Here is a 72089-nt window from a genome sequence, read left to right as displayed (position 1 = left end):
GGGGAGAGTCCGGGGAGCCAGCGTTCTCTGCAGCTCTGTGGAGAAAATGGCGCTGGTTAGTGCTGAGGGATCAAGCTCCGCCCCCTCCAGCGGCGGGCTTCGGTCCCTCTTCAATTTTAATAAAATGGCGGGGGATCATCTATTTGCTGCCTCCGCAGCCTAATGTGACCTTTTTTGCCCCAATACAAGGTTTATTGCTGCCCAGGGAACCCCCTCTGCGCCCTGCACCCATCAGTGCTTTCTGTGTGTCTGTGTGTGGGAGCAATGGCGCGCAGCTTACCGCTGCGCGCTTTACCTCATGAAGATCTGAAGTCTTCTGCCGCCTTTGACGTTTTCTTGCTTCTCATACTCACCCGGCTTCTATCTTCCGGCTCTGTGAGGAGGACGGCGGTGCGGCTCCGGGACGAACCCCAGGGTGAGGCCTGTGTTCCGACTCCCTCTGGAGCTAATGGTGTTCAGTAGCCTATTACCCCTTTCACATCGCACTAAAAACCCGGTATCGACACGGCATATTGCCGTGTCGAAACGGGTCCGTGTGCGATGTGAAAGGTCCTTTGGTGAATTAGCGGGTCGCCTGACCCGGTAATTCAACCCGGTAGCAGATGGGTGTGAGTCCGGATCTGTAAATCCCTTGTGTGCAAAATTAGGGCTGATGGATGCATGAAAGTCCAAATATCGCCAGGAGGTGGATGGGGGTGCTGGTACTTGTGGTCCTTCAGATAAAAAGCTCAATGCGTTTCACTGGTCTTATGGATGCCAGCTTCCTCAGGAGCATATGCTCCTGAGGAAGCTGGCATCCATAAGACCAGTGAAACGCACAAGGGATTTACAGATCCGGACTCACACCCATCTGCTATCTGGTTTCCATTGCAATACGGATACCTAGGGAACTTCCATTTGGAAAAAGAGTCTGGTAATCAACCTTATTCAATTGAACTTGTGAAACAGCTGTGGGCCAATGTCCTAGCCAGGGACTGTGGACGATACATTTTTAAAGGGTGAAACTGTGGTTCCTATATACATAGCCATTTGCACTTGATTGTATTTTACTATTGAGGAATAAGTAATATTTTTCCTTTACTTCTATATTGGTATAGTTAATTTTCTTTGAACTACAGCCGGCACCAGTACCTATATTCCTTTTTTTGCTCATTCTTATAAGGGAATTGACCTTCCCTGTACAGGCTGCCGTTGACAACGCACTCCATTTGTATCTTTGCTTTGGTTTCCACGATGCAATGAGCCTGTTGCCAGCAGTGCTCCCTGAAAATAAAAAACCTAACAAAATTATTTTTTCCACAGAAAACTCAGGAGAGCTCTCTGCAGTGCACCCTTCTCCTCTGGGCACAGGATCTAACTGAGGTCTGGAGGAGGGGCATAGAGGGAGGAGCCAGTGCACACCCATACTAAAAGTTCTTTATAGGTGCCCATGTCTCCTGCGGAGCCCGTCTATACCCCATGGTCCTTACGGAGTCCCCAGCATCCTCTAGGACGTAAGAGAATGGATTTTATTTTTACATGCTGAATAAGAATAGTGGTCCTGAACACATGGCAGTAGTGTACTATGTTTATTACCTGGACTCTGAGTGTATTTGTAAGCGGATCAGTATATGGTACGAAGTCTGCGCCCGTGCAAGTAAATCCCTGTTTACCTCTGTATACGTCTTATGCACTGCCCTCAACCTGGGCTTCTGGGGTCGCTTCTTCGGAGCCCTCCCCGCCGTGGCCCAGCCGGAACTCGACGGCTAGAAAAGGACAAGAAACAGTCTTACTGCGGGGCCACTGGTTCCCTCCAGGGAATAGGTGGCACACCGGGGCAGCTGCGACGTTCACCGATTAGGTGAATGTCATCATCGGCCCGTGGGCCTCAGCTACCCAATCATCACCTATTGGCACTTGCGCACCGAGGTGTGAGCGGGTCCGCTAGGCCTAGCGGGATCCTGCAACCGGTGCTCGACACGGACAAATACACAACTCACAATTAGTACTTACGCAGGCAATCTTGTCAGCTTGCTTGAAGCGCCCCTCCGCTCCTGGGGAAAAAGGACGACAGCAACCTCCCTACAACTAAACAACGGCTAACAACAAACTGAGCCTAATTGTTAGAAACTACAACTTATTGGGCCGGCTACGTCTCCTAATCACTAACAGGTCAAGCAAGTGCAAGTTCAAATGCGAATACATTTATTATGAGGAGTACCTTGTCATCCGGTCCGTCACAGGTTCTGCTGCCCCTCCTGGTGAGGCCCCACTCCCCACGGTCCTTACCCACCTGGGAGCGTACACCCGACGCGAGGGTCAGCCGACCCTCCGCGCCTCACCTACAGCGCACCCCGCCGAGCGGCCGCACAGCACACTCGTCGAGGTACGCAAGGCACGGGGTTCCACCTATTAGGTCAACAGCCCGATGGTGTTCTCCTCCCCTGGTGGGTCTGTTACCGGGTCACCTTGTAATACCCTAATGCCCCACAGGCCTAGTGCCTGGCTTGCGCCCCGGGCCTAGTGCCCGCCTAACTGGCGCCCGTTGGGTGACCTGGGCCTAATACCCAGGGTCACCTTATTCGTCCCACTTGGCCACAAGGACTCAACAGTATGCCCCACGGGCCAGGAGGACCCGACTCGGTGCCCACGGGCCGGAGGGGCCCGACTAACTACCCACAGGCCGAGAGGGCCTGACCATGCCCACGGGCCTAGTGCCCGAACACCCGGTGGTCTAGTGGTAGGAGGCTCGGCGCGAGGCCGCTTACCGGGCCGTTGGGAGAGGCCGCGGTGGGGAGCTTCGTTAGCTCTTTCGCTTCCCACACACCGCGGCACTCTCCGCCGGGACTTCCGGTGGGCTCCTCTGTCCTGGCCGTTCCGACGTCTTCGTCCTCTTCCCGGGCGTAGACAGGTTCTTCCAGCTGTGACCTCTTCTGTCTTCTTTTGCCGCTTCCGGGCCGCTCTCGTCGTCGCCGCCGCCGCTTCTGCCGCTTCCCGGGCACCGCCGCCGTCTTCTTTCTTCTTTTTCTTCTGGAGCTCTTCTCTGCTCCGTCCCCGGCGCCGACTGACTGCTCCCGCTCCGCCGCGTCTGTTATAAGACGCTGGGAGGGGGCGGAGCTATGACGCGACGAGCCTCGATTGGCTCGTCGCGGCATGTCCTGATTGGCTGACCGGGCGCGAGCCCTGATTGGCTCCCGCCCGGCGCCGCTCCGTGCCGCGATTGGAGGGGCCTGAATCCCAACGGATGCAAGCCCCTCCGCACTCGGGACCCGCCGCAATGCCGCCGCCGACCGAGGGAGTGGGGGCAAGCAACTGCCCCCGTCCCCCGCAACCCGCTGCCCTCTCACATTTCCCCCCCCTGTTTCCTTTGTAGTCCCTACAAAAATGCGAGCTGCGGCCCACTCAAAATCTGGGTCCGCAAAACGGGGGGACGGCACCCCAAGGGTAGTTCGCGTCGACCGCCTGGGCAGGGTTGCGGAGGCGGGGACGGGAACTTCTGACACCGAAGTCACCAGTTCTTCACTCCCGGCCGACTCTCCCGATGGTGGAGGCCCCGGGACCCCTTCCGGCGGCGGCATCCACCAATCATCCTCCTCCGGGTCCGGAGTGTTCCCTGAGACCGTCTCCAGGGGAAGCAGATCCTCAAATAGGCAGGGACGCAGCATGTTCCTATGTAAGGTGCGGGCACGCCCACTCCCGTCTTCGGCCTTTACTTCGTAGACGGGGTTGTCAGGAGACACTCGCGCTGCACAACGTAGGGCATCACCTCCCACCGTTCGCTCAACTTGTTCCCAGGACGTTTCTCGCGGACTAGCACTCTTTGCCCCTCCGCGAACGGTCCTCCTAGTGACCTCCCGGGGCTGGGGTGCAGGTTGGACCCGATGTTCCCCGCTGCCACCTCCTGGGCGAACGTCAGGCGGCGTTTCTGTTCCTCAATCCACCCACTGTGTGTCCACTCTTCCTCCTCCGCCGGTAGAGACAGATCGAGGTCCTGCAGGTCCTTCTCAGGTCGGCCGAACAACAGGAAATACGGCGAGAACCCAGTGGTCCGATGCACTCTGTTATTGTAGACCCACACCAATTCTGGAACGAAGTCGGGCCAACGTCGCTTCTTGTCAGCCTCCAGGACCCTCAGCATTTGTAGCAACGTCCGGTTGAATCGTTCGCAGGCCCCATTCCCCTGGGGGTGGTACGGGGTGGTCCTTGATTTATTCATGCCATAGGTGCGACACAACCGCTCCATCACCCGCCCCTGGAAGCACGCACCTTGATCCGAATGGAGGCGCTCCGGGCAGCCGTACCGCCGGATGAAATGCTCCACAATGGCCCTAGCCGCCGTGTCGGCCGTCTGGTCCCTGGTAGGGACAACCACTGTGAATTTGGTGAAGTGGTCGGTCATGACAATGGCATACTGGCACCCACGCACCGACTCTCCGATCAAAACATAGTCCACCATGAGGAGCTCCAGGGGTCTGGTGGTCCGGATGGTCTGCACCGGTGCCCGTTGTTCGCCACCTTTGGTGACTGCACACCTCCTACAGGTCTGACACACGCTTTCTACCAGGGTCTGCAACCCCGGGAAGAAATACTGTCGGCGGACCCATTGCAGGGTCTTCTCTGTACCAAAATGGGCGCCTTCTTCGTGGGCCTCTGTCACCAGGCCACGGGCCGACTCGCGGGGTAGAACCACCTGCCATACTTTCCGGAGCTCATGCTCGAGGTAAGCTTGGCGGCACAACACCCCTCCTCGTACGGCCAGTCGTTCCCACTGACGTACCAGCCTCCTGCCCCACGGGCTAAGCCGCAGCCTCTCCGCGGAGGTCGGCCAGTGGTCCCGCTCCTTCCACCCCCGTACATACCGCACCTCCGGGTCTTGCCCTTGGGCCGTAGCCCAGTCCGGCAAGGTCTGCTGTAGAAGAATCCCGCGTGCTGCCTTGGGCCCGTCCGGGCTGGGGGTCATCCGGGTAAGGTCAGGCATCTCCTGACCCTCTCTCTCTTCATCCGTGGGCCCCATAGGTAGCCCTACCGGATAGCGGGACAGGGCGTCTGCGTTGGCATTCGCCTTACCCGGCCGGTATCGAATCTTAAAGGAGAACTTGGCCAAGCGGGCTACCCAACGCTGCTCCAGGGCGCCCAACTTGGCCGTATGCAGATGTGACAGGGGGCTGTTATCCGTGACCACTTCGAAGTCGGTGGCGGTCAAGTACTCTGCAAACTTCTCGGTGACCGCCCAAACAACTGCCAGCAACTCCAGCTTAAACGAGCTGTAGTTGTCAGGGTTCCGCTCCGACTCCCGGAGACTCCGACTCCCATACGCGATGACTCGCTCCTGGCCCTCCTGTAACTGGGAGAGGACGGCCCCCAGGCCTTGGTGACTTCCGTCGGTGTATAATATGAATGGCTTATCGAAGTCCGCATAAGCCAGCACGGGTGCCTGGGTGAGGGCTTGTTTAAGCCCCGTGAAGGCAACCTCCTGTGCTTGGTCCCACGCCACTGCCCGATTCCGCACATCCGTGGCAACACCTCGCAACAGTCCATGCAGAGGGCCGGCAATTTTGGCAAAATCCCGAATGAACCGCCGATAATAGCCCACCAACCCCAGAAACGCCCTCACCTCCGTCACGTTGCCCGGGGTCTTCCATTCCTGGACTGCGGCAATTTTATCGGGGGTGGGCCGCACCCCTTCCTCTGAGACTACATGGCCCAGGTACTCCAGGCTGGACTTCAGGAGGTGGCACTTCCTTGGCTTCAATTTGAGGCCGTATTGCTCCAATCGCTGGAGCACTTATTCCAGCCTCTGCAAGTGTTCCTCCAGGGTGGGGGCGAACACTATGATATCATCCAGGTAAATGAGGATTGCCTCGAAGTTCAAGTCCCCGAGACAGCGCTCCATAAGGCGCTGGAACGTGGCCGGTGCATTGGAGAGCCCGAAGGGCATTCGACAAAAATCAAAAAGCCCCATGGGCGTCACGAACGCCGTCTTCGCCTGATCCTTCTCCGCAACGGGCACCTGCCAGTACCCACTGGCCAGATCCAAGGTGGAGAAGAAGCGCGACTTCCCCAGGGCCGCCAACGACTCCTCAATGCGGGGCAAGGGATAAGCGTCCCGGACGGTGCAGCTGTTTAACCTCCGGTAGTCCACGCAGAATCGGATCGTCCCGTCCTTCTTCTTGACCAGCACGATGGGGGCAGCCCATGGGCTCTTACTCTCCCTGATGACGCCGTTGGCCAACATCTGCTGGATCATGGTCTTAACCTCTTGGTACAGCTTCGGGGGAATCTGCCGATAGCGCTCCCGAGCGGGCAGGCTGTCACCGGTGTTTATCTCATGCTCTATCTCGGTCGTGTGCCCAAAATCTTCCTCGCTGCGGGAGAACGACTTCTGTCGTGCCCACAACATGCGCTTTACCCGGTCCACCTCGGCGGTACTAAGGCCCTCCAGTGATACGTCCATCTGGTTCAGTATCACGTCCCCGTTCCACTCCGCGGTGGGTTCCTGTTTTTCCTCGAGGGCGACGGCCAACGTCCAAGGCTCGCATGCGTCTGGCTTTAAAGTAACCCTAGGGCCGGGTTCAATACCACCCTCGGGGATAGCCTCTAGATGGGCCAGCACTGACCTGCCCGGGATCTTAATTGGAGAGTTTCCCAGGTTGCACACCCGTAGGGGTACGGTACCATTCCGTACGACCGCTACGGTTCGGGCCAGCAGCAACCCGGCCTCCACTTGTCGGAACCAACAAGGCTCTATCACAACCTCCTTCCCTTCTAACCGCTGCTGTGCACGGACGGGTACTTCCAGGACCACCTCCTGTCTCGCCGGAACCCTCACCCTTTGATTATATCGCGTCTTGATCAAGCCGAGAGGATGCAGGGTTTCTATAGAGGCGGTCTCCTCCTTCTGCTGGACGACCCTCTGGAAAGCCTGCTGCACCGGCCTCTGTACACCCAGGTACTTCCAGTACTGGGGGCCCTTATCGTGTACAAGTACTCGATCTAGACTCCGTAGGATGTTCATCCCCAGAATCACCGGCCCATGGTGAAACTCCTCGCCACTCACCACTACGAACCCTTTTCTCCCAAGGGACTGCCCATACACCTCCACCTCAACCCACACGACACCTGTCACGGGAATGGGGAGGTTGTTTGCGGCCACTAGGGTTACCCAATTTCCGACGCTGGTGGTCGTGAGATGGGCATAATCTTCCCTAAACCGTTTCTCGGACATGGTGGACACTTGGGATCCGGTATCCAAAAGGCAACGTTGATCCCTCCCTCCTAGCTTTGCCACTACCGTGGGACACTCACCGAACAAGTCCGATGAGTTGACGACGTCTACTTGCGCGCCGCCTTCCCCCGCGGATTGTCCCGTTACCGCGAGGGACCTTAGTTTAAAGGTCTCCTACGCCCCTCCCGTCCGGAGCGGCGTCCTGGGCAATCCCGAGCGAAGTGTCCAGGCTCCTCACATTCCCAACACACCAGCTCGCGGGGTCCTCTCGAGCGCCCCTCGCCTCCTCGACGTCCGGCGGTCTCCGTTTCCTTTTTTTTCCGAGGGTTCCTTTCCTTGGGCCGGTCCTCGTCATCCCAGCTCCTCCTTTCAGGGTCGGCGTCACGGTTTTCGGCCCGTTCCACCCGCTGCCTCAACTGGGACACTTCGTCCTGGACGAGAAGGAGCGTGGTGGTTAACTCCTTGATACATCCTTCCAGGGGACTAACCTCCGGTGTTCGGACCCTATCTACCGGTTGGGTGGGTGGTGCGGCCACGGCGCTGGAACTAAGCTCCGCATTTTCCTCCTTCTTCAGCGCCATCCCTAATACTTCGAAGAAGGTGAGTTCGCCATCCCCGTCGATCTTATCCTGGAGGTAGTTCCGCAGGGACCTGCTCCTCAGTCCACCAATTAAAATACCTCGCAAGGTGGAATCCGGGTCCCCTGTCATGAAGTCCTCATCTTCTCTCGTCTGGATCTCGCTCATGTACTCCTGGATCGTCTCATCTTCCCGTTGAACCCGTGCGAACACACGCTTCTTCAGGGTGGTGGTGGTGGCCTTCTCCCCATACACGCCTTTCAGGATGGTGAAGACATCGGCCAGGTTCTTCCGTAGCCGCTCGGGGCGTACTCGCACGGTCTTGCGGGCATCGCCAGTCAGAACCTTCAAAGCCAAATTCACCTGGATCCGCCTCGGAATTTGGTAGAGGTCGATCGTAGTTTCCAACTGCTCGATCCACTCTGTCAAGGGCATATTCCGTCCATCGAACTTATCGAGGTGGTTAAGGGCCGCCCCAATGGGTACCCTGTCTCGAGGCGCGTCCTTCGTCTCCTCGGGGGACTCGTTATCCTCATCCTCCGGACGTTCCACTTCCTGATCCATCTTTTCTCAGACGCCGGGGGCGGGGCCTATGACGCGGCGAGCGCCGATTGGCTCGCCGCGTCTCTCTCCTATTGGCTGCCGCTCCGGGAGCCGCGATTGGCTCCCGGAGGGCGCCAACTTTCAAACCCCTCCGCAGCCTCTGGTCCGGTGCAGGGAAAAGGGTAATCCCTGCACCGGACACCCGCCACGCAGCCCGCGCTGATGTGCCCACAGGGCACATCCTTACATTTCCCCCCCCTTTTTCCTTTGTAGTCCCTACAAAGATCTCCACGACGTCCATCGTCCGCGGGTCAGGGAATTCCAAGGTCCTTCCGGCGAAGGTGGTTTCGGGGGCCCAACCTGGACCAGCTGTGACCCCACATCCCTCCTCCTCCTCCAGCTCCGGGTTCCTCTTACGTCCTGATCTCCATCGGCGGGTCCTCTGGGGGAGTGGCATCTCCTCACGGTCGCTTGACGTTGGCCACCAAGGGGAATCTTCCTCCACGGGGACAACAGTCACCCACTCTTGGCCTCCGATATAGTCTGTGGCTTCGTCCCTGTCTTCCAGGTGTGGTATCGACCACCACCCAACAGCGGAATCCTCCGGGGCATCCGTTTCCTCCCCGGCAACAGCCACCACATGTCGAATTTCCTCGTGGGGCATCTCCAAAGGTCCTGTGTCTTCCTCTGGAACGGGTCCTCCCACGGCATCACAGTCCTGTCCCCGTACATCGGTCCATCTCGGCACTCCCGGCAGGTACTCTTGCTCCAGGACTATCTCCTCCTCTTCACGGAGGGCATTCAACTGGGAGCATGACTCCACCCGATCTTGCCAGTCACTCTCGTCGGCGCTTCCGATGCCAGAGTCATCCTCCATCTGTTCTGGGAGGGATTCGTCGGCGGACAGCTCACCGTAGTCAGAGTCCTCCTCAGATATCTGGACTGGGGTATTACTTTCCTCTTCAGCGTACTTCTTCGCTTCCGCTGGCACCTCTGCTTCCTCAGCGTACTCTTGCGCTTCCGCTGGCATCGTTACTTCCTCAGCGTACTCCTTTGCTTCCGCTGGCATCTCTTGGTACCCAGGACACTCCTGTTCTGCACGTCCTGGTCGTGGACGGTTCCATCGCGGGGAGATTCCGGACGTCTCAGTCACTGGGCCTTCACGCTTTTCTTCGCAGCGTGGTCTCTTCACCTCCCAGTCGTCCACCTCCGCCTCATGCGGGAAAGGATTCTGTCTTACTGGGGTCACTTTCTTGGGACAGAGTAGGTCCGCGGCATCTTCCCAAGGGCACTCACTGGCCGCATGTCCTGGTCGCCGACACTTCCAACAAGGGAGGGCCACTGCCACCTTCTCCAAGACGGGTTCCTGGTCCACCTCCTTCACCGGGGAATCTTCACCCGTTGGTTCCGGCTCAGAGGAAATGGGCACCTGCGAATTAACTTCAAGCAAGGCCTTCCGCTCCATTTCCCTGGTTTCCTCCTCCCATCTCTGGGCGCGACCATCCGCAATCATCCGGTCTTCATTCCACGGGCAATCGGGAAGCGCATGCCCTCTCGCCTCGCAGAGCGCACACACAGGCTCTGCAGCCACCCGGTCCCAAAGCTGCTGACGAGACTCCGTCATCTGCTTCACCGTGGCCTCGTAGTCCGTCCTGTCTTCCGTCCATGGACATTCCAGGAGCCGATGTCGGGGATCTCCACAGCTTTCACACCGGGAATCAACCTCGTCTTCGCTCAACTCTTCGTCCCAAGGACAACTGTTGTGCTCATGCCCGTAGTTTCCGCAGAGCAAACACCAGGACTCCTTCTTCGCTTGGCCCTTCTGACGTCTTCGGTCCGCTTCCTGGACCACCTTCTTTGGGGACGTCTCTCGCCAAGTACACTCGTCGGTAAAGTGACCTGTTTGCCGACATTTCTTGCAGGGCGTCACAGCGGCCTTCTTGCGCCCCTTCTCCCGGCGCTCTTCTTTTTCACGCTGGACCGACCGCTGCACCATCTTCAGGATGTCTGCCCCAGACACCGTCACCCAGTCGCTCTGGTCCGCACACATCCGGGGGTGAGTCTTCTCCGGAGCCGTCCGCAGGGAGGTCTTCTTGGTGGCGTTCCACATCGTGTCCGTGATCCGGTCTCTTTTATCCTGCCGACTACGCCAAGTGTGAGAGGATCAGTATATGGTACGAAGTCTGCGCCCGTGCAAGTAAATCCCTGCTTACCTCTGTATACGTCTTATGCACTGCCCTCAACCTGGGCTTCTGGGGTCGCTTCTTCGGAGCCCTCCCCGCCGTGGCCCAGCCGGAACTCGACGGCTAGAAAAGGACAAGAAACAGTCTTACTGCGGGGCCACTGGTTCCCTCCAGGGAATAGGTGGCACACCGGGGCAGCTGCGACGTTCACCGATTAGGTGAATGTCATCATCGGCCCGTGGGCCTCAGCTACCCAATCATCACCTATTGGCACTTGCGCACCGAGGTGTGAGCGGGTCCGCTAGGCCTAGCGGGATCCTGCAACCGGTGCTCGACACGGACAAATACACAACTCACAATTAGTACTTACGCAGGCAATCTTGTCAGCTTGCTTGAAGCGCCCCTCCGCTCCTGGGGAAAAAGGACGACAGCAACCTCCCTACAACTAAACAACGGCTAACAACAAACTGAGCCTAATTGTTAGAAACTACAACTTATTGGGCCGGCTACGTCTCCTAATCACTAACAGGTCAAGCAAGTGCAAGTTCAAATGCGAATACATTTATTATGAGGAGTACCTTGTCATCCGGTCCGTCACAGGTTCTGCTGCCCCTCCTGGTGAGGCCCCACTCCCCACGGTCCTTACCCACCTGGGAGCGTACACCCGACGCGAGGGTCAGCCGACCCTCCGCGCCTCACCTACAGCGCACCCCGCCGAGCGGCCGCACAGCACACTCGTCGAGGTACGCAAGGCACGGGGTTCCACCTATTAGGTCAACAGCCCGATGGTGTTCTCCTCCCCTGGTGGGTCTGTTACCGGGTCACCTTGTAATACCCTAATGCCCCACAGGCCTAGTGCCTGGCTTGCGCCCCGGGCCTAGTGCCCGCCTAACTGGCGCCCGTTGGGTGACCTGGGCCTAATACCCAGGGTCACCTTATTCGTCCCACTTGGCCACAAGGACTCAACAGTATGCCCCACGGGCCAGGAGGACCCGACTCGGTGCCCACGGGCCGGAGGGGCCCGACTAACTACCCACAGGCCGAGAGGGCCTGACCATGCCCACGGGCCTAGTGCCCGAACACCCGGTGGTCTAGTGGTAGGAGGCTCGGCGCGAGGCCGCTTACCGGGCCGTTGGGAGAGGCCGCGGTGGGGAGCTTCGTTAGCTCTTTCGCTTCCCACACACCGCGGCACTCTCCGCCGGGACTTCCGGTGGGCTCCTCTGTCCTGGCCGTTCCGACGTCTTCGTCCTCTTCCCGGGCGTAGACAGGTTCTTCCAGCTGTGACCTCTTCTGTCTTCTTTTGCCGCTTCCGGGCCGCTCTCGTCGTCGTCGCCGCCGCCGCTTCTGCCGCTTCCCGGGCACCGCCGCCGTCTTCTTTCTTCTTTTTCTTCTGGAGCTCTTCTCTGCTCCGTCCCCGGCGCCGACTGACTGCTCCCGCTCCGCCGCGTCTGTTATAAGACACTGGGAGGGGGCGGAGCTATGACGCGACGAGCCTCGATTGGCTCGTCGCGGCATGTCCTGATTGGCTGACCGGGCGCGAGCCCTGATTGGCTCCCGCCCGGCGCCGCTCCGTGCCGCGATTGGAGGGGCCTGAATCCCAACGGATGCAAGCCCCTCCGCACTCGGGACCCGCCGCAATGCCGCCGCCGACCGAGGGAGTGGGGGCAAGCAACTGCCCCCGTCCCCCGCAACCCGCTGCCCTCTCACATATTCAATTATTACATATACAAAATAAGAAGGGCATGGCAATCCTTCAGTAAAGTGAACTGTAGTAGAGAACGAGGTATATAACGTTACACGGGATAAGAGGTGCAGCACAGGATCACTGTTTCTATATGACTGAAGTAACGTGAGAAATACAAGCCCAGAAATCTGTCTACACTGAGCTGGCACACATGTTCTGCAGGGACAGGAACAATTATGTCGCCTATCGCCACATGTTGTTGTTTTGCTTCCTAATATCTTTTGTCAGCGGCTCCGTTGCTAGGAAATGACTGGTTGCCAGGGGCCGGTCTGTCAGCCATAGAGCCGCCTCCCCATGCTCCCAGTCAGGTCAGTCACCCGGCAGCTGCAGCAGTGACGCAGGGAAGATGGCGGCGCACAGTGTGAAACGCTGCCTGCCTCTCGTGGTTATTCTAGGGGCAACTGGAACTGGCAAATCAAAATTAGCTCTGCAGCTGGGCCAGACTCTTGGAGGGGAAATCATCAGTGCAGACTCCATGCAGGTGAAAAGGACAGGGAAGGAATGATGTGCTTGCTAAACATTAGTATGTTCTCTTGCATTCTTACAGCTATAATCAGGAAGTTATCAAGTTTACTACTGTACAGGCTAGAAATGGTTAATGTACTGCATACACGGATTTAACATTGTCTCTGCCGACCTTTTTCCTAGTGAAATAAAACTCCCTACACTAATACCAATATATAACCACCTTACTGACTCTCTATTATCCACTTGTTCCTATCCATGACAACTGCTGCTCGGGGTCATCTAATGCAGAATGTACATTGAAAAAATGAGGAAATGCTCTTTCGTAAAGATTAATTTGTAAAGTCCAGATAATTATATTCATTGAACCCTGCATCCAAAGTGCATATTATGCATGCAGTGGTCAGCATTGCAAAAAAAAAAGACTTCTAAGAAAAAATGTTTAAAGACTGCTACTGGTATTAGGGATGTCTGGCAAATAGCTTTTTTTCATTTTACAGATTTTTAGGATTTCTTTACTTTTCTAGACCAATTTACTATTATTGATATTGCACAAAGTCATTACTAAACCCTTTACAAAGAATGTTTAATAATTCACTTCAGTCCTTGACCCGAGTTAAGTAGTGCATACAGGCTAAGGCGCCTATGTACACAGAATCGCGGAAGTGGCACATTTTTTTCCTGTATACATCACAGCGGAGATAATTTTTACCTGATTATCCAGATTGTATACTAAATGTAACTTGCAAGGACAGCAGTAGCAATAACTGCTGTTACAGCTAGTTACATCCCAGGGGTATTATGGAAGTGTTTCACATTTTTGAACGACTGCTCCTGGGAAACGGACACTGCACATATGCAGAGTGTCCGTTTCCAGAGGTTGCTGGAGAGGGATTGTAAGAGCCCTTTCTTTAGAATATGCCTCCATAGGTATAAAAGGAATCTAATCAGGATCCTGGCATTCGGAATACTGACACCAGAATCCTTACACTGCTCGGAATACTGACTTGGGGATGCTGACATGGATTGCAATGCTGGTGCTGGAATCCTGAACTTCAGGATCCCAAACGTAAAGCCCAGTACCCACGGGCCGATTCGGGGAGAGATGTGTGCTGAGCGGTTCGCTCAGCACACATCTCTCCCGCCGCTCAGCACAGCGCGATCTGTGCTGAGCGTGCGGGGGGAGACGGGGGGCCGCTCATTTCACCCAGCGGGTGAAATGAGCGACCCGCTAGATTGGCCTGCACGGCAGGCCAATCTAGCAGCAGCGATAGCGATGTGCGGGGCTGCGCATCGCTTTCGCGGTATGGGGTACACACGGAGCGATCCTGCTTAAATTCTAAGCAATCTAGTCAGATTGCTTAGAATATCGCTCCGTGAGTACCCCCCTTTAGTATGTGGGGCTGCTTAGTGTCAGCCCAGAGGGGGATGGGGGGAGGGTTAGGCAGCGGGTGTGGGGGCATTAGGTTTATGCACTACCGTGGAGGGTTATGGTTAGGCTGCAGGGAGAGGCAGGGTTAGGTTTAGGCTGCAGGCGGGTGGGGTTATGTTTAGGCACCACTGGGGAGGATTTAGGCATTGGGGATCGCATACTTACCTAGTAGGTGTCGGACGCATCGGAATGCTCCTGTCGGTATTCTGACCGCCACCTTCCGAAGCGCTGGGATCCTGATACCATCCCAGCATAAAGAGGTTTATGCCATCCGAGAATGGTGTAAAGCTAGGTACACACTATACAGCTATTGGGCCGTTTGGGCAATAATTGGGACATCGGCCTGATTCATTGTATAGTGTGTACGAACAATCGTGACGGCGTTTCAACGATAATTCGGGAAAATCTTGCACACACACCCGAACGATCGATTTTCCGTTCAATCGGCCCAGACCAAAAATATCTGCCACAATCTCCAGATATTGAGCAGTGTGTGTGCATTCTCAATAATCTTCCCATATTTCCTATGTTTTCCACTCACTACATCATCCTCCTTGTGGGCGGACCAATGCAAATGCATTGTAACGTAACAGAAAATTAGTAACTGAAAAAAAAAAAAATCTTTTAAGTGTGTAGCTCAGATATTAGCGCTTACAAATTCCTATTTAACACAAAGTGAACATATAAATAGTGCGCAATCAACAAATAGAGCAGCCCGTATTATTGTTTCTCTATCGTCCTAGTGGATGCTGGGGTTCCTGAAAGGACCATGGGGAATAGCGGCTCCGCAGGAGACAGGGCACAAAAGTAAAGCTTTACGATCAGGTGGTGTGTACTGGCTCCTCCCCCTATGACCCTCCTCCAAGCCTCAGTTAGATTTTTGTGCCCGGCCGAGAAGGGTGCAATCTAGGTGGCTCTCCTAAAGAGCTGCTTAGAAAAAGTTTAGCTTAGGTTTTTTTATTTTACAGTGAGTCCTGCTGGCAACAGGATCACTGCAACGAGGGACTTAGGGGAGAAGAAGTGAACTCACCTGCGTGCAGGATGGATTGGCTTCTTTGGCTACTGGACATTAGCTCCAGAGGGACGATCACAGGTACAGCCTGGATGGTCACCGGAGCCTCGCCGCCGGCCCCCTTGCAGATGCTGAAACGAGAAGAGGTCCAGAATCGGCGGCAGAAGACTCCTCAGTCTTCTTAAGGTAGCGCACAGCACTGCAGCTGTGCGCCATTTCCTCTCAGCACACTTCACACGGCAGTCACTGAGGGTGCAGGGCGCTGGGAGGGGGGCGCCCTGGGAGGCAAATGAAAACCTATTTTGGCTAAAAATACCTCACATATAGCCTCCGGGGGCTATATGGAGATATTTAACCCCTGCCAGAATCCGTTAAAGAGCGGGAGACGAGGCCGCCGAAAAAGGGGCGGGGCCTATCTCCTCAGCACACAGCGCCATTTTTCCTCACAGAAAGGCTGGAGGGAAGGCTCCCAGGCTCTCCCCTGCACTGCACTACAGAAACAGGGTTAAAACAGAGAGGGGGGGCACTAATTTGGCGTTAGAAATATATAAAAAAGATGCTATAAGGGAAAACACTTATATAAGGTTGTCCCTATATAATTATAGCGTTTTTGGTGTGTGCTGGCAAACTCTCCCTCTGTCTCTCCAAAGGGCTAGTGGGTCCTGTCCTCTATCAGAGCATTCCCTGTGTGTGTGCTGTGTGTCGGTACGTGTGTGTCGACATGTATGAGGACGATGTTGGTGAGGAGGCGGAGCAATTGCCTGTAATGGTGATGTCACTCTCTAGGGAGTCGACACCGGAATGGATGGCTTATTTAGGGAATTACGTGATAATGTCAACACGCTGCAAGGTCGGTTGACGACATGAGACGGCCGACAAACAATTAGTACCGGTCCAGACGTCTCAAAAACACCGTCAGGGGTTTTTAAAACGCCCGTTTACTTTAGTCGGTCGACACAGACACGGACACTGAATCCAGTGTCGACGGTGAATAAACAAACGTATTCCTTATTAGGGCCACACGTTAAGGGCAATGAAGGAGGTGTTACATATTTCTGATACTACAAGTACCACAAAAGAGGGTATTATGTGGGATGTGAAAAAACTACCGTAGTTTTTCCTGAATCAGATAAATTTAAATGAAGTGTGTGATGATGCGTGGGTTCCCCCCGATAGAAAATTATGGGCGGTATACCCTTTCCCGCCAGAAGTTAGGGCGCGTTGGGAAACACCCCTTAGGGTGGATAAGGCGCTCACACGCTTATCAAAACAAGTGGCGGTACCGTCTATAGATAGGGCCGTCCTCAAAGAGCCAGCTGACAGGAGGCTGGAAAATATCATAAAAAGTATATACACACATACTGGTGTTATACTGCGACCAGCGATCGCCTCAGCCTGGATGTGCAGAGCTGGGATGGCTTGGTCGGATTCCCTGACTAAAAATATTGATACCCTTGACAGGGACAGTATTTTATTGACTATAGAGCATTTAAAGGATGCATTTTCTATATATGCGAGATGCACAGAGGGATATTTGCACTCTGGCATCAAGAGTAAGTGCGATGTCCATATCTGCCAGAAGATGTTTATGGACACGACAGTGGTCAGGTGATGCAGATTCCAAACGGCACAAAGGTGTATTGCCGTATAAAGGAAGAGGAGTTATTTGGGGTCGGTCCATCGGACCTGGTGGCCACGGCAACTGCTGGAAAATCCACCGTTTTTACCCTAAGTCACATCTCTGCAGAAAAAGACACCGTCTTTTCAGCCTCAGTCCTTTCGTCCCTATAAGAGTCATATCTGCCCAGGGATAGAGGAAAGGGAAGAAGACTGCAGCAACGTTTCCCCTTCGCAGGCTCCTGAAGTCTGCTTTACCAAGGTCTCCCTCCGACAAGGAGGCAGTATGGGAAACAATTCACAAGCTGTATTCCCAGCAGGTGATAATTAAATTACCCCTCCTACAACAAGAAAAGGGGTATTATTCCACACTATATTGTGGTACTGAAGCCAGAAGGCTAGGTGAGACCTATTCTAAATCTAAAAAAATTTGAACACTTACAAAGGTTCAAATCAAGATGGAGTCACTCAGAGCAGTGATAACGAACCAGGAAGAAGGGGACTATATGGTGTCCCGAGACATCAGGGATGCTTACCTCCATGTCCCAAATTTGCCCTTCTCACTAAGGGTTCCTCAGGTTCGTGGTACAGAACTGTCACTATCAGTTTCAGACGCTGCCGTTTGGATTGTCCACGGCACCCCGGGTCTTTACCAAGGTAATGGCCGAAATGATGATTCTTCTTCGAAGAAAAGGCGTCTTAATTATCCCTTACTTGGACGATCTCCTGATAAGGGCAAAGTCCAGGGAACAGTTGGAGGTCGGAGTAGCACTATCTCGGATACTGCTACAACAGCACGGGTGGATTCTAAATATTCCAAAATCGCAGCTGATCCCGACGACAAGTCTCCTGTGCTTAGGGATGATTCTGGACACAGTCCAGAAAAAGGTGTTTCTCCCGGAAGAGAAAGCCAGGGAGTTATCCGAGCTAGTCAGGAACCTCCTAAAATCAGTGCATCATTGCACAAGGGTCCTGGTAAAAATGGTGACTTCCTACGAAGCAATTCCATTCGGCAGATTTCACGCAAGAACTTTTCAGTGGGATCTGCTGGACAAATGGTCCGGATCGCATCTTCAGATGCATCAGCGGATAACCCTATATCCAAGGACAAGGGTGTCTCTCCTGTGGTGGTTACAGAGTGCTCATCTTCTAGAGGGCCGCAGATTCGGCATTCAGGATTGGATGCTGGTGACCACGGAGGCCAGCCCGAGAGGCTGGGGAGCAGTCACACAAGGAAAAAAAAAAAAAAAAAAAAAAAATTTCCAGGGAGTGTGATCAAGTCTGGAGACTTTTCTCCACATAAATATACTGGAGCTAAGGCTAAATTTATAATGCTCTAAGCTTAGCAAGACCTCTGCTTCAAGGTCAGCCGGTATTGATCCAGTGGGAAAAACATCACGGCAATCGCCCACGTAAATAGACAGGGCGGCACAAGAAGCAGGAGGGCAATGGCAAAAACTGCAAGGACTTTTCGCTGGGCGGAAAATCATGTGATAGCACTGTCAGCAGTGTTTCATTCCGGGAATGGAAACTGGGAAGCAGACTTCCTCAGCAGGCACGACCTCCACCCGGCAGAGTGGAAACTTCATCGGGAAGTTTTCCACATGATTGTAAACCGTTGGGAAATACCAAAGGTGGACATGATGGCGTCCTGTCTGAACAAAAAACGGGACAGGTATTGCGCCAGGTTAAGAGACCCTCAGGCAATAGCTGTGGACGTTCTGGTAACACCGTGGGTGTACCAGTCGGTGTATGTGTTCCATCCTCTGCTTATCATACCTAAGGTACTGAGAATTATAAGACGTAGAGGAGTAAGAACTATACTCATGGCTCCGGATTGGCCAAGAAGGACTTGGTACCCGGAACTTCAAGAGATGCTCACAGAGGACTTATGGCCTCTGCCGCTAAGAAGGGACTTGTTTCAGCAAGTACCATGTCTGTTCCAAGACTTACCGCAGCTGCGTTTGACGGCATGGCGGTGGAACGCCGGATCCTAAGGGAAAAAGGCATTCCGGAAGAGGTCATTCCTACCCTGGTCAAAGCCAGAAAGGAAGTGACCGCACAACATTATCACCACATGTGAAAAAAAATATGTTGCGTGGTGCGAGGCCAGAAAGGCCCCACGAAGAAATTTCAACTCGGTCGATTCCTGCATTTCCTGCAAACAGGAGTGTCTATGGGCCTCAAATTGGGGTCCATTAAGGTTCAAATTTCGGCCCTGTCGATTTTCTTCCAGAAAGAATTGGCTTCAGTTCCTGAAGTCCAGAAGTTTGTCAAGGGAGTATTGCATATACAACCCCCTTTTGTGCCTCCAGTGGCACTGTGGGATCTCAACGTAGTTCTGGGATTCCTCAAATCACATTGGTTTAAAACCAGTCAAATCTGTGGATTTGAAGCATCTCACATGAAAAGTGATCATGCTCTTGGCCCTGGCCTGGACCAGGCGAGTGTCAAATTGGTGGTTTTTTTCTCAAAAAAGCCCATATCTGGTTGTCCATTTGGACAGGGCAGAGCTGCGGACTCGTCCCCAGTTCTCTCCCTAAGGTGGTGTCAGTGTTTCACCTGAAGCAGCTTATTGTGGTGCCTTGCACCTACTAGGGACTTGGAGGACTCCAAGTTGCTAGATGTTGTCAGGGCCCTGAAAATATAGGTTCCAGGACGGCTGGAGTCAGGAAAACTGACTTGCTGTTATCCTGTATGCACCCAACAAACTGGGTGCTCTTGCTTCTAAGCAGACTATTGCTAGTTGGATGTGTAATACAATTCAGCTTGCACATTCTGTGGCAGGCCTGCCACAGCCAAAATATGTAAATGCCCATTCCACAAGGAAGGTGGGCTCATCTTGGGCGGCTGCCCGAGGGGTCTCGGCTTTACAACTTTGCCGAGCGGCTATTTAGTCAGGGGCAAACACGTTTGTAAAATCCTACAAATTTGATACCCTGGCTAAGGAGGACCTGGAGTTCTCTCATTCGGTGCTGCAGAGTCATCCGCACTCTCCCGCCCGTTTGGGAGCTTTGGTATAATCCCCATGGTCCTTTCAGGAACCCCAGCATCCACTAGGACGATAGAGAAAATAAGAATTTACTTACCGATAATTCTATTTCTCGGAGTCCGTAGTGGATGCTGGGCGCCCATCCCAAGTGCGGATTATCTGCATTACTTGTACATAGTTACAAAAATCGGGTTATTATTGTTGTGAGCCATCTTTTCAGAGGCTCCGCTGTTATCATACTGTTAACTGGGTTTAGATCACAGGTTGTACGGTGTGATTGGTGTGGCTGGTATGAGTCTTACCCGGGATTCATAAATCCTTCCTTATTGTGTACGCTCGTCCGGGCACAGTATCCTAACTGAGGCTTGGAGGAGGGTCATAGGGGGAGGAGCCAGTACACACCACCTGATCGTAAAGCTTTACTTTTGTGCCCTGTCTCCTGCGGAGCCGCTATTCCCCATGGTCCTTTCAGGAACCCCAGCATCCACTACGGACTCCGAGAAATAGAATTATCGGTAAGTAAATTCTTATTTTACAGAGGTCTCTCAAACAGTAACCTCCAAATACAATCTGTGAAAAAAAGATGAAACTAAATACAGTGGCGCTAAATTTGAACCATATATAAAGGAATAAATAATCACCCTTTCAGGTTTGTCCTCAATGTCAATCTGCTTCCATTTAGGGGAAATGATCCATACAATGAATGGTTTGATGTTCTTTTTTTACCTCTATTCAGAAATGGAATCTAATAAAACAAGAAAGACTGTGCCCACTTTGCATCAAAACTTAGTTTGAGGCAAGGTGTAGTGGATACACAGAAGACAGATAATTGTGCAATACCGTAATAAAATAAAAAAAAATTTTTATTGCTAGACCATTACACTCACAATAAAACAGTGTGTATAGGCATATCACCATTTCATCACCCGGCAATTTCAGGATCCAGATAATCAGTTTGAGGATACTTTTCCTGGTTTACACACAAACCTGAAGAAATAAGAATCTGTGCCCACTGTTCTTATAAAACTCACATAGAGTCATATATAGTGGATGCACAGAGAGAAAATAATGGTGCAATACCCTTTATATAAAAAAGGATTTGTAATACAACACCGCACTCACAATATAAAAAAATGAAAGGAATCATATAATACATCACTCCATACTGAGTCCTCTCAGGTCTGAAGGGAGTTTCTCTATCGTCCTAGTGGATGCTGGGGTTCCTGAAAGGACCATGGGGAATAGCGGCTCCGCAGGAGACAGGGCACAAAAAGTAAAGCTTTTCCAGATCAGGTGGTGTGCACTGGCTCCTCCCCCTATGACCCTCCTCCAGACTCCAGTTAGATTTTTGTGCCCGGCCGAGAAGGGTGCAATCTAGGTGGCTCTCCTAAAGAGCTGCTTAGAAAAAGTTTAGCTTAGGTTTTTTATTTTACAGTGAGTCCTGCTGGCAACAGGATCACTGCAACGAGGGACTGAGGGGAGAAGAAGTGAACTCACCTGCGTGCATGATGGATTGGCTTCTTGGCTACTGGACATCAGCTCCAGAGGGACGATCACAGGTACAGCCTGGATGGTCACCGGAGCCGCACCGCCGGCCCCCTTGCAGATGCTGAAGTCAGAAGAGGTCCAGAATCGGCGGCTGAAGACTCCTGCAGTCTTCTAAAGGTAGCGCACAGCACTGCAGCTGTGCGCCATTTTCCTCTCAGCACACTTCACACGCAGTCACTGAGGGTGCAGGGCGCTGGGGGGGGGCGCCCTGGGAGGCAAATGTAACCTATATAAAGGCTAAAAATACCTCACATATAGCCCCCAGAGGCTATATGGAGATATTTAACCCCTGCCTGGATTCACTAAATAGTGGGAGACGAGCCCGCCGGAAAAGGGGCGGGGCCTATCTCCTCAGCACACGGCGCCATTTCCTCTCACAGCTCCGCTGGTCAGGACGGCTCCCAGGTCTCTCCTCTGCACTGCACTACAGAAACAGGGTAAAACAGAGAGGGGGGGCAAATTTATGGCGATATTTTGATATATATAAAGCAGCTATAAGGGAGCACTTATTATAAGGCTATCCCTGTTATATATAGCGCTTTTGGTGTGTGCTGGCAAACTCTCCCTCTGTCTCCCCAAAGGGCTAGTGGGTCCTGTCTTCGTTAGGAGCATTCCCTGTGTGTCTGCTGTGTGTCGGTACGTGTGTGTCGACATGTATGAGGACGATATTGGTGTGGAGGCGGAGCAATTGCCAAATATGAGGATGTCACCCCCTAGGGAGTCGACACCAGAATGGATGCCTTTATTTATGGAACTACGGGATAGTGTCAACACGCTAAAGCAGTCGTTTGACGACATGAGACGGCCGGACAATCAATTAGTGCCTGTCCAGGCGACTCAAACACCGTCAGGGGCTGTGAAACGCCCTTTGCCTCAGTCGGTCGACACAGACCCAGACACAGGCACTGACTCCAGTGGTGACGGTGACGAATCAACCGTATTTTCCAGTAGGGCCACACGTTATATGATTTTGGCAATGAAGGAGGCGTTACATTTAGCTGATACTACAGGTACCACTAAACAGGGTATTATGTGGGGTGTGAAAAAACTACCTATAGTTTTTCCTGAATCAGAAGAATTAAATGACGTGTGTAATGAAGCGTGGGTTGCCCCTGATAAAAAGCTGATAATTTCAAAGAAATTATTGGCATTATACCCTTTCCCGCCAGAGGTTAGGGAGCGCTGGGAAACACCTCCTAGGGTGGACAAGGCGCTAACACGCTTATCTAAACAAGTGGCGTTACCCTCTCCTGAGACGGCCGCACTTAAAGATCCATCAGATAGGAGGATGGAAAATATCCAAAAAAGTATATACACACATGCAGGTGTTATACTACGACCAGCTATAGCGACTGCCTGGATGTGCAGTGCTGGGGTAGTTTGGTCAGAGTCCCTGATTGAAAATATTGATACCCTGGACAGGGACAATATTTTACTGTCGTTAGAACAAATAAAGGATGCATTTCTTTATATGCGTGATGCACAGAGGGATATCTGCACACTGGCATCACGGGTAAGTGCTATGTCCATTTCGGCCAGAAGAGCTTTATGGACGCGACAGTGGACAGGCGATGCGGATTCAAAACGACATATGGAAGTTTTGCCGTATAAAGGGGAGGAGTTATTTGGAGTCGGTCTATCAGATTTGGTGGCCACGGCTACAGCCGGGAAATCCACCTTTCTACCTCAAGTCACTCCCCAACAGAAAAAGGCACCGACTTTTCAACCGCAGCCCTTTCGTTCCTTTAAAAATAAGAGAGCAAAGGGCTATTCATATCTGCCACGAGGCAGAGGTCGAGGGAAGAGACAGCAACAGGCAGCTCCTTCCCAGGAACAGAAGCCTTCCCCGGCTTCTACAAAAGCCTCAGCATGACGCTGGGGCTTCTCAAGCGGACTCGGGGACGGTGGGTGGTCGTCTAAAAAATTACAGCGCGCAGTGGGCTCACTCGCAGGTAGATCCCTGGATCCTGCAGATAATATCTCAGGGGTACAGGTTGGAATTAGAGACAGATCCACCTCGCCGTTTCCTGAAGTCTGCTTTACCAACGTCCCCCTCCGAAAGGGAGACGGTTTTGGAAGCCATTCACAAGCTGTACTCTCAGCAGGTGATAGTCAAGGTACCTCTTCTACAACAAGGGAAGGGGTATTATTCCACTCTTTTTGTGGTACCGAAGCCGGATGGCTCGGTAAGGCCTATTCTAAATCTGAAGTCCTTGAACCTGTACATAAAGAAGTTCAAGTTCAAGATGGAGTCACTCAGAGCAGTGATAGCGAACCTGGAAGAGGGGGACTTTATGGTATCCTTGGACATCAAGGATGCGTATCTCCACGTTCCAATTTACCCCTCACACCAGGGGTACCTCAGGTTCGTTGTACAAAACTGTCACTATCAGTTTCAGACGCTGCCGTTCGGATTGTCCACGGCACCTCGGGTCTTTACAAAGGTAATGGCCGAGATGATGATTCTTCTTCGAAGAAAAGGCATATTAATTATCCCATACTTGGACGATCTCCTAATAAGGGCAAGGTCCAGAGAACAGCTAGAGATGGGATTAGCACTGTCGCAAGAAGTGCTAAAACAGCACGGGTGGATTCTGAATATTCCAAAATCCCAGTTAATGCCGACAACTCGTCTGCTGTTCCTAGGGATGATTCTGGACACGGTTCAGAAAAAGGTTTTTCTCCCGGAGGAAAAAGCCAAGGAGTTATCCGAGCTTGTCAGGAACCTCCTAAAACCAGGAAAGGTGTCTGTACATCAATGCACAAGAGTCCTGGGAAAAATGGTGGCTTCTTACGAATCCATTCCATTCGGCAGATTCCACGCAAGAATTTTCCAAAGGGATCTGTTGGACAAATGGTCAGGGTCGCATCTTCAGATGCACCTGCGGATAACCCTGTCTCCAAGGACAAGGGTGTCTCTTCTGTGGTGGTTGCAGAGTGCTCATCTATTGGAGGGCCGCAGATTCGGCATACAGGATTGGATCCTGGTGACCACGGACGCCAGCCTGAGAGGCTGGGGAGCAGTCACACAAGGAAGAAACTTCCAGGGAGTATGGACGAGCCTGGAAACGTCTCTTCACATAAACATTCTGGAACTAAGAGCAATATACAATGCTCTAAGCCAGGCAGAACCTCTGCTTCAGGGAAAACCGGTGTTGATCCAGTCGGACAACATCACGGCAGTCGCCCATGTGAACAGACAGGGCGGCACAAGAAGCAGGAGTGCAATGGCAGAAGCTGCAAGGATTCTTCGCTGGGCAGAGAATCATGTGATAGCACTGTCAGCAGTGTTCATCCCGGGAGTGGACAACTGGGAAGCAGACTTCCTCAGCAGACACGATCTTCACCCGGGAGAGTGGGGACTTCATCCAGAAGTCTTCCACTTGCTGGTAACCCGTTGGGAAAGACCAATGGTGGACATGATGGCGTCTCGCCTCAACAAAAAACTGGACAGGTATTGCGCCAGGTCAAGAGATCCGCAGGCAATAGCTGTGGACGCGCTGGTAACGCCTTGGGTGTACCAGTCGGTGTATGTGTTTCCTCCTCTGCCTCTCATACCAAAAGTATTGAGAATTATACGGCAAAGAGGCGTAAGGACGATACTAGTGGTTCCGGATTGGCCAAGAAGGACTTGGTACCCGGAACTTCAAGAGATGATCACGGAAGATCCGTGGCCTCTACCTCTAAGGAGGGACTTGCTTCAGCAGGGTCCCTGTCTGTTTCAAGACTTACCGCGGCTGCGTTTGACGGCATGGCGGTTGAACGCCGGATCCTAAAGGAAAAAGGCATGCCGGAAGAAGTCATTCCTACTTTGATTAAAGCAAGGAAGGAAGTAACCGTGCAACATTATCACCGAATTTGGCGAAAATATGTTGCGTGGTGCGAAGATCGGAGTGCTCCGACGGAGGAATTTCAACTGGGTCGATTCCTACATTTCCTGCAATCAGGATTGTCTATGGGTCTCAAATTGGGATCTATTAAGGTTCAAATTTCGGCCCTGTCGATTTTCTTTAAAAAAGAATTGGCTTCAGTCCCTGAAGTCCAGACCTTTGTTAAGGGAGTGCTACATATACAGCCTCCTGTGGTGCCTCCAGTGGCACCGTGGGATCTCAATGTGGTTTTGGACTTTCTAAAATCTCATTGGTTTGAACCACTAAAGAAGGTGGATTTGAAATATCTCACATGGAAAGTGACCATGCTTCTAGCCCTGGCTTCGGCCAGGAGAGTGTCAGAACTGGCAGCTTTATCTTACAAAAGCCCATATCTGATTTTCCATTCGGACAGGGCAGAACTGCGGACTCGTCCGCATTTTCTCCCTAAGGTGGTGTCAGCATTTCATCTGAACCAGCCTATTGTAGTGCCTGCGGCTACAAGTGACTTGGAGGACTCTAAGTTACTGGACGTTGTCAGAGCATTAAAAATATATATTGCAAGGACAGCTGGAGTCAGAAAATCTGACTCGTTGTTTATATTGTATGCACCCAACAAGATGGGTGCTCCTGCGTCTAAGCAGACGATTGCTCGTTGGATCTGTAGCACAATCCAACTTGCACATTCTGTGGCAGGCCTGCCACAGCCTAAATCTGTAAAGGCCCACTCCACAAGGAAGGTGGGCTCATCTTGGGCGGCTGCCCGAGGGGTCTCGGCATTACAACTTTGCCGAGCAGCTACGTGGTCAGGGGAGAACACGTTTGTAAAATTTTACAAATTTGATACTCTGGCTAAGGAGGACCTGGAGTTCTCTCATTCGGTGCTGCAGAGTCATCCGCACTCTCCCGCCCGTTTGGGAGCTTTGGTATAATCCCCATGGTCCTTTCAGGAACCCCAGCATCCACTAGGACGATAGAGAAAATAAGATTTTACTTACCGATAAATCTATTTCTCGGAGTCCGTAGTGGATGCTGGGCGCCCATCCCAAGTGCGGATTATCTGCAATAATTGTACATAGTTATTGTTAACTAATTCGGGTTATTGTTGAAGGAAGCCATCTTTCAGAGGCTCCGCTGTTATCATACTGTTAACTGGGTTTAGATCACAAGTTGTACGGTGTGATTGGTGTGGCTGGTATGAGTCTTACCCGGGATTCAAAATCCTCCCTTATTGTGTACGCTCGTCCGGGCACAGTACCTAACTGGAGTCTGGAGGAGGGTCATAGGGGGAGGAGCCAGTGCACACCACCTGATCTGGAAAAGCTTTGCTTTTTGTGCCCTGTCTCCTGCGGAGCCGCTATTCCCCATGGTCCTTTCAGGAACCCCAGCATCCACTACGGACTCCGAGAAATAAGTAAAATCTTATTATTTCCAGGGTTCCCACGATGGAATTGAGGGAAATGACACAACCGGGTGAAAGTGTCAACCACCGGAGATCTCCACAATATGACCGTCCTGGACTTCAAACCACACAGTGCTTAACGTGTTTCGGATCCTCCTTGATCCTTCGTCAGAAGCATGTGTGGTAAACTCTAATGTGTCCCTTTTTATACCCTAAAAACAATCACAAATGTTCACAATCTGTAATCAAATCTCGCGCCGCTGTGACCGGAACCGGAAGTCTTTGCGTTCCGGTATGCGTTCCACAATCCTCACATATATACTGAGGTGTCTTCCTGCTGCGTTCCATAATAGCCATAACCGGAACCGGAAGTTTTTGCGTTCCGGTATGCGTTCCACAGTCTTTGTACATATGTGGAAGTACCCCAATACGGAAGTAGTTCGTACTGCGTTCCATATCTGCTTTACAAAGCCGGAAGGCTGTTCATAAATGCGTTCCACCCTATATTTATGGGTCGCAATCTTTTTATTATTCGTAGGGGATGATGAGATCCACTCAATGGAGCATATCCAGAGGGCCCTCTGATTTATATCCCAATTTGTGGTAGTCCCAAAATGTTCATTAAAAAATCCCCTCAAAAAGAAAAGAGCAGCATCAATATTCTAAATATATCATATAAACCAATTTAAGAATACATAAAACTGTAAACATTTTTGGTATATAAGAAACACTAAAATACCTAATAAACTTTACATAAAAATGTAATTCATAAAAGACATTTACCTTAAAAAACAAGACAATTCGAAATCAGTTTTAAGACCATTTGGGGTAAGGGTTTTAAGAGAATGGATCCACTGCAAATTCCTAAAAAAATCATCTGATTGTTGGGCAGACCAAAAAAAATCTGCTAGTGTGTACCTAGCTTAAACCACTGGGGCCAAACTCCAAAAAGCACATAGAAGTCAGACTGCAGTCCACATTGATGATAATGGGGATTGTGGTCTGCAGTGGTAGTTTGTCTTTAGCAGAAGATTTCACAGGAATCGCTAAGTAGCCCCCTGTCGTGAAAAGGGAGCGTGACTTCATTGGAAGGGGCATGATCTCATGAAAAGGGGCATGGCCTCACAGCCCAACCCTGTTTTTATCACTCGTGTGGAGGGGGAGGGGAGGGGGGGGGGTGCCTGCTAGAAATGCTGGGCTGCCCTGGGAGACTCATCTGCCTGCGTTGTAGGGATGGTCATCGGTGAGTTGTTATGGTCATCATTGATGGCTAACATCGATGGTATAAAAACCATCTGCAAGGGAACCATCAATAGTTTCACACAGTGATGGTCAGCCCTTCTTTACTATGGAGAGGGCTGACATCCAATAAGTGACTGACGGAGGGGCTTTACTGGTGGATCTATGCTCCGTGCCCCGGCACAATGTAGAGGGGAAAAAACGATCTGGTCTTTACCATCGATGGCAGGAAACCATCTGGTTCTCCCTCATCAATGGATAAAGTACTCAGCATCGGCCATAGACCATCAATGATTTTGAATCATCAATGGTCTATGGCCATCCGTACTTCATTGCTGGCACCTCAGTGACGGCCACATTTTCAAGACACAAAGATAGGAGAACGGAAAGACTACGACCTCTATTCTGTAGACCAATGGCTGATTTAAAAACGATTAGATGAAACCTGAAGACATGAGAATAGGCATAGCAATGGCTGAGGCATCTCTGAAGTGAATGAGTGGACATATACTGTGTATGAACAGTAGGGGATTAAAAAAAAATGAATAATCAAAAGTCTTAGAGCAGTATTACTTTTCAGTCTAATATTATTCAGACAGGCTGCTAAACCGTAGGTTCTTACTGGAAAGACTGAGTTTTATAGCATATAAAGAAGAGAATATGCTATGGTAGATCTTAGACCATTGTAGTGTTCTAAAAAGAAGTACTCCTTTCTTTGTCACTGTACTTGTGGTGGAGAAGAGAAATTATTGGATTTGTTACCTGTAAATTCAGTCGCCACCTCTTTTATTGGTCCTTGGGCAGCTGAGGAGAACTCCATAACAGTAAGGGGTGGTGCTGGGTTGTTTATCATTAGAAGAGGTACCTGCACAGACTTGCCTCGGGCCTCCATACTGTAGCATGGGGTGATTGAGAACAGGCCCCAGCTGGTGATCAGCTTGTTTCTTATGCTGGTTATTTGGCATTCATATTGTTTCCACTTTCTCTCATAGGGCTTGACCAATGAGCAGTGAAATGGCTTGAGGCGCAAGTAAATGTGACTATATGCCGCACTTACCGTAACTCTTAGCTTGCTGAGTTTTGTTGGTAGCTGGACAGGGTTGCGTGTAAGTGTGGGGAGAGATCGGGTTGCCCGTTTCCACGTCATTGCAATGGCAACTCACCAAATTAGGATCAAGGCCATAATATCCCAGACAACATTTTTTTTTACATTGGTGATTTACATTGATAAACTGTTTAGCTGCTATTCATTTTTATTTCCGTAAATATACAATTTTTATTTTCTTAATAAAACATCTGAGATTATTTCCACCAACGTGCTAACCTCCTAAGGGGGATAATTCCAAGTTGATCGCAGCAGGAAATTTTTTAGCAGTTGGGCAAAACCATGTGCACTGCAGGTGTGGCAGATATAACATTTGCAGAGAGAGTTAGATTTGGGTGGGTTATTTTATTTCTGTGCAGGGTAAATACTGGCTGCTTTATTTTTACACTGCAAATTAGATTGCAGATTGAACACACCACACCCAAATCTAACTCTCTCTGCACATGTTATATCTGCCTCCCCTGCAGTGCACATGGTTTTGCCCAGTTGCTAACAGAATTCCTGCTGCGATCAACTTGGAATTACCCCCAAGGACTGGAACTACTTTCTTCTGGACCTTTAGTAGAAAGTTTTTGTAAAGTTATGGACTTCAAAGTTCTTATTCTAGCTATGAAATCTCAGTCAAAGCTGGTAGTGCATTCACTTAAATGTGCCATCCGCACTGAAGCAATTTTATTGGTAAATATGTTTATTGCGTTTTCAAATATATATCAAAATTATTGACCAAAGCAGTACAGAGCATAACATACAGAATGGCTTATAAAAGAAACCAGCAACAATAATGTAAAAAATACATGCCAATAAAATTAGACATCATTCCGAGCATTATGTTGAAAATATGTCCGTATCTACAACAACATACAGTCAATAGTATATACAAAACAAAACAAAACATCAAAAGAATAGAATAGTAATACAGTTGTATAAGGAGGAGGTAGGGTAAACGAAAAGAATAAGAAAAGGAAAAGAGAAAAAGGGGGGGGGGTTTAGGTAGCCTCATCTTACACATCTTGGCCGATACCTGTTATAGATCAGTTGTACTTCTCAAACTATCAATATCTATGACTATTAAGTCAAGTAATTGAATAACAGTATAGTGTAACCAAGACTCATAAAGTTAAGGTGGTATTATTGTTTAGAATGTTTAGGGGTGTCCAAAAGGCGTAAATTTGAACCTGCATATCCTCAGGCTTTGAGGAAATGAAATCACCCCATTTGTCAAGTAAGTTTGACCTGTCCCAGTGCTGAAGCAATTTTGACTACATTGAAGACAGCTGCTACCTGGACAGTGTTCATAGATTCACATCCCCAAGCCTTCAAGAATGGATGTCTAAAGGCCCGTACACAATGGTCAATATATCGGCCGTTCTCTTGAGCGGCCGATATATCGCGGGACCGTCGGCCAGTGTGTACGACCGATATGTCTGTGAACTCCGTCGTTCACAGACGTATCGCGTCGGCGGCGTAGCACAGCCGACGGCCAATATATCTACCGATATATTGGCGCGTTGCTGTGTGTGTACGGCGTACACATGCTGCGGCGGCCGGCGGTGATTGACAGGTGAATTGGGTGGGCGTGTGTACACGCCCGCCCAGTTCATGACGTCAGTCCCCGACGGATCGGGCAATGTGTATGCTCAACATACTGCCCGATCCGTCCATAGATATATCTGCAGATCAATTGATCTGCAGATATATCTACTAGTGTGTACCCACCTTAAGTTTATTAGTTTGTGGGTTTTGGATTGAGTGATGTGAGCAGTTGTTCCATCCTTATTAGTGCTGAGTCTGTCATAGTGCTGTTTTTGTATTATTATTTTTTGTGACTGACTAAATTCATCTCCCACAAATGTTCCATGGCGCCATTCCTTTCTGTTTCCCAATCTACAATGAAGTGTTCTTGTGTGCTGTATACAGAGCGGTTTTCTGAGACTTCTTTGTTGATGGAGAGGTGGGAAGGATGAGCTATATGTTATGTGCCACCTATCACAGTAGCTGAACATCACTCACTTTTCAGTACACCTCTATGGGGTGCAAGGAAAAAACAAAGAAGCGACATGGGTGGTTGCGATGTACCATTCTTTACAGTGCAGTGTACCCCTCCACCTTTAAAGCTGAACACCTGCTTATTAGTTTGGTTAGTAGGCTCATCCTCTAATGGTGGTGCTCTCTCTCATAACATACATATTGAAAAAAAATTAGAAATGAGAATAACTACTGTTTCTCTAACGTCCTAGAGGATGCTGGGGACTCCGTAAGGATCATGGGGATAGACGGGCTCCGCAGGAGACATGGGCACTTTAAGAAAGACTTTAGTTCTGGGTGTGCACTGGCTCCTCCCTCTATGCCCCTCCTCCAGACCTCAGTTTGATACTATGCCCAGTGGAGACTGGGTGCTTTTCAGGAGCTCTCCTGAGCTTTCTGACAGAAAGTATTTTGTTAGGTTTTTTATTTTCAGGGAGCACTGCTGGCAACAGACTCCCTGCATCGAGGGACTGAGGGGAGAGAAGCAGCCCTACTCTCTGAGTTGCAAGGTCCTGCTTCTTAGGCTACTGGACACCATTAGCTCCAGAGGGATTGGAACGCAGGATCTCACCCTCGCCGTCCGTCCCAGAGCCGCACCGCCGTCCCCCTCGCAGAGCCGGAAGATAGAAGCCGGGTGAGTATAAGAAGAAAAGAAGACTTCAGAGGCGGCAGAAGACTTCATGATCTTCACTGAGGTAACGCACAGCACTGCAGCTGTGCGCCATTGCTCCCATACACCTCACATACTCCGGTCACTGTAAGGGTGCAGGGGAAGGGGGGGGGGCGGCGCCCTGGGCAGCAATATAAACCTCTTTTTGGCAAAAATATAACATATATATACAGCTGGGCACTGTATATATGTATGAGCCCCCACCAATTTTACAGATTTTTAACGGGTCAGAAGCCCGCCGCCGAGGGGGCGGGGCTTCTCCCTCAGCACTCACCAGCGCCATTTTTTCTCCACAGCACTGCTGAGAGGAAGCTCCCCGGACTCTCCCCTGCTTGTACCACGGTAGACAAGAGGGTTGAAAAGAGAGGGGGGGCACATAATTCGGCGCAAATTACATACAGCAGCGCTACTGGGTAAAAACATTAAGTTACTGTGTTATTCCTGCGTTATATAGCGCTGGGGTGTGTGCTGGCATACTCTCTCTCTGTCTCTCCAAAGGGCCTTGTGGGGGAACTGTCTTCAGAAAGAGCATTCCCTGTGTGTGTGGTGTGTCGGTACGTGTGTGTCGACATGTCTGAGGAAGAAGGCTATGTTAGAGAGGAGCGGGAGCAAATTAATGTGGTGTCTCCGCCGACAGCGCCAACACCTGACTGGATGGATATGTGGAATGTTTTAAATGCTAGTGTAAACTCATTGCACAAAAGCTGAAGCTTTGGGACAATCAGGGTCTCAACCCATGCCTGATCCTATGTTGCAGGGACCGTCAGGGTCTCATAAGCGCCCACTATCCCAGATTGTTGACACAGATACCGACACGGATTCTGACTCCAGTGTCGATTACGATGATGCAAAGTTACAGCCAAAATTGGCAAAATCCATTCAATATATGATTATGGCAATAAAAGATGTTTTGCACATCACAGAGGAACCCCCTGTCCCTGACAAGAGGGTACATATGTACAAGGGAAAGAAGCCTGAGGTAACCTTTCCCCCCTCACACGAGCTGAACGAGTTATGTGAAAAAGCTTGGGAATCTCCAGATAAAAGACTGCAGATTTCCAAAAGGATTCTTATGGCGTATCCTTTCCCGTCAACGGATAGGTTACGATGGGAATCCTCCCCTAGGGTGGACAAAGCATTAACACGCTTATCCAAGAAGGTAGCCCTCCCGTCCCAGGATTCGGCTACCCTCAAAGATTCTGCTGACCGCAAAAAGGAGATTACCCTGAAGTCCATTTATACACATTCAGGTACCTTACTCAGACCGGCAATTGCGTCGGCCTGGGTGTGTAGTGCTGTAGCGGCATGGACGGATACCTTATCTGAGGGGATGGATACCCTAGATAAGGATACTATTTTATTGACCCTGAGGCATATAGGAGATGTTGTCCTATATATGAGAGATGCTCAAAGAGACATTAGTCTACTGGGTTCTAGAATAAACGCTATGTCGATTTCTGCCAGAAGAGTCCAATGGACACGGCAATGGACAGGTGATGCCAACTCAAAAAGGCATATGGAGGTTTTACCTTACAAGGGTTAGGTATTGTTTGAGGAAGGTCTCTCGGACCTAGTCTCCACAGCTACAGCTGGAAAATCAAATTTCTCTTACGTCCTAGAGGATGCTGGGGACTCCGTAAGGACCATGGGGTGTAGACGGGCTCCGCAGGAGATAGGGCACCTAAAAAGAACTTTGACTATGGGTGTGCACTGGCTCCTCCCTCTATGCCCCTCCTCCAGACCTCAGTTAGGTAGATTCTGTGCCCAGAGGAGAAAGGGTACACTGCAGAGAGCTCTCCAGAGTTTTTTGTTTTAAAAGAATTTTGTTAGGTTTTTTATTTTCAGGGAGTCCTGTTGGCAACAGGCTCCCTGCATCGTGGGACTGAGGAGAGAGAAGCAGGGCTGGCTTTACGGTTGGGCTCTGTTTCTAGGCTACTGGACACCATTAGCTCCAGAGGGTGTCGGAACACAGGTCTCATCTGGGGTTCGTCCCGGAGCCGCGCCGCCGTCCTCCTCACAGATGCCGAAGATAGAAGCCGGGTGAGTATGAGAAGGCAGAAGACATCAGGCGGCAGAAGACATCAGATCTTCATGAGGTAAGGCGCGCAGCGGTAAGCTGCGCGCCATTGCTCCCACTATACACACACACAGAGCAGCACTGAAGGGTGCAGAGCGCTGGGGGGGGCGCCCTGGGCAGCAATATTCCTCACTTCTGGGCATGTTAACATGGATTAGGCTGCGGAGGCAGTAATTCCAAGAATCCCAAAATAAGCACTGGGACCGAAGCCCGCCGTCGGGTGGGCGGGGCTTGATCCTCAGCACTAACCAGCGCCATTTTCTCCACAGAGGCTGCATGCTGAACGCTGGCTCCCTGGTCTCTCCCCTGCTGAACTTCACAGGCTGGAAAAAAGAGGAGGGGGGCACATTGGCGACGCAGTGAGTGGGAATTGGAATATTATTATATTAAAAAGCGCTATCTGGTCATATTTTTCCACAGTGTTATTAAGCGCTGGGTGTGTGCTGGCATACTCTCTCTCTGTCTCTCCTAAGGGCCTGGTTGGGGTTTTGTCCCCTTGTAGGTTAATCCCTGTGTGTGTGGGGTGTCGGTACGTGGTGTCGACATGTCTGAAGCGGAAGGCTTCTCCAAGGAGGAGGTGGAGCAAATGAGTGGTGTTCCCGTCGGTTGTGCCGACTCCGGAATGGATGGACATGTGGCATATGTTGAATGCAAGTGTGGCATCTTTACATAAAAGGCTTGATAAGGCTGAATTAAGGGGGACATCAGGGGGTCAATCCTCGGATTGGACCAACTCACAGGGCCCGTCGGGGTCTCAAAAGTGTCCCTTAACACAAGACACTACTACCGACACGGATTCTGATTCCAGTGTCGACTATGATGAAGTAAAATTGCACCCTAGGGTGACTAAAACCATTCAGTGTATGATTGTGGCAATAAGGGATGTGTTGCATATTGAGGATGAACCCTCGGTCCCCGACACAAGGGTACACATGTTTAAGGAAAAGAAACAGACTGTAAGCTCTCACGAGCAGGGCCCTCTTCCCTCATGTGCTTACCCTTTTCTTACTTTAATAATCTTCAGCTGCACCAAATCCAGCAGTCTTCTGCCACCTGATACTTATTCCAGTGTCATCTGCTGATGTAGCTATGTTTATTTACCCTGTACTTGTCCTATATTGTCGTCAACTGTAATGGGCCCTACTCACTGGCCGAGGTGCCCGACGGCCGATACGGCCGACGAGCGACCCGGCGGCGGGGGGGGCAGTGACGGGGGGAGTGAAGCTTCTTCACTCCCCCCGTCACCCGGCTCCATAGACGTGCAGGCAAATATGGACGAGATCGTCCATATTGGCCTGCATGCACAGCCGACAGGAGACCAGCGATGAACGAGCGCGGGGACGCGCATCGTTCATCGCTTAAGTCTCCACACTGAAAGATATGAACGAGATCTCGTTCATTTATGAACGAGATCGTTCATATCTTTCAAAATATCGGCCAGTGTGTAGGGCCCATTAGTTGCTGTTTTCCTGTTTGATTATTTGTTTATGTACTCTGTAATTGGGCGCTGCGGAACCCTTGTGGCGCCATATAAATAAAGGATAATAATAATAATAATATTAATTTTCCCACATCTCATGAATTAAATGATTTCTTTGGAAAAGCTTGGGAGACTCCGGAAAAGAGACCGCAGATCCCCAAAAGAATTTATATGGCATACCCCTTCCCTAAGCAGGACAGGGAGATTTGGGAATCACCCCCCACTGTGGACAAGGCCCTGACGCGCTTGTCCAAGAAAGTGGCGCTACCGTCTCCTGACACAGCGGCCCTTAAGGACCCTGCAGATCGCAGGCAAGAAACTACCTTAAAGTGTATTTATTCTCATACGGGTGCTGTGCTAAGACCGACAATTGCGTCAGCATGGGTGTGTAGCGCAATTGCAGCTTGGACAGATGAGCTGACAGATCAATTTGATAATATGGATAAGGATACTATATTCTTAACTCTAGTCCATATTAAAGACGCAGTCTTATTTATGAGGGATGCTCAAAGGGACATTGGACTGCTAGCTTCTAGGGCCAATGCCATGTCTATCTCGGCGAGAAGATCCTTATGGACTCGCCAATGGACGGGTGATGCGGATTCCAAAAAACATACAGCAAAAGAAAGTAACACCCTATCAGATGCAGTCCTTTCGGTCGCACAAGTCCAGAAGAGGTCGGGGATCCTCTTTCCTCGCCAGAGGTAAGGGCAGAGGCAAAAGAGCACCTGCTTCGGCAGGTGCCCAGGACCAAAAGTCCTCCCCGGCTGCTCCAAAACCCACAGCATGACGCTGGGGCTCCCCTGAGGGTGCGGTGCGGGGCACGTCTTCGACTTTTCAGTCAGACCTGGGTCAGATCATACCTGAATCCCTGGGTGTAAGAAATAGTTTCCCAGGGGTACAAACTGGAATTCGAGGAGGTGCCCCCGCGCCGATTTTTCAAATCGGCCCTACCAGCTTCCACATCGGAAAGGGATGTAGTGTTATCTGCAATTCAAACGCTGTGTATACAGCAAGTGATAATCAAGGTTCCCCTGCACCAGCAGGGAAGAGGTTACTACTCAACCCTATTTGTGGTCCCGAAACCGGACGGTTCGGTCAGACCTATTTTGAATCTGAAATCCCTAAACCTGTACATAAAAAGATTCAAATTCAAAATGGAATCACTCAGAGCAATAATAGCCAACATGGATGAGGGGGAGTTTATGGTGTCTCTGGACATAAAGGATGCGTACCTTCATGTCCCCATATATGCCCCCCATCAGGAATACCTGAGATTCGCTGTACAGGATTGTCATTACCAATTTCAGACGTTGCCGTTTGGACTTTCCACGGCCCCGAGGATTTTCACCAAGAAAATGGCGGAAATGATGGTGGTCCTGCGCAAGCATGGAGTCACAATTATCCCATACTTGGACGATCTCCTGATAAAAGCGAGATCAAGGGAGAAATTGCTGAGCAGTGTGGCGCTCTCTCTGAGAGTGCTCCAGCAACACGGTTGGATTTTAAATCTATCGAAGTCGCAGTTGATTCCGACAACTCGACTGCGGTTCCTAGCTATGATACTGGATACGTAACAAATGAAGGTCTTCCTCCCAATAGAGAGAGCCCAGGACATCCAGAACATGGTCAGAGACCTGCTAAAACCGAAAAGGGTGTCAGTCACCAATGCAATCGAGATCTGGGAAAAATGGTGGCGGCCTACGAGGCCATTCCCTTCGGAAGGTTCCATGCAAGGACTTTTCAATGGGACCTTCTGGACAAGTGATCCGGGTCCCATCTGCACTTACATCGGAAAATAACTCTGTCCCCAGGGGCCAGAGTGTCTCTCCTGTGGTGGTTGCAAAGTGCTCACCTGCTGGAGGGTCGCCAGTTCGGAATTCAGGACTGGATCCTGGTTACCACGGACGCGAGACTCCGAGGATGGGGAGCGGTCACACAGGGAGAAAAATTTCAGGGACTTTGGTCAGACCAGGAGTCCTGTCTACACATCAATGTGTTGGAACTCAGGGCCATTTACAACGGCCTTCGACAAGCGGAGAGTCTTCTTCGAAACCTACCGGTTCTGATTCAATCAGACAATGTCACAGCAGTGGCTCATGTGAACCGCCAAGGCGGGACAAGAAGCAGAGTCGCGATGGCGGAAGCCACCAGGATTCTTCGCTGGGCGGAAAATCATGTAAGCGCTCTGTCGGCTGTCTTCATTCCGGGAGTGGACAACTGGGAAGCAGACTTCCTCAGCAGACACGATCTCCATCCAGGAGAGTGGGGACTACATCAAGAAGTCTTTACAGACATAACACGTCTTTGGGGAACTCCTCAAATAGACATGATGGCGTCACGCCTCAACAAAAAGCTTCGGAGGTATTGTGCCAGGTCTCGGGACCTTCAGGCAGTGGCAGTAGACGCTCTGATAACACCGTGGGTGTTCAAATCGGTCTACGTGTTTCCTCTTCTTCCTCTCATCACAAAAGTGTTGAGGATCATAAGGCAAAGAAGAGTACAGATGATACTTGTTGTCCCAGACTGGCCTCGAAGGGCCTGGTACTCAGATCTACAAGAGATGCTCACAGGAGATCCCTGGCCTCTTCCTCTGAGGGAAGACCTGTTGCAACAGGGGCCCTGTGTATTTCAGGACTTACCGCGGTTACATTTGACGGCATGGCGGTTGAACGCCGAATCCTAGCGAAAAAGGGGATTCCGGAAGAGGTCATCCCTACTTTAATAAAGGCTAGGAAGGAGGTGACGGTTAAGCATTATCACCGTATCTGGCGAAAGTATGTGTCTTGGTGTGAGACCAAGAATGCACCTACGGAAGATTTTCATCTGGGTCGTTTTCTCCGCTTCCTACAGACAGGAGTGGATATGGGCCTGAAATTAGGCTCTGTTAAGGTTCAGATTTCGGCCCTCTCGATTTTCTTTAAGAAGGAATTGGCTTCTCTTCCAGAAGTCCAGACGTTTGTAAAGGGAGTGCTACACATCCAGCCTCCTTTTGTGCCTCCAGTGGCACCGTGGGACCTCAACGTGGTGTTGCAGTTCCTAAAATCACACTGGTTTGAACCGCTTAACAAGGTTGAGTTGAAATTTCTTACTTGGAAGGTGGTCATGTTGTTGGCCTTGGCATCAGCAAGGCGATTATCAGAATTGGCGGCTTTGTCACACAAAAGCCCCTACTTGATTTTTCATGTGGATCGAGCTGAATTGAGGACACGTCCGCAATTTTTGCCTAAGGTGGTTTCTTCATTCCATGTGAATCAACCTATTGTGGTGCCTGTGGCTACAAGTGACCTGGAGGATTCCAGATCCCTGGACGTAGTCGGGGCCTTAAAGATTTATGTAGCCAGGACGGCTAGAATTAGGAAAACAGAGGCTCTGTTTGTCCTGTATGCGGCCAATAAGATTGGTGCACCTGCTTCGAAGCAGACTATTGCTCGCTGGATCTGTAATACGATTCAGCAGGCTCACTCTACGGCTGGATTGCCGGTACCAAATTCGGTTAAGGCCCATTCCACTAGGAAGGTGGGCTCTTCTTGGGTGGCTGCCCGAGGCGTCTCGGCATTACAACTTTGCCGAGCGGCGACTTGGTCGGGGTCAAACACTTTTGCTATATTCTACAAGTTTGATATCCTGGCTGATGAGGACCTAGCGTTTGCACAGTCGGTGCTGCAGAGTCATACGCACTCTCCCGCCCGATTGGATGCTTTGGTACAAACCCCATGGTCCTTATGGAGTCCCCAGCATCCTCTAGGACGTAAGAGAAAATAAGATTTTAAACCTACCGGTAAATCTGTTTCTCCTAGTCCGTAGAGGATGCTGGGCGCCCGTCCCAGTGCGGAAACTCTGCAAGACTTGTATATAGTTGTTGCTTACATAAGGGTTATGTTACAGTTGAAATCGGTCTTGGACCGTTACTGTTGTTGTTCATACGGTTAACTGGTTATGTATGATCCAGGTTACATGGTATGATTGGTGTGGGCTGGTATGAATCTTGCCCTTGGATTTCTAAATCCTTCCTTGTATTGTCCATCTCCTCTGGGCACAGTACTCTAGCTGAGGTCTGGAGGAGGGGCATAGAGGGAGGAGCCAGTGCACACCCATAGTCAAAGTTCTTTTTAGGTGCCCTATCTCCTGCGGAGCCCGTCTATACCCCATGGTCCTTACGGAGTCCCCAGCATCCTCTACGGACTAGGAGAAATAGATTTACCGGTAGGTTTAAAATCTTATTTTTTTTACCTTATGTTCCCTCACAGCATAAGAAAGTTCCGCATTATCAAATGCAGTCCTTTCGGTCACAAAGAAACAAGAAAGTGCGAGGTGCGTCCTTTCTTGCCAGAGGTAGGGGCAGAGAAAAAAAGCTGCACAACACAGCTAGTTCCCAGGAACAGAAGTCCTCCCGGCCTCTACAAAATCTACCGAATGACGCTGGGGCTCCACTGGCAGAGTCCGGCCCAGTGGGGGCACGTCTTCGGAGTTTCAGCCACATCTGGGTTCACTCCCAGGTGGATCCCTGGGCAATAGAAATTGTTTCTCAGGGTTACAAGCTGGAATTCGAAGAAGTGCCTCCTCCCCGATTTTTCAAATCTGCCCTACCAACTTCTCCCCAGGAAAGGGAGATAGTGTTATATGCAATACAAAAATTGTATCTTCAACAGGTGGTGGTCAAGGTTCCCCTTCTCAAACAAGGAAAGGGATATTACTCGACCATGTTTGTAGTCCCGAAACCGGACGGTTCGGTCAGACCCATATTAAATTTGAAATCTCTGAACCTATACTTGAAAAGGTTCAAGTTCAAGATGGAATCGCTAAGAGCGGTCATCGCAAGCCTGGAAAGGGGGGGATTTTATGGTGTCCCTGGACATTAAGGATGCATACCTTCATGTCCCCATTTATCCACCTCATCAGGCGTACCTCAGATTTACGGTACAGGACTGTCATTACCAATTTCAGACGTTGCTGTTTGGTCTCTCCACGGCCCCGAGAATTTTCACCAAGGTAATGGCGGAAATGATGGTGCTCCTGCGCAAGCAAGGTGTCACAATTATCCCGTACTTGGACGATCTCCTCATAAAAGCGAGATCAAGAGAGCAGTTGCTAAACAGCGTATCACTTTCACTGAAAGTGTTACAGCAACAAGGCTGGATTCTCAATATCCCGAAGTCGCAGTTGGTTCCTACAACTCGTCTGTCTTTCTTGGGCATGATTCTGGACACGGACCAGAAGAGGGTTTATCTCCCGATAGAAAAGGCCCAGGAACTCATGACTCTTGTCAGGAACCTATTGAAACCAAAACAGGTGTCAGTGCATCACTGCATTCGAGTCCTGGGAAAGATGGTGGCATCATACGAGGCCATTCCCTTCGGCAGGTTCCATGCGAGGACTTTTCAATGGGACCTACTGGACAAGTGGTCCGGGTCACATTTACAGATGCATCGGTTGATCACCCTGTCCCCCAGGGCCAGGGTATCACTCCTGTGGTGGCTGCAGAGTGCTCACCTTCTCGAGGGCTGCAGATTCGGCATTCAGGGCTGGATCCTGTTGACCACAGACGCAAGCCTCCGAGGTTGGGGAGCAGTCACACAGGGAAGAAATTTCCAAGGTCTTTGGTCAAGTCAAGAGAAATGTCTTCACATCAACATCCTGGAACTAAGGGCCATATACAACGCCCTATGTCAAGCGGAGACCTTACTTCGCGACCAACCGGTTCTGATCCAGTCAGACAACGTCACCGCAGTGGCTCATGTAAACCGCCAAGGCGGCACAAGGAGCAGAGTGGCGATGGCAGAAGCCACCAGAATTCTTCGCTGGGCGGAGAATCACGTAAGCGCACTGTCAGCAGTGTTCATTCCGGGAGTGGACAACTGGGAAGCAGACTTCCTCAGCAGACACGACCTACATCCGGGAGAGTGGGGACTTCATCAGGAAGTCTTCGCACAGATTACAAGTCGGTGGGAACTGCCACAGATAGACATGATGGCGTCCCGCCTCAACAAAAAGCTACAGAGGTATTGCGCAAGGTCAAGAGACCCTCAGGCAGTAGCTGTAGACGCCCTAGTGACACCGTGGGTGTTCCGGTCGGTCTATGTATTTCCTCCTCTTTCTCTCATACCCAAGGTGTTGAGGATAATAAGACAAAGAGGAGTGAGAACAATCCTCATTGTTCCAGATTGGCCACGGAGGACCTGGTACCGGATCTGCAGGAAATGCTCACAGAAGATCCGTGGCCTCTTCCTCTGAGACCGGACCTGTTGCAGCAGGGGCCCTGTCTGTTCCAAGACTTACCGCGGCTGCATTTGACGGCATGGCGGTTGAACGCCGGATCCTAGCAGAGAAAGGCATTCCGGTTGAGGTCATCCCTACGCTGATAAAGGCTAGGAAGGATGTAACGTCAAAACATTATCACCGTATATGGCGAAAATATGTTTCTTGGTGTGAGGCCAGGAATGCTCCTACGGAAGAATTCCATCTGGGCCGTTTCCTTCACTTCCTACAAACTGGAGTGAATTTGGGCCTAAAATTAGGCTCTATTAAGGTCCAGATTTCGGCCTTATCCATTTTCTTTCAAAAAGAATTGGCTTCTCTTCCAGAAGTTCAGACTTTTGTAAAAGGAGTGCTGCATATTCAGTCTCCTTTTGTGCCTCTGGTGGCACCTTGGGACCTTAACGTGGTGTTAAGTTTTCTAAAATCACACTGGTTTGAACCACTTAAAACGGTGGAGTTGAAATATCTCACGTGGAAGGTGGTCATGTTGTTAGCCTTGGCTTCGGCTAGGCGAGTTTCGGAATTGGCGGCTTTATCACATAAAAGCCCCTATCTGGTTTTCCATATGGATAGAGCGGAGTTGCGGACCCGTCCTCAATTCCTACCTAAGGTGGTCTCATCCTTTCATATGAACCAACCTATTGTGGTGCCTGTGGCTATGCGTGACTTGGAGGATTCCGAGTTACTTGATGTGGTCAGGGCTTTGAAAATTTACGTAGCCAGGACGGCTAGAGTCAGGAAAACTGAAGCGCTGTTTGTCCTATATGCAACCAACAAGATTAGTGCCCCTGCTTCAAAGCAGACTATTGCTCGCTGGATTTGTAACACGATTCAGCAAGCGCATTCTACGGCTGGTTTGCCGTTGCCGAAATCGGTCAAGGCCAATTCCACGAGGAAAGTGGGCTCTTCTTGGGCGGCTGCCCGAGGGGACTCGGCACTACAGCTGTGTCGAGCTGCTACTTGGTCGGGTTCAAACACCTTTGCAAAATACTATAAGTTTGATACCCTGGCTGAGGAGGACCTCATGTTTGCTCAATCGGTGCTGCAGAGTCACCCGCCCTCTCCTGCCCGTTTGGGAGCTTTGGTATAATCCCCATGGTCCTTACGGAGTCCCCAGCATCCTCTAGGACGTTGGAGAAAATAAGGTTTTAAACCTACCGGTAAATCTTTTTCTCGTAGTTCATAGAGGATGCTGGGCGCCCGTCCCAAGTGCGGACTACTTCTGCAATACTTGTATATAGTTATTGTTTCAATAAGGGTTATGTTATAGTTGCATCGGTCCTGCACTGATGCTATGTTGTTTTTTCATACTGTTAACTGTGTAGTTATCACAAGTTGTACGGTATGATTGGTGTGGCTGGTATGAATCTTGCCCTGGATTAACAAAATCCTTTCCTCGTACTGTCCGTCTCCTCTGGGCACAGTTTCTCTAACTGAGGTCTGGAGGAGGGGCATAGAGGGAGGAGCCAGTGCACACCCAGAACTAAAGTCTTTCTTAAAGTGCCCATGTCTCCTGCGGAGCCCGTCTATTCCCATGGTCCTTACGGAGTCCCCAGCATCCTCTACGGCACAGGTGGCCAAAAGGTCGATCGCGATCTACTGGTAGCTCGCAGAGCTCCCGCCGGTAGATCGCGACCAACTTCTGCTTTCCAGTGTAACTTGCCACCTCTGTGAGTACCGTTCCCAATGATGCATTGCGCGGGTGACGTCATGTCGTCAGCCGCGCTATGCATCATTGGGAACGCGAACTGAGGAGCCTCTGCGCCTGTTGGATCTTGTTTGATCCAGTCAGCTCAGGCGGGAACAGGCACACTGACAGTGCCAGCCCAGTGGGGAGCCAGCCAGCGATCCAGCCACCGGGGATCCAGCAGACCAGGCAGTTCAGGTACATTGTCTTGGAGGGGAAGGCTCAGCACTAATGGAATAATTAAAAGAGGGCTTATTTTAAGTGTTGCTACTTGAGCAGGGCATCACTCATGGCAGTTTGCATTGAAGGGCAAGTGGAGCCATTGCTATTCCTCCTGGAATTTTGCCATAACCTGTAATATTTTTATATATGTGTTATTACTGACTTGTCTAATTTGACATATCATTTTTTAGCCTGCCTGCAATGAATTTGCTAATAGCTCCCCACTCAGTTCCTGTGCTCAGCATGTGATGCAGAGAATGACCATATCTGTAATCTTGCACTGTGGGGGCATATCTAGCACTGTGGGCACATGGCACTGTGGGGGCATATCTGTATCTGACACTGTGGGGGCATATCTGGCCCTGTGGGGGCATATCTGGCACTGTGGGGGCATATGTGTATCTGGCACTGTGGGGGCATATGTGTTTTGATGTTTTTACCTGTGGGGGCCAATGTGTTATTTCGTGCGAGACAGTCATTACACTCTGTGCAGCAAGGCTACGTCCCTTTTTTAGTTATAACACGCCCACTTTTTTGTTATGCGACGCCCCTTTTTTTGGGTGCGCGCCTGCGGCACGCACTATTATTCCACCTAGGTAGATCACAAAAGCTTTTCAGCTTTCAAAGTAGATCGCCGACTCCAAAAGTCTGGCCACCCCTGCTCTACGGACTACGACAAAAAGATTTACCGGTAGGTTTAAAATCTTATATTTTTTTTCTCCCAAAGCAGTGAAAAAAAAAATTATAAACCCTCCCACAAAAAAACCCAATTATCCTTTCACAGAAAACTTTCCGCAAGAATTAATGTCCTTTTCTCAGTATCCGCCTATCGGTATCGAGCCTTTCTACAACTTTTACTGGTGATGTAAAAGAATATAATAATAATAATAATAATAATAATGCCAGACCTATTCAATTAGCAGGATTTACAGTACCTCGCGCACGATTCCCCAGAGTCAAACTTAACCTGCGTAAAACCCCCCCAGAAAATTGGGTCGTGCGCGGGAGAAAACCCAATGATACTGACCACTGACAATGTTGGCAACTGGAATCCCGGCTAACAGGCTATTCCCACTCGTGGGTGTCCACGACACTCAGAGTGGGAATAGAACCTGTGGCGAGCACAGCAAGCTCGCAAGGGGACTCTTTGTGCTCGCCCTGCTCCCGGTATACTGACGGCTGGCATCCCGACCATCAGTATATCATACTGATCCCTTTCCCCGCACCATAGGAATTTTTGCCTGCAGTTAGTTAAACCCCCACGAATAATTGAATACACCCAAAGTGCTTTTCATTTGCCTTTACAGCACAGAATACAAAACAAGCTTAAAAGTAGATACTAGTGAAAGGCTTCAGTAAATATAGTAGATAAATTTTGAGTCTATTTATGAAGGATTCTAGAGTTGTCGCTACTCGAACTGTGTGGGGAAGAGAGTTCCATAGAGTCGGAGCCATGAAGCTGAAAGCTCGACCCCCCCAGATGAAGTCAGGGAGATTCTAGGTACAGTACTGTTAATAGTCCTTCATCTACAGATCAAAAGAACAACTGACAATCGACTACAGGTATTTGCCCCCAAACACTGGAAAACAGACAAAAACTGTCATTCAGACAAATTGGTTACATAACGGACAATGTTTGTCCATTTTCCAGTGTGGGAGCAAATGGTCAACTGTCATTTGTTCTCATCCATTACCAGCTTTTAATTCCAACCAGCCAGATCTGGCAGATTATCTGCCAGATAATTGTATAGTGTATGCCCATTTTAAAATGGGTACATACCGGTAGATATCTCTGCAGATCAATCTATCTGCTGACGATACACACTGACCAACCACCACTGCCATCTACAGATATATCTGTTGTTGAGGACATTGGCCAATAAATCTTTCCTCCATACACACTGGCAGATCGTTGTCATGAAATGTGCCAAATATTCCTGAAATTTACATAATGGGCTGGCCTTCTTATGAGCACACCGGAAAAGGAAATAGACTTTTTTTCCTTTTTTTTTTTTTCTCCCACTGTCTTTCTCTCGCCTCTCTCTCTCTCTTTCTCTCTCTCTCTCTCTCTCGCTCTCTCTTCCTCCCTCTCTCCTCTCTCCCTCCCTCCATCTCCCACCGTCTCTCTCTCACACTCCTTCCGTCTCCCTGTCTTTCTCCTTCCATCTCCTGCTGTCTAATTTCCCCTCTGTGTGTCTCTCTCTCTCTCTTTCTCTCTCTCTCTCTTGCTGATAATGTAACCCAACATTACAGTTGGTATCACTCATCACATCCTATCATCTGGTATTGTCCTTACATGATAGGCATCATAGCAGTACAATGGGATTGGGGTCGAAATGCCGGCGGTTAGAATACCGGCCACGGCATCCCAACAGGGGAAAGGTACATATACTTACCTTCCCCCCCCATTGCCCCCTGACCCTAACTCTCCCTTCTCACAGCCTAAACCTACCCCCCTCACCCTGCAGCCTAAACGTGTCACCCTTCCCCCCCCGGGTGCAGCTTACCTCTCTTGCAGCCCCGCAGATGATTGGAGGGGACCCCGGCGCTGGTGTTGTGTACCTTGTCGGGATTCCGGTGGCAGCATTTTTCCCGTACAATGGATACACTTTCCTTGCACAGTGGCACACCTAGCAGTGCCCTGGATGTACTGTCCTTTAAACTATGGTGGTCCTAGCTCGTACAATGTACACTGACCCTGCATGGTGAAGGTCCTAGCGGTGCCCTGAATGCCCCCCTCCACCCGCAAAAACATACCTGTAAAACCTCCACCCCCCCTGCTATCGCATACCTGTACTACCCCCCCACTATCACATACCTGTACTGCCCCCCCCACTATCGCATACCTGTACTGCCCTCCAACCCCACTATCGCATACCTGTACTGCCCCCCACCCCACTATCGCATACCTGTACTGCCTTCCAACCCCACTATCGCATACCTGTACTGCCCCCCCACCCCACTATCGCATACCTGTACTGCCCCCCCACCCCACTATCGCATACCTGTACTGCCCCCCCACCCCACTATCACATACCTGTACCGCCCCCCCCCTCCCGCTATCACATACCTGTACCGCCTCCTCCTCCCCCCGCTATCACATACCTGTACCGCCTCCCCCTCCTGCTATCACATACCTGTACCGCCTCCTCCTCCCCCCCCCCCCCCGCTATCACATACCTGTACCGCCTCCCCCTCCTGCTATCACATACCTGTACTGCCTCCCCCTCCTGCTATCACATACCTGTACCGCCTCCCCCTCCCCCCCCCGCTATCACATACCTGTACCGCCTCCCCCTCCTGCTATCACATACCTGTACCGCCTCCCCCTCCTGCTATCACATACCTGTACCGCCTCCCCCTCCTGCTATCACATACCTGTACCGCCTCCCCCTCCTGCTATCACATACCTGTACCGCCTCCCCCTCCTGCTATCACATACCTGTACCGCCTCCCCCTCCTGCTATCACATACCTGTACCGCCTTCTCCTCCCCCCCCGCTATCACATACCTGTACCGCCTCCCCCTCCTGCTATCACATACCTGTACCGCCTCCCCCTCCTGCTATCACATACCTGTACCGCCTCCCCCTCCTGCTATCACATACCTGTACCGCCTCCCCCTCCTGCTATCACATACCTGTACCGCCTCCCCCTCCTGCTATCACATACCTGTACCGCCTCCCCCTCCTGCTATCACATACCTGTACCGCCTCCCCCTCCTGCTATCACATACCTGTACCGCCTCCCTCACCTGCAATCACTCACATACCTGTACTGCCTCCCCTCCCCCCTCCAATCACATACCTGCACTGCTGCCCCCCCGCAATCACTCACATAACTGTACTGCCCCCCCTCCCCCCGCAATCGCTCACATACCTGTACGCCTCCGCCCCCCTCCCCCCCCAGCAATCATATACTCGCACATAGCTCCACCCCCAGGTTTGGGCTGGCACACGTTCTCCAGCTGGAATCTGCACATACACGCAGCCCTTCCCCCAGGGCACGGCTGAGGACAGAGCCGGATTAACAGTGGGGCGGAAGAGGAAGTTGTCCCGGGGGCCCCCACACACTGTCCTCACAACTGCAAAAAAACGTAGGAGTACAGCATTTACCTGTCTCTTCTCCGTCCTCCTCGGCAGCTGAGACGTTCCATTTCAGCTGCTGCCGCTGAGGAGCTTCTCTCGCGAGACTGCTGTGAGTGAAGGTCCTCGGCAGCCACAGCTGTAATGGAACGTCTCAGCTGCCGAGGAGGACAGAGGGGAAACAGGTAAATGCTGCACTCTTACCCCCCCCCCCCCCCCCCAACCCTTTACATAACAGGAGCAGGATGACCTATCGCGGGTCGGGCATACACACAGAACGATGCACCAATATATCTGCAGATATATTGCTCATCGTCTGTGCTGCATGGCTGACGCGATATGTCTGTGAATGACAGTGTTCACAGACATATCATTTGTACACACCCGCCGATCAGCCCTGAGCTATTCAACTAGGTGCTGCATCCCTGCTCTTTAAGCCCGAGAGGGTGCACTTAATACAGATTTTTCCAGCTAATTTCTCATCTAGGGGCCTATTCATTAAGGTGAACAGGTCTGTTATGTAACAGACCCATTAACCTTTAGTGCTCCAATGTGTCTGCTGTCAAATGTTTTTTCCCTCTGGCTCTTGCTTTGCACATGCATGAACTTAGTACTTCTCAATAGTATAAACCAGGGCTGGCCAAACCAGTCCTCGAGATCTACCAACAGTTCACATTTTCCAGACCACCTAGCTGGTGCACAGGTGTAGTCATTACTAATTAAGATGTGCTGCATTCATTCCTAACTGACAATTCTACAGATCTCCAGGAGGCCTGGAAAACATGAACTGTTGGTAGATCTCGAGGACCGGTTTGGCCAGCCCTGGTATAAACCTTTTCTTCTAATTAGCAACAAAAGTAATAGTAGTAGGGCTCGCGGTACAGACACTTTTTGCAACTCATGGCAAGTTAGAAACATAATTTTCTGTGCGGTCAGAAACAGAGATCATGCGCCATATCTCCAAATGACAGAAATATTATACCAAAATTTTTCAATGGCTAGATATTTAATAATAGAATAATTCTTACATAGCGCTTTTCAACAAAATGAAAAAAAGTGCTTTACATTTGCAAGGAAGTAACCATTTATGCCTTATAACTGTTTGTCGACATTCAAAAATTTTCATTGTGTTGCTTAGGGATGTCATTATATTTTGGTCAGCCATGACTGGAATGATCTACTTCATGGTGTCTGTTTCAGGTGTACCAGGGTTTGGATATTATCACAAATAAGGTGACTGCCGAGGAGCAGCTTCTCTGCAGACATCACATGATCAGCTTTGTGGATCCTCTAGTTACCAATTTTACTGTAGTAGATTTCCGCAACAAAGCAACGGCTCTGATATCCTTTGCACTTCCACATGCTCCAACCATTACATTAATATACCTCTATCCAGTGCTAGTAAATTACGCTCCTTATCTATGCACATTGAAGATATCTTTGCAAGAGACAAAATCCCAATTGTTGTGGGTGGAACAAACTATTACATTGAGTCACTCCTGTGGAAAGTCCTGGTTAATACGGTACGTGCCTCATGCTTGAACCTTACTTCTCTTCAGTCGCTCCATACTTCAATTTTTTTGTGAACTTTTATTCCGTAATATATGAACTAATTGCTGCTTGACCTACAGGGATCTGAAGTAAAGACAAGTGTTCAAGGACATCAAGGGCAAATCACAACTGATAAGAAATTAGAGCTGGAGACATTAGACAGCCATGAACTTCATGCACGTCTGAAAAATGTGGACCCAGAGATGGCAGCAAAGCTACACCCACATGATAAACGTAAAGTGGCAAGGTGGGCACAGATAGCTGTAAGGCACTATGCTGTCTCCATGCAATAATTGTCAGTTGAATGCATGACTTTGATTCTTGTAGAAGTACAATGAAATGTCAGTGTCTAATGCTGAAGATGAGCATGGCACTAAATAATAGGAAATTCAAGTAAACTATAGTTTTCATTTAAGTATTGGAACAATAACAATAATAGTAGTAGAAAAATGCACTATAATGATGTAAATAGAAGGCAGATGGTGGCACTTAGCAGGTGACAACATAAGTAGGTAATACAACAGCTTCATTTAACTAAGGGCCTGTTTCAGATGGTTTTGTACTAAGATGTTAGAAGATTGGCGCATGCGCAGGATTTGTACTGCACATGCGCTGGTCTTTGGCTGAGAGAGCTCTCACAGTTCCCCAAAGCTACAGCCTGAATTGACAGGCTGTGGACGTTTGGGGAAGGGTCCATGCTAGTGATGGCCAGCGTTCCAGAAAACGGGGGCATGCCGTCCCCATTTTCTGGGAGTGTCAAGGCCAGTATCTGTGTCTTCCAATGCAGATTTCCTGGCCTTGGCTATGGTGCTGTGACTGCCAATCTGAAAAGTTCCAGGCTTACTCAGATGGCCAATGTTTTCGCAGACGATCCGACGCTGTGTCCTCAGGTGCAGCAGCGGATTATAGAATTAGGCAGGAAGCGTTTACTTACACAAGACGCCTTCTGCTCAATTAGCATATTAGCACATTGCTGCTGTGTAGCGACGCGATCTGCGACTATCTCTGAATCAGGCCCTAAATTCAGTGAAACAGCTGACTTAATGTGGAAACCATTTTCAAGTGGCATATGCACACTTTGTTTTTTGTTTAATAATATATCACATAACATCAGAGTAATATGATCTATGCCCTTGTTATGTGACAGGTTTAACCCACTGTATATAAAGTGCAGAAACGGCATTATTCTCTTTTTTGTACTGTGTAACATATTAAGGTGACTGGCCGCAAAACATTCCTATTATCATTTGCATTTATCATTTGTTTGTGTATATAAAAGCAAACTGGATCAGCGGCACTCCGGTGCGCTCCAGACCTCTCACTCTGTGACTGACATGTATAATAAAGATATGCATGTATACATTTGTCTTTCTGGATTCAGCATTATACAGCTGTGCGGTTCCTATGTTCCTTTTGTATAAAGTTCATCGTTGTGTGCATTGTAGGCTAGTAGTTGCTTAGCCAGTCTAGTTGCATACTTCCTAACAAGAATAAACTTGCCTGTAACCCATTTAGGAAATCTTTGTCGTTTTTACTTCTCCCCTCCCTAGGGCTGCAGAAAGATCGGTCTGCAGCTTATTTTGTTTACTGCTGAATGGGATCTCTGTAGGTTTGGGGGTAGAGGACTTTGCCAAGCCCTTTATAAAATGCTTTATGGCCCAGTGACATTATGTTTGCCACACAGGAGCCTACAGGTGTTTGAGGAATCTGGTATCTCTCATACTGAGCACCTGAGACGCCAGCAGGAGGAGGAAGGAGGTGGTCCATTAGGTGGAGCCTTGAGGTTTCCACATCCCTGCATCCTATGGCTACATTCAGACCAGGAAGGTAAGAGCATTTGCTAGGACTAAACCAAAATAAAATTGTTGATTTGCAAGAGAATGTGCAGGACGCTCAGACGTGCTTGTTGTTATTGCCAAATGTTTGTATGTATGTTCATAGAGATGATTATTATTATTATGAGATAGTGAATGCCGGTTGATTTCTTTTCCTATCATTGTGCCTCAGTTCTTAATACCAGGCTGTGTGCCAGGGTGGATGAAATGATAGAGATGGGACTGCTTAAGGAGCTACAAGACTTCCACAAGCGCTACAATGAGAAGGTCATTGCACAATCAGGGTAGGTGTATCACTGGAAAGTGACACAATGTATGCGGAAATGATGGATGATTGCATACACATAGTTATAGTATTACAGCTGTGGGAGGTTAGCAGCACTTGTGACCGTAGCGGTTTTGCCAGGAAGGCTATTTTTCACTGCTGTTAAATACATACAGCATTGATGGGCTGGACATTTTGCATATCAGTTGGTGGGATTTGTTCCTCATTATTTTTACCCTCTGCTGTTTTCACAGTATATATCATCTGGCCATCCGTATTCCTCTACGCTGAGGCAGATCCAGAATCAGTCCGAGCTTGCAGCGTTATACACTACAAAGATGTGCTTGTATTGTGTTTGTGTCTCCACATTCTGAATAGTGGATGCCTGGAACCATTCATCAGAGTGCAGGACGCTGTCAGCTCTCTGGTCTGCTATTTTGTACTACAGAAATGTTAGAGCTGGGGCAGAAACAAACTGCGCTCATCCCTAATAGAAAACTGGGGCTCTGACCCCACACTGATGACACTGAAAACCATCTCATCACTCCTGGCCTCCCTTTCTTTATTATATCCCGTGTGCACATGCTAAAAGAGATCCTTTTCTCATACGTCCTAGAGGATGCTGGGGACACTTCAAGAACCATGGGGTATAGACTGGATCCGCGGGAGACATGGGCACTTTAAGACTTTTAAAGGGTGTGAACTGGCTCCTCCCTCTATACCCCTCCTCCAGACTCCAGTTTTAGAATTGTGCCCAGGCAGACTGGATGCACTCTGAGGAGCTCTACTGAGTTTCTCTGAAAAAGACTTATGTTAGGTTTTTTTATTTCAGGGAGATTGCTGGCAACAATCTCCCTGCTTCGTGGGACTTAGGTGAGAGAAGTTAGACCTACTTCCAGTGAGTTAAAGGCTCTGCTTCTTGGCTACAGGACACCATTAGCTCCTGAGGGTTTGGAACACTAGGTACGCCTAGGGGTTCATTCCCGGAGCCCGTCGTCACCCCCCTTGCAGAGCCAGAAGTCAGAAAAATAGTGTCCCAGGGGTACAAACTAGAGTTTCAAGACATTCCCCCTCGTCGATTTTTCAAATCTGCCTTACCAGCTTCTCTTCCGGACAGGGAGGTGGTATGCGATGCGATACAAAAGTTGTGTCAAAATCAAGTCATTATCAGGGTTCCCCCGTCACAACAGGGAGAAGGCTTTTATTCGAGTCTGTTCGTGGTCCCAAAGACTGACGGCTCGGTCAGACCAATTCTGAACCTAAAATCCCTCAATTTCTACCAAAGAAAATTAAAATTCAAGATGGAATCTCTCCGAGCAGTGATCTCCAGTCTGGAGAAATGGGATTTTATGGTGTCGGTCGACAAAAAGGATGCCTACTTACACGTCCCCATATATCCTCCGCATCAGGCTTACCTGAGGTTTGCCATTCAGGATTGTCATTACCAATTTCAGACATTGCCGTTTGATCTGTCCACGGCTCTGAGGATTTTCACCAAGCTAATGGCGGAAATGATGGTTCTCCTGCGCAAGCAAGGAGTCACAATTATCCCGTACTTGGATGATCTCCTGATAAAGGCGAGATCCAAGGACAAACTGGTGCAGGACATTACGCTCTCCCTGACGGTTCTGCAACAACATGGTTGGCTCCTAAACTTGCCAAAGTCGCAGTTAATTCCGACGAAACGGCTGTCGTTTTTGGGAATGATTCTGGACACAGAATTACAGAGAATTTTTCTTCCAGTGGAAAAGGCTCTAGAAATTCAGAGTCTGGTCAAACAAATTCTGAAACCAGCGAGAGTGTCAATCCTTCAATGCACTCGATTGCTGGGGAAGATGGTGGTGGCCTACGAGGCCATTCAGTTTGGCAGATTCCATGCCAGAGTGTTTCAGTGGGACCTGTTGGACAAGTGGTCCGGATCCCACCTGCACATGCAGCGGAAAATAATCCTGTCCTCCAAGACCAGAATCTCACTCCTGTGGTGGCTGCACAGCTCTCACCTCCTAGAGGGACGCAGGTTCGAGATCCAGAACTGGATCCTAGTGACCACAGATGCGAGTCTCCGAGGCTGGGTAGCAGTCACACAGGGGGAGACCTTCCAGGGAAGATGGTCAAGCCAGGAAATTTGTCTACACATAAAAGTTCTGGAGTTAAGGGCCATTTACAACGGCCTTCGACAAGCGGAACATCTTCGCAATCTGCCCGTCCTGATCCAGTCGGACAATATAACAGCAGTAGTGCACATAAACCGCCAGGGCGGAACAAAGAGCAGAGCGGCAATGGCAGAGGCCACAAAAGTTCTCCGCTTGGCGGAAAGACATACAAGCGCTCTGTCGGCGATCTTCATTCCAGGAGTGGACAACTGGGAAGCAGACTTCCTCAGCAGACACGATCTCCATCCAGGAGAGTGGGGTCTTCATCAAGAGGTCTTTGCAGAAGTGACAAGTCGTTGGGGAATTCCTCAAATAGACATGATGGCGTCTCGCCTCAACAAGAAACTTCAGAGATATTGTTCCAGGTCGAGAGACCCTCAAGCAATAGCAGTGGACGCCCTAGTGACACCATGGGTGTTTCAGTCGGTGTATGTGTTCCCTCCGCTTCCACTCATTCCAAAGGTGCTACGGATCATAAGAAGAACAAAGGTTCAGGCGATCCTCATTGTTCCGGACTGGTCAAGGAGGGCTTGGTATCCAGATCTTCAGGAATTACTCATACGAGATCCCTGGCCTCTTCCTCTACGACAGGATCTGTTACAGCAGGGTCCGTGCGTATATCAAGGCTTACCGCGGCTACGTTTGACGGCTTGGCGGTTGAGCGCCGGATCCTAGCCCGAAAGGGTATTCTCAGTGAAGTTATTCCCACACTTCTTCAGGCTAGAAAAGGAGTGACGGCGAAACATTACCACCGTATTTGGAGAAAATATGTGCTCCTACAGAAGAATTTCAGTTAGGACGTTTTCTCCATTTTCTGCAAGCAGGTGTGGATGCGGGCCTAAAGTTGGGCTCCATTAAAGTGCAAATTTCAGCCTTATCGATTTTCTTCCAAAAACAATTGGCCTCCCTTCCAGAAGTTCAGACTTTTTTGTGAAAGGCGTGTTGCACATCCAACCTCTCTTTGTGGCACCGTGGGATCTTAATGTGGTGTTGCAATTCCTTCAATCTCATTGGTTTGAACCTTTACAAAAGGTGGAGTTGAAATTCCTCACTTGGAAAGTGGTCATGCTGTTGGCCTTGGTATCCGCCAGGCGGGTGTCTGAATTGGCGGCCTTATCTCACAAGAGCCCTTATTTGATCTTTCATGAAGATAGAGCAGAATTGAGGACTCGTCAGCAGTTTCTGCCGAAAGTGGTTTCATCGTTCCACTTGAACCAGCCTATTGTGGTGCCAGTGGCTACTGACGCCTTGCTGGAATCGAAGCTTCTCGATGTAGTAAGAGCTTTGACAATTTATGTCGCCAGAACGGCTCAGTTTAGGAAAACAGAAGCTCTGTTTGTCCTGTATGCTCACAATAAAATTGGAGCTCCTGCTTCCAAGCAGACTATTGCGCGCTGGATCTGTCATACGATTCAGCAGGCTCATTCTACGGCTGGATTGCCGTTACCGAAATCGGTGAAGGCCCATTCTACGAGAATGGTGGGCTCGTCCTGGGGGGGGCTCGGCATTAAAACTTTGCCAAGCGGCTACTTGGTTGGGTTCAAACACCTTTGCGAAGTTCTGCAAGTTTGATACCCTGGCTGATGAGGACCTCATGTTTGGGCAATCGGTGCTACAGAGTCATCCGCACTCTCCAGCCCGTTCTAGAGCTTTGGTATAAACCCCATGGTTCTTGAAGTGTCCCCAGAATCCTCCAGTACGTATGAGAAAATAGGATTTTAATACCTACCAGTAAATCCTTTTCTCTTAGTCCGTAGAGCATGCTGGGCGCCCGTCCCAGTGCGTACTGTATCTGCAGTTATTAGTTGTGGTTACACACATGTTGTGTTACGTTTATAGTCAGCCTGTTGCTGATGTTGTTCATGCCGTTGACTTGCGTTGTGTTGAATGCCAAGTTGTACGGCGTGCTTGAGGTGTGAGCTGGTATGTATCTCACCTTAGTTTAACAATAAATCCTTTTCCTCACAATGTCCGTCTCCCTGGGCACAGTTCCTATAACTGGAGTCTGGAGGAGGGGCATAGAGGGAGGAGCCAGTTCACACCCCTTTGAAAGTCTTAAAGTGCCCATGTCACCTGCGGATCCCGTCTATACCCCATGGTTCTTGAAGTGTCCCCAGCATCCTCTACGGACTAAGAGAAAAGGATTTACCGGTAGGTATTAAAATCCTATTTTAATCTTGTCTCTTACCATAACTGCCTCCACTCCCCATCAACAATTTCCCAAGGCTTCTTCCTTGGTGTCATGCTTGGCTGACATCTGTTTTGATCCTTACAACAAGTATTTCTCACAACCCTTTTTTTTCTAACCAGGGTGCAAACAAAACTCTCCAAATCATTCCCCGTAAAGTTTGCAGCAAGACGGATCTTCCTCTCTCAGCACTGTATATCTGCGCACTGTTCTGTAATTCTGTAAATCCATATAGTTGCTACCGATATCTTTCCAAATGTAATTAGTATTATTCATCCTATTCTACGAAGTCCGCAAAACTACTATGCCTTCATCCATCTCAAACACAAATACTCTCCCCTGTGCAATCTTTTATCTACCTCTGACTATACAATTTCCAGCTAGATTGTAAGTCTACAATGATAGGCCTACCCTCTATTTTTCATTTCCACATTAACTTTGCCTATATTTCATGTCCGTGATTTGGGAGGTAGTCAATATACCAACATTCACAATGTCGACAATAGGTTTGTTGGCAGCATGATGTTGAGCCGACATGGTACTAATGTTAGTTAAACCATTCTAACCGTGTCGGCAGTATAAGTTTTAGTATGGTGCTTTACTATTATGTTTACATTTATACTGCATCATGGTTACAATGCTTTAATATTAGTACCATGTCAACATACTCTGCTCACCATTACCCTGCTGACTAACTGACTATCGACATTGTGATTGTCGGCAAAGCATAACAGTAATGGTCAGGTGCTGTAGAGTATTGTAGCGCTTTACATCGACAATAATTGTTCCCAATTTCATGTGCTCAGCCAGGATTACCAGCATGGCATTTTCCAATCAATTGGCTTCAAGGAATTCCATGAATACCTAGTGACCAAGGACAACAAATCCTCAGAACAAGTTGAGATGCTTTTACAGAAAGGTGAACAGTGTTTTATGTGTAGGTGTGCAGTGTACTGCGCTGTTGTCATACAGTTGTGAGATGTAAATCTAAATCCTGACCCATTTTATGTCAGATGGGGAAATAGATCATAAATCTGTGTTTAATAGATGAAGGGTGTGACCTTCAACTTATTTTTTGTAGGTATCGAGGCACTCAAACAAAGAACACAGAAGTATGCCAAGAAACAGAATAAATGGGTGCAGAACAGATTCTTAAAACGTATGTTTCATTATGCTTTTTTATTTTTTCTTAATACATTGATGCCTCACATTGTGACTGATAAGGTGCATACACACGGTGCAATGTAACCTTACGATTTTGACTGTATAGTCAAAATCTTAAGGAGAGTTAATGCAAATTGCACCGTGTGTACACAGCTTGCGATACTGATGCGCGCTCCCGTGGGGCCGGTACCGCAAGAAAAGAGACTGTGCAGGCAAGTCAATCTTGACTATTTCTGCAGCAGGGTACACTGTGTTCCACAGGTAAACATCGGGGTGTAGAGTGGATCTTGATCCAGAGGCACCAACAGGCTAAAGCTTTAGGCTGTCCCAGGATGCATTGGGACCTCCTCTATAAACACTGGAGCTCAGTTTCGAGTTGGTGCCTGCAGCAGCAGGTCACTTAACAGGGGGACTGCACTGGGCAGCCCTGAAAAGCTTTCTATGAACACTTCAAGGGCTGCAGCGCTAATATGTCAGTGTGACATTCTGTGCTGTTGCTCCATCACCTCCCAAGTGGTGTGGCATACTCCCGCAGCCTGTTCCCGGGTGCTTGCGGCGGAGACGCTCCGGCTTTAGGCACACGGTCGCAGACGCTCTCCTGGTTCATGTGGCTGCTACGGGGTGGAGGTAAGAGGGTCCACCAGGTGGGACCCGCTATTAAATTGCGTTCCTGTCTTGCTCTAGGGAGATGGATCACTGTCACTGAGTAGGGACCCCTCTAGACCACCAGGGCATAGGAGTACAGGTCGGGTGTACTAACACCCATTTTAATAAGACTCCATAGTACCGGCGGTGAGGACCAGCATTAGGGAGTCGGCACTTGACCTGTAGCCCAGGGCGCCATCTACTGCAGATTTTCCCGCTCTGGAGTTGTCTCACACTCTCCCTCACTCCCTGACTGATATGCTGGGCGCCATCTTCTAAGCATAGCTGCGGCTGGCTTCCGAGACTGCAGGGCAAGGTCTCCCTTGTAAAGCCGTTTGTATACAGCTCTGTGACTTTACAAACACTTGAGTAGTCTACATGTTTTTATACAGACAGCGTTAGTTAAGAAAGAGTGGAAAGCCGTTCGCCCCGCCGTTCATCTGCTGGTAATACCAGCAGATGAACGGCTGCCGCCGGCGATGAAGCGGGGGCGCGCATTAGCGCTTGTCGCCGGGGCATACACACTGGGCGGTTTTGAGCTGAAAGCAGCTCAACACACCAAAAGTGATCTGCTTTCATCTACAAATCGCCCCTTGTGTATGGGCCTTAACATCTGCCTTCTCTCTTGCCTGCTCCTACATTTGACTGGTTAACGAAACTGAGCTCCAGTGCCTGGAGGCGGGGTTTATAGAGGTGGTCCCAATGCATCCTGGGACAACTTAAAGCTTTAGACTGTTGGTGCCTCTGGGTCAAGATCCACTCTACACCCCGATGTTTCCCTGTGAAACCCAATGTACCTTGCAAAAAGAGAGTTAACCATGGTAAGTCAACCATAACTCTCCTTATTGTGTACAATCTAGTACATAATATAGCACTTGGTCAAAATCTCACATGGTCAAAATCTCAAGTAAAGATAGTCAATATTGGTGGGTCAGGGCTCTGGGGAGTTCAGGGGAAATTGCATAGTCAAAATAGTCAATGGGGGTAATTCTGACCCATTCGCACGATGCGGTTCTTCGCAGCTGTGCGAACGGGTCGGTTCTGCGCATGTGCGCCGGCCACAATGTGCACGCGCGTCACTGGGCAACGACAAGAATAACGAAGAAAGCGATCGCAGTCGCAAGAAGAGTGACAGGCGGAAGGCGTTCCGGGGCATCAACTGACCATTTTCTGGGAGTGGAGCAGCGAACGCAGGCGTGTCCAGGCGTTTGGAGGGCGGATGTCTGACGTCAATTCCGGGACTTTCATCGCTGGATCCATCGCACAGGGTAAGTAACTGCAGGGTTAGTCTTGTTTCACACACAACTTTTTTAGCATAGCAGGGTTCCACAAGCGATCGTAGCCTTGCTATGCTAAAATAGACTCCCCCATAGGCGGCATCTAGTTGATCGCACGAGCAACAAAAGTTGCTACGTGCGATCAACTCGGAATGACCCCCTATATCTCAACATGTGTATGCAACTTTAGACTGAAGAAAATATCACATCAGCATTTTTGTGAACCCACCAATTAAACCCATATCTAAGGATGGTGTAAACTAGTTGAGCCAAACTCCGAACATTACAAAATCTATCTTATCTATCTATCTATCTATCTATCTATCTATCTATCTATCTATCTATCTATCTATCTATCTATCTATCTATCTATCTATTCTATATTAGAGAGAGCGAGAGGTTGATCATTGCTCCCATTCCACAATCTGTGACGAGTTGCAGAAATCTTTTTTTCCATTCCCCTTCTATTGTTTTCTTTCTGCATTTCCTCTATTTATGGGACAGTGAGCGAGTGGGGTAAAATTATCCAATTTTTACTTACATCTCATTTTTTCTTGCCTATGGGACAACATAGGTAAAAAAAGAAAACATCTGCCATGCAGCTATACAACAAAATATGAATAACAAAATTGCTCAGCAATATCCAAATGCATCCTAATGAATCCAAGAGAATTTTACCACTTCCCGAACATTAGCACATACACAATTTGAAAGGTCTCAATATAGCATATATTGGGTTAAACAAGTTATGTAAAACACCCAAAAACAAATGTTATAAACAGGATCCAAAGGAAAAGTCAAATTCTTATTCTGTGGTTTAGTATGACATAAGTAGTGCACCTCTGACAAGGAACTTTGAAAAGTGGTCTTGTGGCTCCATTTGCCCCAGGTTAGGGGTAAATTGAACCGAATCAATGGGTAAACTGATTCAAGTTGGGGGTAAATTCACCAATGACTTTTTCAAGTTTAAACATGAGCATAAATAAATATTTACTAATGCCCCTTCCTTTTCCAAATAGTTGTATTGATAAAACCATTTTCATATATCATCTGTACGTAATTTCAACACATGTCCAACTTTCCACCCATCAACTCTGCAGGGCAATAAGAAGTGTTGCTCCATCCTTGCCTTCCTCCAGCCTTTTCAGGTTAAGTTAGCTTTTTCAGCAGATCACTTTTGAGGAGGTTTATCAAAACTTGGAGATGAAGTACTAATCAGCTTATCTGCTGTCATTTTACAGGCAGTGTTTGAAAAATGATAGAAGCTGATTGTTTAATACTTTATCTCTCTCCAAGTTTTGATACATCTCCCCCTTAATGGCAAAAAAAATGCTCTATCATTTTCCTTAAATGCAAAAGTCGGTTCTCTTTGCCAGTACTCCCCCCGGACTCTTCTGAGAACTCTTGCACTCATCTCCTCATCCTCAATTTCAAACTGACTCAATTTACCCCAAAGCCACCATTTAGGAAAATTCAGTGATTCAGGCTCATCGCATGACTTTATACATTGATACATCACCAGCATTTATTATATATCTTTTTATACCTGGGTAAATTTTCCTTTGGCAGAACAGTCATTTATACCTGAAATATAGAAAATTCACTTTGACTAACAAAAAACTGTTTCTTGTGAAGAAAAAACAAACCATACCATTTCTCTAACGTCCTAGTGGATGCTGGGGACTCCGTCAGGACCATGGGGATTAGCGGCTCCGCAGGAGACAGGGCACAAAAATAAAGCTTTAGGATCAGGTGGTCTGCACTGGCTCCTCCCCCTATGACCCTCCTCCAAGCCTCAGTTAGGTTTTTGTGCCCGTCCGAGCAGGGTGCAATCTAGGTGGCTCTCCTAAAGAGCTGCTTAGAAAAAGTTTTTAGGTTTTTTATTTTCAGTGAGTCCTGCTGGCAACAGGCTCACTGCATCGAGGGACTTAGGGGAGAGAAGTCAACTCACCTGCGTGCAGGATGGATTGGCTTCTTAGGCTACTGGACACCATTAGCTCCAGAGGGATCGAACACAGGCCCAGCCATGGAGTCCGGTCCCGGAGCCGCGCCGCCGACCCCCCTTGCAGATGCCGAAGATGGAAGAGGTCCAGAAGCAGGCGGCAGAAGACTTTTCAGTCTTCCTGAGGTAGCGCACAGCACTGCAGCTGTGCGCCATTGTTGTCAGCACACTTCACACAGCGGTCACGGAGGGTGCAGGGCGCTGGGGGGGCGCCCTGGGCAGCAATGTATAATACCTTTTTATGGCTAAAAAATACATCACATATAGCCCTTGAGGCTATATGGATGTATTTAACCCCTGCCAGATCTCACAAACTCCGGAGAAGAGCCCGCCGAAATAGGGGGCGGGGCTTATTCTCCTCAGCACACAGCGCCATTTTCCTGCTCAGCTCCGCTGTGAGGAAGGCTCCCAGGACTCTCCCCTGCACTGCACTACAGAAACAGGGTAAAACAGAGAGGGGGGGCACTTTTTTTGGCGATATTACTATATTTAAGCTGCTATAAGGATACAACACTTATATAGGGTTGTTCCCATATATATTATAGCGCTTGGGTGTGTGCTGGCAAACTCTCCCTCTGTCTCCCCAAAGGGCTAGTGGGGTCCTGTCTTCAATAGAGCATTCCCTGTGTGTCTGCTGTGTGTCGGTACGTGTGTGTCGACATGTATGAGGACGATGTTGGTGTGGAGGCAGAGCAATTGCCGGTAATGGTGATGTCACCCCCCAGGGAGTCGACACCGGAATGGATGGCTTTGTTTATGGAATTACGTGATAATGTCAGCACATTACAAAAATCAGTTGACGACATGAGACGGCCGGAAAACCAGTTAGTACCTGCCCAGGCGTCTCAGACACCGTCAGGGGCTGTAAAACGCCCTTTACCTCAGTCGGTCGACACAGACCCAGACACGGACACTGAATCTAGTGTCGACGGTGAAGAAACAAACGTATTTTCCAGTAGGGCCACACGTTATATGATCACGGCAATGAAGGAGGCTTTGCATATTTCTGATACTACAAGTACCACAAAAAGGGGTATTATGTGGGGGGTGAAAAAACTACCTGTAGTTTTTCCTGAATCAGAGGAATTGAATGATGTATGTGATGAAGCGTGGGTTAACCCAGATAGAAAAGTGCTAATTTCAAAAAAGTTATTGGCATTATACCCTTTCCCGCCAGAGGTTAGGGCGCGCTGGGAAACACCCCCTAAGGTGGATAAGGCGCTCACACGCTTATCTAAACAAGTGGCGTTACCGTCTCCTGATACGGCCGCCCTCAAGGATCCAGCTGATAGGAGGCTGGAAACTACCCTAAAAAGTATATACACACATACTGGTGTTATACTGCGACCAGCCATCGCCTCAGCCTGGATGTGCAGTGCTGGGGTGGTCTGGTCGGATTCCCTGACTGAAAATATTGATACCCTGGATAGGGACAGTATTTTACAGACTTTAGAGCAATTAAAGGATGCTTTTCTTTATATGCGAGATGCTCAGAGGGATATTTGCACTCTGGCATCGAGAGTAAGTGCGATGTCCATATCTGCCAGAAGAAGTTTATGGACACGACAGTGGTCAGGTGATGCGGATTCCAAACGGCATATGGAAGTATTGCCGTATAAAGGGGAGGAATTATTTGGCGTCGGTCTATCGGATTTGGTGGCCACGGCAACTGCCGGGAAATCCACCTTTTTACCTCAGACCCCCTCCCAACAGAAAAAGACACCGTCTTTTCAGCCGCAGTCCTTTCGGTCCTATAAGAAGCGGGCAAAAGGACAGTCATATCTGCCCCGAGGCAGAGGAAAGGGTAAGAGAGGGCAGCAAGCAGCTCCTTCCCAGGAACAGAAGCCCTCCGCGGGTTCTGCAAAGCCCTCAGCATGACGCTGGGGCTTTACAAGCGGTCTCAGGAACGGTGGGGGGTCGACTCAAGAATTTCAGCGCGCAGTGGGCTTGCTCACAGGTGGACCCCTGGATCCTGCAGGTAGTATCTCAGGGTTACAGGTTGGAATTCGAGAAGTCTCCCCCTCGCCGGTTCCTAAAGTCTGCTTTGCCAACGTCTCCCTCAGACAGGGCGACGGTATTGGAAGCCATTCACAAGCTGTTTTCTCAGCAGGTGATAGTCAAGGTACCCCTCCTACAACAGGAAAAGGGGTATTACTCCACGCTATTTGTGGTACCGAAGCCGGACGGCTCGGTAAGACCTATTCTAAATCTGAAATCTTTGAACCTGTATATACAAAAATTCAAGTTCAAGATGGAATCACTCAGAGCAGTGATAGCGAATCTGGAAGAAGGGGACTTTATGGTGTCCCTGGACATAAAAGATGCTTACCTGCAGGTCCCAATTTGCCCTTCACATCAAGGGTACCTCAGGTTCGTGGTGCAAAACTGTCATTATCAGTTTCAGACGCTGCCGTTTGGATTGTCCACGGCACCTCGGGTCTTTACCAAGGTAATGGCCGAAATGATGATTCTTCTGCGAAGAAGAGGCGTATTAATTATCCCTTACTTGGACGATCTCCTGATAAGGGCAAGGTCCAGAGAACAGCTGGAGGACGGAGTAGCACTAACCCAAGTAGTGCTGCAACAACACGGGTGGATTCTGAATTTTCCAAAATCTCAGTTGACCCCGACAACACGTCTGCTGTTCCTGGGAATGATTCTGGACACGGTTCAGAAAAAGGTGTTTCTTCCGGAGGAGAAAGCCAAGGAGTTATCCGAACTTGTCAGGAACCTCCTAAAACCAGGAAAAGTGTCTGTGCATCAATGCACAAGAGTCCTGGGAAAGATGGTGGCTTCTTACGAAGCAATCCCATTCGGCAAATTCCACGCACGAACTTTTCAGTGGGATCTGCTGGACAAATGGTCCGGATCGCATCTGCAGATGCATCAGCGGATAACCTTATCGCCACGGACAAGGGTGTCTCTTCTGTGGTGGTTGCAGAGTGCTCATCTGTTAGAAGGCCGCAGATTCGGCATACAGGACTGGGTCCTGGTGACCACGGATGCCAGTCTGAGAGGCTGGGGAGCGGTCACACAGGGAAGAAACTTCCAGGGAGTATGGTCAAGCCTGGAGATGTCTCTTCACATAAATATACTGGAGCTAAGAGCGATTTACAATGCTCTAAGCCTGGCAAAACCCCTGCTTCAGGGTCAGCCGGTGTTGATCCAGTCGGACAACATCACGGCAGTCGCCCACGTAAACAGACAGGGCGGCACAAGAAGCAGGAGAGCAATGGCAGAAGCTGCAAGGATTCTTCGCTGGGCGGAAGATCATGTGATAGCACTGTCAGCAGTGTTCATTCCGGGAGTGGACAACTGGGAAGCAGACTTCTTCAGCAGACACGATCTACACCCGGGAGAGTGGGGACTTCATCCAGAAGTCTTCCACATGATTGTGAACCGTTGGGAAAAACCAAAGGTGGATATGATGGCGTCTCGCCTCAACAAAAAACTGGACAGGTATTGCGCCAGGTCAAGAGACCCTCAGGCAATAGCTGTGGACGCTCTGGTAACACCGTGGGTGTTCCAGTCAGTGTATGTGTTTCCTCCTCTGCCTCTCATACCCAAAGTACTGAGAATTATACGGCAAAGGGGAGTAAGAACGATACTCGTGGCTCCGGATTGGCCAAGAAGAACTTGGTACCCGGAACTTCAGGAGATGCTCACGGAAAATCCGTGGCCTCTACCTCTAAGACGGGACCTGATTCAGCAGGGACCGTGTCTATTCCAAGACTTACCGCGGCTGCGTTTGACGGCGTGGCGGTTGAACGCCGAATTCTAAGGGAAAAAGGCATTCCAGAAGAGGTCATTCCTACACTGGTTAAAGCCAGGAAGGAGGTGACTGCACAACATTATCACCGCATTTGGAAAAAATATGTTGCGTGGTGTGAGGCCAGGAAGGCCCCCACGGAGGAATTTCAATTGGGTCGATTCCTACATTTCCTGCAAACAGGATTGTCTATGGGCCTCAAGTTGGGGTCCATTAAGGTTCAAATTTCGGCCCTGTCGATTTTCTTCCAGAAAGAATTGGCTTCAGTTCCTGAAGTCCAGACTTTTGTAAAAGGAGTACTACATATACAGCCCCCGGTTGTGCCCCCAGTGGCTCCGTGGGACCTTAATGTAGTTTTGGATTTTCTCAAATCCCATTGGTTTGAGCCACTCAAATCGGCGGATTTGAAATATCTTACATGGAAAGTAACCATGCTACTGGCCCTGGCTTCAGCCAGGAGAGTGTCAGAATTGGCGGCTTTATCGTATAAAAGCCCATATCTGATTTTCCATTCGGACAGGGCAGAACTGCGGACGCGTCCTCATTTTCTGCCTAAGGTGGTGTCAGCGTTTCACCTGAACCAGCCTATTGTGGTGCCTGCGGCTACTAGCGATTTGGAGGATTCCAAGTTGCTGGACGTTGTCAGGGCATTGAAAATATATATTTCAAGGACGGCTGGAGTCAGAAAATCTGACTCGCTGTTTATACTGTATGCACCCAACAAGCTGGGTGCTCCTGCTTCTAAGCAGACGATTGCTCGTTGGATTTGTAGCACAATTCAACTTGCACATTCTGTGGCAGGCCTGCCACAGCCTAAATCTGTCAAGGCCCATTCCACAAGGAAGGTGGGCTCATCCTGGGCGGCTGCCCGAGGGGTCTCGGCATTACAACTCTGCCGAGCAGCTACGTGGTCGGGGGAGAACACGTTTGTAAAATTCTACAAATTTGATACCCTGGCTAAAGAGGACCTGGAGTTCTCTCATTCGGTGCTGCAGAGTCATCCGCACTCTCCCGCCCGTTTGGGAGCTTTGGTATAATCCCCATGGTCCTGACGGAGTCCCCAGCATCCACTAGGACGTTAGAGAAAATAAGATTTTACTTACCGATAAATCTATTTCTCGTAGTCCGTAGTGGATGCTGGGCGCCCATCCCAAGTGCGGATTGTCTGCAATACTTGTACATAGTTATTGTTACAAAAAAATCGGGTTGTTCTTGTTGTGAGCCGTCTGTTCAGAGGCTCCTACGTTGTCATACTGTTAACTGGGTTCAGATCACAAGTTGTACGGTGTGATTGGTGTGGCTGGTATGAGTCTTACCCGGGATTCAAAATCCTTCCTTATTGTGTACGCTCGTCCGGGCACAGTATCCTAACTGAGGCTTGGAGGAGGGTCATAGGGGGAGGAGCCAGTGCACACCACCTGATCCTAAAGCTTTATTTTTGTGCCCTGTCTCCTGCGGAGCCGCTAATCCCCCATGGTCCTGACGGAGTCCCCAGCATCCACTACGGACTACGAGAAATAGATTTATCGGTAAGTAAAATCTTATTTTTACCACGTGTTTCTTTCTATCACACCCAGGTAGAAGTGAATGGTTCTTCCGGAATTTACTTTATGTACTAAAAATCTCATAAGTGCCGTGTTGCTTTAAAAAAATAAAATAAAAAATATTGTATTATGTAGAGGGGGTAATCATTTTTACATGATTATCCCCGCTATATACTAAACGTAACTTGCAAGGACAGTGGTAGTGCTAACCACTGTCCCCGTGAGTTGCATTCCCAGGGGTAGCGGAGGAGTCTTTCACATTTGTATAGACTCCTCCTGAGAACCTGACACTCTGCATGTGGACCATAAGATTCCTCTCTTGCAAGAATTATTTTATTGCCATAAATCGGTTTATGCCATCTGAAAGAGTTTGGTACATAGGGGTCAGACTGCAGTCCCCATTGTCATTGGTAGTTAGCCTTTTGCAGGAGATTTCTGTGAAACAGAACATTTTTGTGACATAGTGGTGAACGATACATAAAATGAAGCAGAACTGCCGTTTTCTCCATCATTTTATGGACACCAGCTTGATTTATAGGCCCCTCTGTTGGGTACCTGGGACTTACTTTATTTGCCCCTACACTGTAGCTGAGTTTTCTTAGCAGTGTGATTATGTTGTAGTCTTGTACTAGCTCTTCTCCCCACCCCTACTTCTCTTGGATTAAAGCCAGTGTCAGCAGCTGCTTCTCGTGTGTTGTGCCACAAGCTGGAGCCTGGGACAGGTGCTCAGCGTGTGCCGAGTTTCATGTATAAAAAGAGCAGGTGGAAGACAGGTTCTGTGCTGCTGCCGTCCTCATAACGGGAGGCACAAGTACTATGGCATTCTGCACTATTTTATCATAAATCTCTCTCTCTCTCTCTCTCTCTCTCTCTCTCTCCTGTTGCCTGTACCATGTGTCAAATCTGTGCAGTGGTTAATACTAAAAGGCTTATTAGAGGTTATTTTGTTCTCTCAATAAAAAGGTATGAGCATCATTCAATGGCATGTATTTTAAATAAATCATGTTTAAATATATTGCTCGTAGTAACACTTTTAAATATTGGGGAATATCCTATTTGCAGAGCTAATTTTTTCGGCAAAAAAAAAAGGGCTAATATTACGATTTTAGCCCGATGTTCATTATTGGCCTATCATAGTATAGCCCGTTTTTTTTCCGGCCATTAAAAAATGTAATGTTATCGCCCGAAAACACATTGGATCCGGAATAATTTCCCGTACCCATGTGTTTTTGTGAAAAAACGGGTGTCTAAGGGCTGGTTATCAGGGATTATGCTTTGCTTGCCTGAGGCACACAAAGCAAAATGCCTGATAAGTGCTGGCTTCTCAGGGCTAAGTGGATAGCCCCCAGGGGATCCATTAGCTGCGGTAATTTACCACGGATAATGGGATACCCCCCATTGTCTTATTTTATTTTTATTTTATATATGTTTTTCCTGTTTAGTTCCTTTCAGTTAGGGTGTGGGGATGGAGGTTGTTCTCTGTTCTCTGAAGTAATTGAAAGCAGTGACATATGAGACAAAACAGTAACATTTCCCTCATATTTTCAATTTGTTACACTTCAACAATCAATATAAAAACCATATTAATAAATGATTTGAGAAAATAAACACATTAACGGAATGTAAATGTCAGCTGTTGCATTAAAATAATCGTGAAATTAACAAAAAAACTTTTAAGTTGTGAAATTAAAACAGCATTTGTTTTTTATGGTATCCGGACTGCAGGTCGACAACAAAAAGGTCGACACACCTTAGGTCGACATGGACAAAAGGTCGACAGGAACAAGGTCGACATGGACAAAAGGAACCTTTTCATACTTAACGATCCACGTGGACTACGATTGGAACGGTAATCTGTGCCGAGCGGAGCGGAGCGAAGGCACCATGCCCGAAGCATGGCGAGCGAAGCGAGGGGACGCGGTGCACTAATTGGGGTTCCCGGTCACTCTACGAAGAAAACAACACCAAAAAAACATTAAAAACTCATGTCGACCTTTTCCATGTCGACCTTGTTCCTGTCGACATTTTGTCCATGTCGACCTTTTGTCCATGTCGACCTAATGTGTGTCGACCAATTGGCGTCGACCTAAGGTGTGTCGACCTCTTTGTTGTCGACCTGGAGTCCCAGACCCGTTTTTTATTATGTCTCTATATTTTTTTATGAGATTGAAAGAATGTTTTTGTGATCTTTCTTTGGAGCCGAACTTGTGTTTATATAACTTGTAGCAATGTACAACCCAAAACTTTGCTGTATGTTGCAGGCCCTGGAGCCAATGTGCCCAGTGTGTATGGGCTGGACGTGACAGATACTTCTGCTTGGGACAAATGTGTTCTTTCTCCTGCTATACAGATCGTCAGCAGCATGTTGCAGGTTTGTTCCATCAGTCGATTTAGGTACATTAAGTTGGCCTTTTTAAAACTGAAAATAATGCTTATGTGGTCTGTGGCTATAATATCCCAACCATTAGCACATATATACTTATGCATACTTTTCCAGAGTGGATAGTAAATCAGAAGAAATAATAGACCCTTAAATCCACATAGAATGAAATCTGGAAACTCTTTACAACACCTGCAACCCATGACTTATAAACATCAGGCCTTGCTGGGTACACACTGACAGATATATATCTGTAGTGCATCGGAGGTGTGTACAGATTATGGGGGGGTAACCAATTAGCAGAGAAGAAACTTTGGTTGTGAAAAACTGATGTTTTGCGCGATGTTTCACCCACATTTTTTTACAGGCCATCCAATTTGGTCGCCTATAAAAAAACAAAACTCCCCCCCCCCCCCCCCCCCCAAATAACAGTGTTCTGTCCTGAAAATACACAGGTTCCGTAAAACTTGTGTGTATCAGTAGAAACAGCCCCGTTTCAGATGAAAGCAGGGCTGTTTCGGGGATTTGATTTTGCCTGAAGCAGGTAACACAAAATCCCAGATAAGGGGGCTCATTCAGACCCGATCGCCGGCTAGCTTTTTTTGCAGCAGTGCGATCGGGTCTGAACTGCGCATGCACCGCAATGCACAGGCGCGTCGGGCGACGGGGAATGCCGGATAGTGACGGATTGAACGAAGAAAGTGATCGCACTGGCGATCGCAAGAAGATTGACAGCAAGAGGCCGTTTGTGGGTGTCAATTGACCGTTTTTAAGGAGTGTCCGGGAGAACGCAGGCGTGTCCAGCCATTTTAAGGGAGGGATGCTGATGTCAGCTCCAGGCCGGATCGTCGCAGCGGCTGAGTAAGTACTGAGCTGTGCAGAGACTGCACAAACTTTTGTTTGTGCAGCTCTCTGCACATGCATTCGCACCCCTGCACAGCGATTACTCCCTCTCCCTGTAGGCAGCAACTACCTGGTCGCAGCAGTGTGACCAGGTCTGAAATAGGCCCAAGGGGTGTGGTATGAGTTACCAGTGCCGGGATCCCGACCGCCGGCTTGCCAACAGCGGGGCGAGCACAAATGAGCCCCTTGCGGGCACGGTGGCGCGCTACGCTATCTATTCTCCCGCCAGGGGGGTCGTAGACCCCCAAGAGGGAGAAAAGGTGTCGGTATGCCGGTTGTCGGGATTTCGGCGCCAGTATACTGTGCACCGGGATCCTAACAACCGGTATACTGAATACCACCCGGGTCAAGGTGCGGCTCAAGCCTGCTTATCAAGATCAAGGCTAATAGGATAGCCCCCGGCAAGACAATTAGCCACGGTAATTATCTACGGCTAATTGGATACCCCCCCTATATGTCTGTGGATTAAGTTGTTCAGACATATTGCGCTGGCCTATATATATATATAATATAAATGGATGACTGGTACTCACTTTCAGATCCCAGTGAGTGCCCAGGTGCCGGTCAGAGGTAATTAGATATATCGGCGCAGTTATGTCAGGCATGACACATCGAGTGGATGATTGGCAATTGTATATGCACTTACCTATCAGAGTAGGTCAGCCAACCCGTTGCCTAGGTGTGCACCCAGCCTTACACAGCAGGATTTCTATTGTTTGTTTATTTTTGTAACCCTAGGGTCTTCCTCCTATCATGAAACCTATCCAGATTAGCTCTGACAATAGTGAGAATAAGAGAAGTAGTAGACTGTGCGACTTGTGCAATCGAATCATCATTGGTGATCGGGAGTGGGCAGGTAGGTGGCAGCTTTTACAATTAGTGTTTATTTGTATAGCACCACCATATAATACATCACTATATAGATCATTTTTAATTATCCATTATTGGTCCATTTTTTTGTTGTTGTTGTTGGTACACCTGGAGGAAACCCATACAAACTCCACACATATATATTTACTACCAATATGTAATGCATATTTTTTTATTTGCTTTATTTGAAAGTACTTTTTTTTCTTTCTTTGTAGCTCACATAAAATCCAAATCACATCACGCAAAAACAAGGAGGAAACTGGAAGAAGACAGAGGAAACGCAGAAAAGAGGAAGATGGGCCCTAGCTCTGATGCAGAGAGTCTAATGCAAGCGCTAGAAGGGACTTCTCACTCTGATACAAGCTGTGTGTGTGACATGCAGGAGAAGAGAGTGTGCACTCATCATATAAACTCTACAGCCGACATCCAAAATAATTCTCTGAAGCAGACGTTAAGTGATATTCAATAACTAGAAACACCTGTTACACACCCTTTTATTTATTTCCCCACAAATGACGTACATGACCTGCCTCTGTATAACCTGTATATAGCAAGCCAATTCCTGCCATGCTGAATTCATTTACAGATGTACTACTAGGAGAAATGGGGAGACGTGACTAAATCCATTTCTACTTATGTTGCTGTTCTCTCTCTAATGTACTCTATTTCCAGACTGACTTGTTTACCATGTTTTTATTTTACATGTTATTTGACATTTTCCATGCAAAATTCACGTGTTTTATTATAAGTAAAGATAATTTAACTAAAAGCTTTTAGCTAAAATATTTGTACTTTTTTATCCAGATATTTAATGTACATTTGGATGCACATTAACCTTTTAACTAGTCTACCAATGTGTACATCAGATATACATGTACTAGGGTTAGGAGTAATGAAGATTATGGGGTATATTCAATTAGGGTCGAAAAGACGTCAGTTTTCAACTTTTTCAGGTTGGAAGGGGTTCCAACCTATTCAGTCCCGAGCATTTTATTCATACGTGGATCGGCGGTATAGCTGCCGATTTGCGTACTTCTGCGGGAAACGGGGCCAAATCCGACTGGTTTTGGCCCCGTTTCCGACCATCTCAGTTCGACTTAAAAGAAAGTCGATGGGGGAGACCCTCGGGCAGACTGGGGAGAGCAGCGGGGAGACGGGACAACAGCGCTACAGGAGGATGTGTCATAACCGCCGCTCACGGCAGCGTCCACCCGGCTCCAGCAAGTGAGGCCCCGCTTGCTGGAGCCGGGTGGACGTTGCCGTGAGGTCTGGCGGCAATGACACATCCTCCTGCAGTGCTGCTGTCCACCGTCTCCCCGCTGCTCTCCCCCGTCTGCCCACAGCTCTCCCTCCTCTCAATTCGACTTTTTTAAAGTCGAATTGAGATGGGCTTTGAATAGCCCTTGTCGGATCCATTCCGACAAATGCATGTTGGAATGGATCCGACCCTAACTGAATCTACCACTATGTATATTAAGCTACATACTTGCAGGTTTTTAATTGTTTTATGTGCGTTTTTAATGCATGTAATTGGCTGTCTCACTAAAAAAATTCTTCCTGATTATTCCATACCTATTTGTGGTTTTACTTGCGGTTGAATTTTTCCCAAACATTGCTTTTTGCATTTTTGCCTGTTTGGCCTATTTTACTGCATTGGAGAGCATACTGTACAGTGGGGCAGACTCAGCCCTGCACGGTCTGCCCCACGGTCTGATTGACAGGCTGCAGCTATTTTGGGGGAGGAGACCCCTTTTTGTGGGATTGTTAAGGTCAGTGACTGCATCTTCTGACACTGATTTACTGTCCTCGGCATCCGTTCTGAGCAATCATAAGGCCGTGTACACATTAGAGTGTGCTCAGCCCAATATGTCGTTTCCACACAAAAATCAGAACGACATATCAACCGGATCGTTCAGTGTGTACCTGTGATTTGCGCGATCCCGCGGTCGTTAGCAACATCTTCTGGTCGCCTGTACTGTAGAGTCAACCAGAAGACATCACTAGCAATGCCATGCTGCCAAAATGCAGCATGGCATCCTCAGTCGCTTTGTAGCCCCCCCCCCCCCCCCTGCATCGGTAAGTGTGTATGCATTTGCCGATGCAGGAT

General features: G+C 49.2%; 1 protein-coding gene across 3 annotated transcripts; it reads left to right on the top strand.

Annotated features, from left to right (window-relative positions):
* The first annotated feature begins 12504 nt into the window (after positions 1–12504).
* TRIT1 (tRNA isopentenyltransferase 1) lies at positions 12505–70751 on the top strand. 3 transcript variants are annotated; one of them, XM_063954081.1, is made up of 11 exons: positions 12505–12733; positions 48637–48779; positions 48866–48959; positions 49068–49234; positions 50672–50814; positions 50995–51106; positions 56235–56347; positions 56510–56587; positions 68091–68200; positions 69851–69968; positions 70198–70751. In XM_063954081.1, the coding sequence occupies exons 1-11, from the start codon at positions 12599–12601 to the stop codon at positions 70449–70451; spliced, it is 1467 nt and encodes a 488-aa protein (XP_063810151.1). In that variant the 5' UTR covers positions 12505–12598; the 3' UTR covers positions 70452–70751. The 3 variants fall into 3 exon arrangements, with proteins under 3 accessions (XP_063810151.1, XP_063810153.1, XP_063810152.1); XM_063954082.1 differs by having other exon boundaries at positions 12715–12775; XM_063954083.1 differs by lacking the exons at positions 48637–48779; positions 48866–48959 and having other exon boundaries at positions 12506–12733.
* The last annotated feature ends 1338 nt before the right edge of the window (positions 70752–72089 follow it).

The sequence above is a fragment of the Pseudophryne corroboree genome, chromosome 2 (assembly GCF_028390025.1).
Source record: "Pseudophryne corroboree isolate aPseCor3 chromosome 2, aPseCor3.hap2, whole genome shotgun sequence".
Lineage (NCBI taxonomy): Eukaryota > Metazoa > Chordata > Amphibia > Anura > Myobatrachidae > Pseudophryne > Pseudophryne corroboree.
The sequence above is the reverse complement of the archived record's forward strand: the minus strand, read 5'-3'. Positions and strand labels throughout refer to the sequence as shown.

Bases quoted from the DNA above. Each gene is read 5' to 3' on its own strand.
- TRIT1 (XM_063954081.1), top strand. From the start codon at position 12,599: ATGGCGGCGCACAGTGTGAAACGCTGCCTGCCTCTCGTGGTTATTCTA. The intron at 48,960-49,067 runs GTACGTGCCTCA...CTTGACCTACAG, and splicing joins GGAAAGTCCTGGTTAATACG to GGATCTGAAGTAAAGACAAG. The intron at 68,201-69,850 runs GTTTGTTCCATC...TTGTAACCCTAG, and splicing joins TCGTCAGCAGCATGTTGCAG to GGTCTTCCTCCTATCATGAA.